Source organism: Rhinatrema bivittatum, chromosome 3, assembly GCF_901001135.1.
Source record: "Rhinatrema bivittatum chromosome 3, aRhiBiv1.1, whole genome shotgun sequence".
NCBI classification, from domain to species: domain Eukaryota; kingdom Metazoa; phylum Chordata; class Amphibia; order Gymnophiona; family Rhinatrematidae; genus Rhinatrema; species Rhinatrema bivittatum.
Genome location: NC_042617.1, coordinates 310,763,142 through 310,835,230, shown reverse-complemented (window position 1 = coordinate 310,835,230; position 72,089 = coordinate 310,763,142).

The following is a 72,089-nucleotide window of genomic DNA, read 5'->3' as shown; positions in this document are numbered from 1 at the left end:
CTTCCGGACCCCCGCTGGACTTTTGGCAAGTCTCGTGGGGGTCAGGAGGCCCCCCACAAGCTGGCCAAAAGTTCCTGGAGGTCCAGCGGGGGTCAGGGAGCGATTTCCCGCCGCGAATCGTTTTCGTACGGAAAATGGCGCCGGCAGGAGATCGACTGCAGGAGGTCGTTCAGCGAGGCGCCGGAACCCTCGCTGAACGACCTCCTGCAATACAATACAGATTCTAACGATAAATCGTTAGAATCTGTATTGTATTGTGTTCCATAACGGTTTAAGACGATATTAAAATTATCGGACGATAATTTTAATAACGGTTTAAGACGATATTAAAATTATCGGACGATAATTTTAATCGTCCTAAAACGATTCACATCCCTAGTCAATGTCTCTAAAGTTCTCTGTTGTTCAGCAACGCGTTGGGCCAGGCCAGGAATTGCCTGCAGGGCTGAGACCTGAGCCGGGTCCATGGAGTTTGCAATCTGTTATAATCTGGTGTGGTTGTGGACCCTGGATCATAGTGAGAGCTGACTCCACCCACAGGGAGGAGCCCTGTGGGGACTCGCTTCGATAGGCATGGCCTCAGCAGAGACTGTCACAGAAGTGAGAGACTTTATTATACTAGAATCGTGGGTGGCAGCATGGAGACATTGGAGAGAAGACACAGTCCAGAATAGTAAGGCTGCTCAATGATGATATCCCTGGTAGTGGCCCACAGAGCGGGGTACACCAGGAATCTCCTTTCTTGATGACACCCCTCAGGGTAGATCCGGCAGTGGCCCGCAGCATGGGTATGCCGAGGATCAGCAAGTAGTAGTTCAGAGAGGTGCAGGAGATCAGCAGAGCGAAGAAGATGATGGAACTTACTCCACAGGGTAGACAGGTAGCTGGGATGAGCATGGTAGTGGCCCGAGGCACGGGGTACACCGGCGGTTCCGTCAGCAAGATGTAGAAGTGATAGTAGTACTGACAAGGCTGAACTGTTAAGGTCCCGAATAAGGATAACAGGAATCTCCAGGAAGGAAGGCCCTCCAAGGAGTGGATAGCCAGAAAGTAACAAGGCCCCCGAGGAGCAGGTACCTAAGGAATTCTATGTCCAAGGTTCAGGAAGCAGTTCAAGTAGTGAAGTGAAGCGTCTCCGAATGGAGTGGAATAAGCAGGAAGGAAGTCCTTCCTAATTCGTAGGAAGCATAGGCTGGCTGGGTTAAATACGTCTGGTGGGTGATGTCATGCGAAGGGGACGCCCCCGAGGTTCCCGCCATGATGTGAATAAGAGAGGGCCTGGCACGTGCTTGCGTGCCTTAGGTAATCCCCGATTCAAGATGGCGGAGGGAATCACCCACGCCGTCCCAGGGATGCCGGGGAAGGCGGTGTTTGCAGGCTGAGGTCACCATTGCTCCAAGAATCGCTGGTGCAGGGAAAAGAGAGGTGAACAGCAAAGGTCACAGCCATCTGCGACTGATGGGCGCAACACTCTGATGTTGTGGCTGGCCTGGGGATCCCCATCCCATGTCACACACTGCTCCCTATGATGATGCGGCTGTCCAGGAGTGGATGCTGGAGCTTACTTTTGTTGACATCAGTGACATCCATGGTGCCCCCACAGCTCACCCTGGCCAATGGCCCTGCAGGCTGGCAGAGCAACAGCAACAGCTCCTAGGCATCTCCCTTCTCTGCCTAATGGTAAATCCCCTTGTCCAGGCTTCACACTGAGACACCTAAAACATGAATACAGCACAGATTCATGAAGAGAGGAATCAAGCAATGACATTTGTGAATAAAATTGACGCAGCCATAGTAAAAGGTGCACCGTTCCCAAATGTTTGAAAATATGAAGAATAAAATACTTTAATAGAAAAAAGGAAAGGACACCTAGGAAGGTTAAAAGTAGAAACTGTATCATAAAGAAACAGGGGAACTGATGATTCAAAGCTAGCTAGTAAACTGGATTGTTCTGCCTGGAAATTATATTGAAAGTGAATGAGGAAGCCGTGCCTCTCTGCAACTGGGGCTCTCAGTATACTGTGTATCTTTCAAGACAGTTGGATGGTTTTCCAGATTAGGCAAATTACGGGAATGTTCTGTTTTCTCAACATAATTTAAGGTGCCAAGAAGAAATAAAAAACACAGAGGGAGAGAGACAGCGAAAAGAAGGTGGGAAAAGTACCATAAACAAATTATTGGATAGTACAGGGCAGCCCATGGAAAAATAGCCTGCCTCCAATGCACTGATAGAATGGTTTTCTGCATATTTTGTTTTCAGGTCGGAAACCTTGCAGAGCAGTGAATCGGGGGTCCCTGAATCCTGACCTCGCCAGCCTTGGCCCTTAGTCTCCTTACTGTACCACCTTGAAGAAATATATTAAGACATTCCAGGGTGTAAAACCTCCCACAGCGCTCCAAACGTAGGGCGAAATGCTTTGGGTGGTGGGTTTATGTGGAGGTCTATGGCAGAGAAATATACAAAGAAGCGAGGATCCAAAAAAAAAAAAAGCTTCTCCTGTACAAGATCCCTCTGATTTGTTTTTCGGTTTTGTACTTTAGCTGGAATGTAAATTGCTCTGCCCTTTAAGCGTTATTTATCCCTCTCAGTTTCACAATCTCACTTTAGAAAAAGAAGTCGCTAATGTCCTGGGACAAAACCAAGCAAAACAAAACTTTATTGTTTCTTCCGATACAGAAAGAAGCAACAAACCAGAAAGGACAACGAGTATGCATTTTCATGTTATTTTAGTAAAAAAAAAATGTTTATAAAACACTGCAAAAGATAGATCATACTTTATTTAGAACCTTAGCTTGCGTATCTCTCGCCATTTACCACATTTTTCTTGGCTTTTGCTTATAATTTCGCTCTGTAATTTTTGCTGTTTTTCCCCCCTCATCGCTCTTTCCTTTCCTCCATCTTTCTTTCTTCGATGTCTTTATTTTCTTTTTCTTAACAATACTGAACTAGGTGGTCCATGAAATATACATAAACGTATGTGTTGAGAGAGAGAGAGAGAGAATTCCTCTGTCAAATATTATTAAAATCTTAAAATATTATGATCTGCTATAATTCATTTGATTTCTAAAATAAAAATATGACTTACTGACCTCTATTCTTTTGTTAAGGCGTTACCACTGCATTTTTTAGGGGTTTTTTGTTTTATTTTGTTTGTTTGTTTGTTTGTTTTGTTTCAAGTGTTGAAAAGTAAGGAAACTCGATCTGATTTGTTTCAGTATTTCCTCAGAAATTAAATTATCAAATTAAATTAATGTTTCTATTATTAATTCAAGTTTGAAATTGATCTTTGTGAAAAGCTCAGATTTTCCAAAGGTTTTGCTCACAGGCACGGCAAAGGAGAATAATTTTGATACTTTAGACCCATGAATAACGTTTCTGTTACCTATTTCTTCATGATTGCTTTTTCTAATATAAATTTTCTCGAAAAGTTACTTAGAAATAAAACATGATGCACTTCATTTTCACGCGTGGTTGGGAGACGCAACTGGTCTGCTTTTTTTTTTTAGGAAAAGCCATCGAAAATACTTTATTCTACTTCCTACATATTTTCCTTCTAAAAAAAAGTTAATAGCGCAACCCCTTATGCGTCTACACAATGATGCATCGCATCATATTTTGTGCCACACTATTTTAAATTTATATTTATTTAACCACCACAGTAGCATCAATTCCCGCACATATCTTTATCTCGTTCTTGCAAAGTCGGTCCCATCCGTAGCTGTATCACCTCGAGAGAAGGCACCTTCAGTTTTATAGTAACAGGAAGAAAATGTAAACACTCCAAACCTCTTTCATAACCATTATATCTTCGTATGGCCTAAGAGATGCCTTTCGGCAAAACTACCGACCTGTTCAGAGCAGGCTGCGTGAATACAGTGCCGGCATAATAAAAGACTTCATTCAAGCTTGCCAGATGCAGTTTTACCAATCATATTTTGGTGGTTTCTGAAGGAATATTCTAGGTTTGTGAACAAGCAAACTGTGGCAAAAAAAAAAAATGCACATTAGCTATTCCTGGCTTATTTTCCAAACGTGAAATTTGGCGCAAAAAAAATTAAACCCCTCTGTCTGTCTTACCTATTTTTTTTCTGCTTTTTTTGGCTTTTAAGATCATAAACTGACATTTTATCAGCAATCCGTGCAAAATTAGCTATCCAAAAGGCAGACTTTACCAGAGAAGTGCCTACCGTTTTATCACTGTCCTGGTAACATCGTATCTTTCACCCCAGAAAGATAATACAAAACTGAAATAGGGAGAATCTAGCGAGAGCCACGGATAGTTATCTAGTGCACATTTCTTAGCCTGAAGTGTAAGCTTACAAAACTACAAATATATTTTCTAGCTGTGTGGAACCGTTCGTACCAGCAGCACAACAAAATAGCTCAAGATGATTTTTTTTTTTTTTGCTTCCTTTGTTGGTGATTGGTTAAAACTCCAAACATTTTAAAAAGAATGATTGATTGATGCTGTCCTTCGTTTGAAGTACAGGAAGCAGAGGTATGTCTGATAAAACAAGTTCAACAGGACAGAATTTCATTCTTAAAAGTTCGCAGTAATTATTCCCATATAAACTGGTAACTTGCTGATGCAGAATGTCTGCAGAGAAATATTTGTGGCCTTTCAATTAAAGTAATTCTCAGTCTGCCAGCCCTGAAATGCACTGTAATTTCCCAAAGTGATGCCCTCGGCCTGGTCCCACTCCAGTACTCAATCAATGCTGGCTTTGGCTTTTATTTTTTTGCCACTTGTACAGCATATCCTTGGTTTCCCTTATCCCTCTACCCCTCCTTCCCAGCCCTCCCAATATATTCCTCTTACACCCCTTACCCCCTCCCCTCTCCCCCCCCCCCCCCCCCCCCCTCTCTAGTTACTTTACTCAGTTTCTATGTAAAGCCCTGTTGGCAATTTTTTGTTCTATGGAAACCGATGTGATGTCTTCCAAACGAATGTCGGTATATAAAAATTGTTAAATAAATAAAAAATAAATTATTTAGAAGATAGGGGCGACCCCCCCCTCCCCCCTTCAAGTCCTGGCGAATAACTGCTAACACTTTGCTGAGCAAATGCAGCGAATGTTAAGAACCTTTTTACGTACAATCCTCGTTTTCTTGATCCATGATTATGTTTTAAAAGCCTGGCAAAGGAAAAGGTTGTATTTTGCTGCCCGAAGTCCTATTTCCAATTGAAATCAAGCCCAGCTCTGGCGTCCCTTGCCAGCAGTTTCACCTCAAAGGGCTGAATGCAGTATTAATTGGAATCGAGCAACCTTTTCTCCTACAGAAGAATAAGATGCTAGGACTGCCTCTTTCAGAGGTGCCCAAAAAAAATCACCAGAGAGAGAAGGTGTCCTTAATTGTATCCATAATCTAGGGCACCGGCGGTTATTCTTGTAATTTTGAATAAAATAAAAAGTGTTGCGAGGGGATGGGGGTCGGAGCAGCCCAGGAAATAAATGACTGCTTAGTCCCAGAAGCTCCCATCTCTCGGGGTTTTTGGGGTTTTTTTCCATTAGGAATGTTATCATGACTAATTGTAAAATAGTTACCTTTATTAGAAACAGCTACAGAAATCGAACAGAGCTGTGGAAACTCTGAACACACGGAGCAGAGAAGCAGAAAGTTTAATTTTTGAAGTTCTGACAAACCGAGGAGAGGCAACAGGAAAGCAAAGGAAAAAAAATATTTAACGTCATGGAGGTATTCATGTAGCTCCTTATATTTAGTTGATGGAGATGCTTACAAATAGATAAACTACACGAGCTTGGTCTTGGGTTTTTTTTTTGTTTTTGCGCATTTTTTATTTTTTGAGTCTTTGCCATTTTCGGAGGGACAAGCCTGCTGTGTGCGGTGCAGATTTGTTTTGAAGCCTGTGACTAATTTGTGTTTCCAAAGGTATACTTCATGGTGTGGGGAGGGGGGGGGGGGGTGTTCTTGTTTTTTGGACTTTGAATCAGTTAAAGAGATGTCTGAAAGTTGTTTCCTTTGAAAACGGGCCTGTTTCGTGTCCCTTCCCTCGGTGCAGGCGCATGTAATCAATGTGGCGGGAAAATGCAGCTGTGAGGAACCGGAAACAAACTGTGAAGAGAAACAGGGATACCTTGCTGAGCTAGAGTTTGAATGCTTTCCAATGATTCTTTGGGACTTTTTAAACATACACTTTGCTTTATTTCATCTTATACGAAAAAGAGATGATGTCACAACTTTTAAATGATGCCTGTGGAAGCACATTACAGTGAACATACAACCAGAGGCAGAGAAACAGCAGGACTGGGGTCAGCTGATGTCTATGAAAATTAGGCCATCCTGCTGAAAACTTGGACCTATTAAGTGTTGCTGAGAGTGGGATCCAGTGACCAGCAAGGAACTTGTATGCACCTTTACACTGCTAAGACCTGAAATTGGCCCTTTAGCTGTCTCTGATCGTGCTCCAGTGTTGATTGATCTGTCATGCAGAGATGATTAAAAAAAAAAACAAAAAACATTTGGAGATTTCCCTGTTATCTGCACTCAGATCCAATCTTTAAGGACTTTTTAATTACCAAATGGAAAGAATTTGAGAATTAATGCAGCCCATGCTGCAGATCCTATTCTGTTCTGGAAAATGGCTAAAGCAGAAGCGTGAGGTGAAATTATTGCCTTTACAGCTAGACAAAAACATAATATTAATAAAAAGAGTTTGGATTTGAAAAAATAATTATGTAATACTAAGGGCAATTCAGCAATTAATCCTTCTAAAGACAACAAAGAGGAATTTTTAGCAATTCAAACTACCTTTAATACATTATTGCAGCAAAGAGCACAATCTTCATTGTTATAAGCATTAATTCTATAGATATGGCAACAAGTCTGGTAGATTATTAACTCATCTAATTAAGGTTCAAAGAAATAGTAAATATATAAAAAAAAAATTAAAGATAAAGCTGGGATATTGCATCACTCAAATAAAGAAATATGTAATGTGCTGCATGCTTTTTACCAGAAATTATATTTCTCAGAATTGGATAATATAGAATCTAGAGAGCAATTTTTTTTTAAATCTGTCTCTTCCTCAAATTACAGAGACAATTACAAAATGTATATGCTCCTTTCACTATACATAAAATACAATTTGGAATTAGTGAACTTAAAAACTTTAAAACCCCTGGTCCAGATGGCTTTAGATCTGAATGTTATAAAAGATTATGTGAATTTATAGTGCCTTCTCTTATGAATGCATTTAATAAAGCAGTATTAATTGGTAGATTGCCACTATCCTCTAATAAAACCTGGTTCACACTAATTCCAAAACCTGAAATAGACCCTGAACAGCCAAGCTCTTATCGCCCCAATTCTCTTCTTGATCAAGATGTTAAATCATATGCAAAGATTATTGCAAATAGATTTAAACAAAGTATACCCTTGCTTGAATCTGAAAATCAGGCTGGAATTGTCCAGAATAGACATTCAATGATGAATGTGAGGAAAGTTCTGGTGGCTATAGGCTCTTCACAGACAATCAAAAGTGAAAATTTGCTGATTAGTATAGATGCCAAAAAGGCTTTTGATAGTGTCTCATAGAACTACTACTTTACTTGATGCATACTCTGGGTAAATTTGGTATATTGGGCCAAATAATAAAATTAAATACTTTATAATAATCCCAAGGCTGCATTTCTAATACATGATGTGATAACAGAGGCAAGGTTGTCCACTTTCTTCTTTGCTTTTTATTTTAACTTTAGAGCCCTTGGTGAGGAAATTGCTTAGTTCACCTGACTTACAAGGTATTCTTAGTAAGAAGGAGATTAAATTAACTCTTTTTGCAGATGATACGTTTTTATTTATTTCTAGGGATGTGCAGACAAAAAGTTTGCATTGATAAGTTGATAAGTTGAAGTTGAGGGTCGATTTTGTTCAATATGGACATATGGAGAATCCCATAAGTTGAGGGTCTGTCCATACGTTCACCGGTTCCCTAAATACAAATTTAAATCCCTCACCCTCCTTAATCCCCCCCCCAAGACTTACCAAAACTCCCTGGTGGTCCAGCGGGGAGTCAGGAAGCCATCGCTGTTTTCCTTTGCAAGGAGCACGTGACGTCGGCGTCACATCGGAGTGACGCAGACGTCACGTGTTTCTCCGCGCCTCCACTCCTGGACATTTGGTCGGAGTGACGTCGGCGTCACGTGCTCCTCGCAAAGGAATACAGGGATGACTTCCTGACTCCCCGCTGGACCACCAGGGAGTTTTGGTAAGTCTTGGGGGGGTCAGGAGGGTGGGGGGTTTAAGTGTTTATTTAGGTTCAACGTATTCAACGTAGCTATGTTGAATAAGTTGAAAATGCGATGCGTTGCGAATCATCACTTTTTTTAAGTTAAAAAAAAAATAAGTTGCGTTTTACATATGCGTTCAAAACGAATGCACACCCCTATTTATTTCTAACCTTAAAAATTCTCTTCAAGCGATTATGACAGTGAGGGAGAACTTTGGCAAATTTTCTGGTTTTAAAGTAAATGTAGATAAGTCAATAGCCCTGGATCTAATTGGGACACTGGAAAAAGGATGAAGAGATTCTTTTCTGTTTCAGTAGGATAAAAGATATATTAAATATTTTGGGGTTAACATTTCAAATAACTTGGCAGCAATTTATGGTTTTAATATTCTTGCTGCTATTAAGAAATTGGAAAAGCTTTTAACAAGTTGACATAATTTTTCTGTATCACTTATGAGAGATGCTAGTAGAGATCGGATTTTGGACCGTCAAAACATAATGCTACAAATATTGAATGTCAAATGGTGAATCCTTTATCTCTTTAATATGTTATCCATGCAAAAGTAAAACATCTTCCAAATTTAATAAAAAAACAATTTATTGATTAAGTTGGTCAGATGGGCTTGGTTTACAGCATGGAAAATAGTGAGAATACTTCCTAACTATTCAATTTTCCTTCCTTGCAAGGTAATGCTGAATTTGAACCAGACCTTTCCACCAAAATATTTTGGAAATCGAAAAACTATGGACTGATATTAGTGAAAGAAGTTTTCTCTACTAATAGACAAATTATGGGCCAGATTTTCAAAGGGGTACGCACGTAAGATGTTGAGTAGGCTCGGCGATGCGCGCAAGCCCCAGGATGTACATAAGTCCCGGGGCTTTCCTGGGGGGTTCGTGTCGAGGACGTGTCAGGGAGCATGTCGCAGCAGCGCGTCATTCGGGGGCGGGGCAGCGGGCATGGTTCCGGCCAGGGGGCATTTCGGGGGCATGGCTGAGGCCTCCGAAACAGCTCCTGGGCCTGGGAAACGCGCAGTCAGCGCGAGCGAGTTACACCTGCTTCGAGCAGGCGTAACTTCTGGAATAAAGGTAGGGGGGGTTAGATAGGGCTAGGGGGTGGGTTAGGGAGGGGAAGGTGGGGGGAGGCGGAGGGAACGGAGGCTGGCTGTGTGGCTTGGCGCGCACAGGCTGCTGATTTTGCTCAGCCTTGTGCACGCCGATCCAGGATTTTAACAGATACACGCGGCTACGCGCTTATCTATTAAAATCCCACATACTCTTGTTTGCGCCTGGTGCACGAACAAAAGTACACATGTGCGTAACTTTGTAAAATCTACCCCACTTTGTACATTTCAAGATTTGAAAAGTAAATTTGGTTTAGAGAATTGTGATTTTTTTTTGCCTTTCTACAGGTTAGACATTATCAGCTGTTTTTTAAATGCCCAGCACATGTAAAAATCAATACTTACGCATGTGGCCGGGCCCTGCACTCTCTGCATGCATTTTCAAAAGGGTTCGACCACGCGCGCAAGTACTGATACGTGCACAAGTGCTGGGCCCTGAAAACGTGGTGGGCCAGGGGGCGTGGTCTGGGTGGGGAGGGGCGGGGCGGAGGCTGGCTGGGACGGGGAAGCGCGCACCTGCAGCTGGCTGGCGCTCATAAATTACTTCCGCTCCCGAGGAGCAGTAAGTAATAAAATAAAACCATTGAGGAAAGGTAGGTTAGGATTAGGGTGTGAGGAGGAGAGGGGAAGGGGAAGGAAGGTTAGGCAGGGGTTTAGGGAAGTTCCCTTCCTTAATTGGAGCAGACTATGAGGGAACTGGGGTAGGCCCGATTGCATCGCCACATGGACTTCACAAAAATTCACCCCCCCCCCCCCCTTGAGCGCGTCACACACACATGTGAGCGTGGATTATAAAATCCAGCGCACACGTACGCACAGCCAACGGATTTTATAACATGCCTGCACTGGCGCACACATGTTATAAAATCAGCGCGTCCATGCGCGTGCTTCGGGAACCACACGCGCATGGACGCAAAAATGCATTTGCAGTCAATTCCTTTGACCAATCAATTATGCTCCTTTGTTCAAAAGGCCTGTCAATTTCTACAGCTTATAAGATATTTTGTAATTTACAAACAGTAAATGCTTTGGATAAACTGGCAGGAGGATGCAGGTACTGAGGTAGTGGCCCATAGTGGATTAGGGTTTTTCAAAAATTAAAACTTTGACTGAGAATATAGGCTTGAGAGAAATACTATTTAAGATGATGCACAGAATATATATACCCGCTGTTCAAGCATTTAAAGCAGACTTAACCAATTCTGATAAATGCCCCAGATGTTTAAAAATAAGGGCACTTATATCCATTGCATTTGGTTGTGCAGTAAGGTAGAGGAGTTTGGGGAAATGAGTTAAGTACCATGCTTAAGTTGACTCTCATTACCTCATAACAATTTTGTTTATTGAGAATACCAGCTAAAAATCTACCTAAGGAAAAATAACAGGCTGTAAAAGGTGTCGCTATTAGCCGCGCTGCTGTAGGCGATAATGTTCCTCACATTATCACTGGCAGCGGTGCCGCAGCCGACTCCTCTCCCCTCCCCGCCCCGACTCCTCCTCTCCAGGTTTCTTAAATCCTATCGCATGCGAAAAGGCCCTAATGCACTCGATAAACCTTTAGTAAATAACCCCCTTAATTAGCTATATTTTTTTATTTATATCATTAATAGTGATAGTTTATATCTAAATAGACTGTAAGTTCTAAGTTCTTATTTATATTAATGATTAGTGTTGATATTAGAATTGACAATAAAAACATGAGATATGTTACCCTTTTATTTATTTATATTTATTTTTTGGGGAGATTGATGGGGGTGGGGTACAGAAAGGGAAATGAAGAAAAAGGAATTTATTAGTTCTTATAGTAACAATTACTTTTATAATTTTTTGAAACAGAACTTAAAAAAAGGAGGGACTATTATAGTTATGATGAATTGCATAACTGTTAATTTTTTTTCTAATTGTATGTTATATTCATCACCTACTCACTGCAATTTTTAACAGCTGACTTTATATTTACATACCAATAAAAGTGACAGAACATAAAAATAAGTGTTGCAAACACCAACACCCGCTCCCCCTACCCACTCCTAATGTTCTGATGTTGTAGAAAGAAATATCTAGTTTGTAAGAATGATACAGGAATTTGATGTACTGTATATAATATGTAAACTAACATAGTAAATGGGGGAATATAAGATGAGTTGGTCCAATCAGTATTCCTAGTCTAGACTTCTTTTCTCTCCTTCCCTAGCCTTTTGGGTATAGGAGCCTATACATTCCAGGTATTTAAACTGATAGGAGCTACCCATTTTTGTATTTAGCTCACGCCTCATCATTGGTAGCTCAGATCCAGTTGCATTCAGGTAGAATAAATATTTCCCTGTCCCCTGAGTATTTACAATCTGATGTCGCAAGTTTGTTCCTACCACTGTCCCAAGCATGGCCCCCACCACTTCAACTGAGAAGTTATTCCAGACCTTGTCTTTCTGTATGGCTTTTGCCTACACTCCCTCCCATGTCTTTGTGACCCAAGTTCTGGGTGAGGGAGAAGGGGGTTGCCCTGTAGTTTCTTCCTGCTCCCGATCATTCAGAACTGGCCTCTATTGGGCTATAGCACCATGAGCCTTTGTTAAAAAACTGAGAGGGTTCCCCCCCCCCCCCCCTCTATTTTTAAATCTTCCTTCCAACTCAGCCCAATCATTGCAGTAGTGCTCCCCAGCCATGGGCTGCAAACCACAGTGCCCTCTGGAGCAACCTAACATGGACCCTAAGTCTGGTCACTAAAGGTCACTAGTAAGCAATGGCCAAAACTCCCTCCTCCAGGGGCTGTGAAGGCTGCCTTGAGAGCATCCTCAGCTCTGGCCAGCCCAGGAGGTGAAAAGCCTGACCCGGATCTTCTGCACAGCAATTATATAGCACTTGCTTGCTACTGAGCCACCAGGCCAAGCTTTTACAATACAGTTTTGTAATAATCCACACAGCCATCAAAACTAGTGAAGCTTTTGTCCAAATTCTCCAGCCATTCCACTGCACCCTCCTTCCTCCAGTTTCCCATCATGACCCCTTGTTCTTGACTTTCTTTTTCTATGGAAAATTTCACCTTCCTGTATTTTATTGGTGCCTGATTAATATTTAAACCTTCCTGTCATATTCCTTTTTCTGTCTTTCCAAAGGCCTTTAGCCTCTCTTTCTAGGGTTTGCACTGCAGGCCATCTACCATTTTTAGCAGCCAATTTCTGACTCTCTTCCAACCTCTCAATTACCTTAGAAAGGTAAAGCCTCCAGAACTGAGGTAGGATGAGGTATCTCACTAATGACCTAAACAAGGGCAATATTACCTTCTTTTTTCTTGCTGCTGATACCTTTACACATGGAACTGAGCTTTCTTATTGCTTTTCCTGTTGCTTAATTATATACTAACTGGCCGTATTGAGATCATCTAAGGTGATTACTCCTAGACCTCTTTCTTTTTTGACAGTTTCCAGTTTTTGTCCTTTTAATTCAGAGGTTCCCAAACCTGGTCCTTGAGGACTGCAAACCAGCATGGTTTTCATAATTTCTACAATGAATATGTATGAGATATATTTGCATGCATTGCCTCCATTTTATGCAAAAATACTGCATGCATATTCACTGTGGAAATCATGCAACTCCAACTGGATGGCAGCCTTCAAGAACTGGATTTTAATTCATATGCACCCATAAACTGAAAATGGGTGGGGCAGGATTCATTTTAGAGAGGGATAACTGTTACCGAGATGAAAAGCTGCAAGTTAGTTATATAGGGGGTCATGCTGTTACACTTTGCAATTTGGTTGCAAATTGGTTCCAGTTTTTCAAAACAGGATGATCCAGTCCTGGTTTTACCCATTCCATGCACAAATTTGCAGTTCTAATTCCCATGGGGTAGATTTTCAAACGTGCGCGCGTGTCCATGTGCATGTGCTTCCCGGCGCGCAATTTTATAACACGCATGTTATAAAATCCATGGGCCACATGCTCATATAATCTGCGTGTGTCTGCGTGGACAGTGCGTGCAAGGGGGGGGCGTTTTTGCAATTTCCACGCAGCAACGCATTCCAGCCTTCCCCAGTTCCATCCCAGTCCACTCCAATTAAGGAGCAGACTGGAAAGGAAGTTCCCTACCCACCCTACCTAAACTCCCTCCCTCTTCCCCTCTCCTCCCCACTCCCTAAACCATACCTTATTTTTCCTGTTTTTTTTGTTTTTCAACTTACTTCAGGGCCTGAGCTGAAGTAAGTTGCGCACGCTGGCCAACTGCTGGCACGCGAGTCTTCAGGACAGCATTCAATGGCGCTGCCAGTTGTCATCTCATAAGAACATAACAAATGCCATACTGGGTCAGACCAAGGGTCCATCAAGCCCAGTATCCTGTTTCCAACAGAGGCCAATCCAAGTCACAAGTAACTGGCAAGTACCCAAACATTAGATAGATCATAAGCTACTATTACTTATTAATTACTGTAATAGCAGTTTATAGATTTATCCTCTAGGTACTTATCCAAACCTTTTTTAAACCCAGTTACACTAACTGCTGTACCACATCCTCTGGCAATGAATTCCAGAGCTTAGCTTGTATTTGTAGACTTCTATTATATCCCCCCTGAGTTGTCTCTTCTCCAAACTGAACAGCCTTAATTTCTTTAGCCTTTCCTCATAGGACAGCCGTTCCATGCTCCTTATCATCTTGGTTGCCCTTCTCTGCACTTTCTCCAGTGTAGCTAAATCCTTTTTGAGATGCAATGACCAGAATTGCACACAGTATTCAAGGTGTGGTCTCACCATGAAGCGATACAGAGCATTATGACATCCTCCATTTTATTTTCCATTTCCTTCCTAATAATTACTAACATTTTGTTTGCTTTTTTGATTGCCACATCACACTGGGCCGATGATTTCAATGTATTATCCACTATGACGCCTAGATCTCTTTGCTGGGTGATAACTCCTAAGATAGAACCTAACATTGTGTAACTACAGCAAGGGTTATTTTTCCCTATATGCATCACTTTGCATTTGCCCATGTTAAATTTCATCTGCCATTTGGAAGCCCAATCTTCCAGTCTTGCAAGGTCCTCCTGCAATTCATCACACTCCACTTGAGATTTAACTAATCTGTATAATTTTGTGTCATCCACAAATTTGATCACCTCACTCATCGTACCCCTTTCCAGATCATTTATAAATATATTAAAAAGCACCAGTCCAAGTACAGATCCCCGAGGCACTCCACTGTTTACCTTTTTCCACTGTGAAAACAGACCATTTAATCCTACTCTCTGTTTCCTATCTCTTAACCAACTTGCAATCTACAAAAGGACATCGCCTCCTATCCCATGACTTTTTAGTTTTCTTAGAAGCCTCTCATGCGGGACTTTGTCAAAAGCCTTCTGAAAAGTCAAATACACACATCTACCGGTTGTCCACATGTTTATTCACCCTTTCAAATAGGAGATTTGTGAGGCAAGGCTGCCCGTGGGTAAATCCATGTTGGCTGTGTCCCATTAAACCATGTCTATCTAAATGTTTGTGATTTTATTCTTTATAACAGTTTCCAAAATTTTTCCCGGCACTAAAGTCAGGCTCGCCGATCTATAGTTTCCCTTTTTAATTATAGGGGTTATATTGGCCATCTTCCAATCTTCAGGTACATTGGATGATTTTAATGATAGATTACAAATTTTTACTAATAGTTCTGAAATTTCATTTTTTAGTTCTTTCAGAATCCTGGGGTGTATACCATCTGGTCCAGGTGATTTACTACTCTTCAGTTTGCCAATCAGGCCTAACACATCTTCCAGGTTCACCGTGATTTGGTTCAGTTGATCTGAATCATTATCCATGAAAACCTCCTCCAGAACGTATATCTCTCCAACATCCTCTTCAGTAAACACAGAAGCAAAGAAATTGTTTAATCTTTCCATGATGGCCTTATCTTCTCTAAGTGCCGCTTTAACCCCTTGATCATCCAACGGTCCAACTGACTCCCTTGCAAGCTTTCTGCTTTGGATATATTTTTTAAAGTTTTTATTGTGAGTTCCAACTTCTTTTCAAATTTTCTTAGCCTGTCTTATCAATTTTACATTTAATTTGCCAGTGCTTATGCTTTATCCTATTTTCTTCTGTTGGATCCTTCTTCCAATTTTTGAATGAAGATCTTTTGGCTAAAATAGCCTCTTTCACCTCACCTTTTAACCATGCTGGTAATCATTTTGTCTTCTTTCCACCTTTCTCAATGCATGGAATACATCTGGTCTGTGCTTCTAGGATGGTATTTTTTAACAATGCCCACACCTGTTACACACGTTTTACCTTTGTAACTGCACCTTTCAGTTTTTTCCTATTTTTCTCATTTTATCAAAGTTTTCCTTTTGAAAGTTTAGTGCTAGAGCCATGGATTTACATCTCTGTCTTGCAATCCAATTGCCCATGCTATAGGGAGCCATATTTTAAAACTGAAAGTTGTTTTTCTTTTCAGCAATTCCATGTAAATTAAAGCACATGCTACTGTATGACTGTTGGCGGTCAGGTATAAGAAAAATGCTATTATGACTTTCACAAATACAAATAAAATCTTATTGATGTTAAAACGTATATATATATATATATGTATGTTATGGTTTATGAAAAGTATATTTGTAAAAGTGTATATCTAATTTCATGAGATAATACTCTGTATCTATGTTTTGCCACTGATTTTCTATGCAAACTTGAGTGAGTCACTTTATCGTTTTATGCTTCATTTGTAAACCTCCCAGGTCTGAGTGATTTTAGGGCAAATTACATTATCTCCTGTGCCTCAGTTTTAATCCCAACTATATCACTGACATTGTGTGGCCTTAGGGAAATCCATTTACCTCTCTTTGCCTCAGTTTACCCATCTGTAATTGAATGATAGTGAGCACAACGTTGTTCATTTTCTCCTGTCCTCTGTGCTTACATGAATTTGGTTATCATGCCAGAAGATATCCTTCAAGTGTATTCATTCTGGAGGTGGATGCATGTCTGATTCTAAAATGTGAAAGTCAAGTATTAATATGGTGTTCTTTTAAATGAAACGTGATATAATAGGGTAAATTATTGTAAGTCTAGAAAAGGACATTTTTTATCTAATAATATTAAAATAATTTTAAATGTTATAATAATAACATACATAAAAATGCCATGCTTGGTCAGACCAAGGTTGATTGAGTCCAGCGTCTTGTTTCCAACAGTAGCCAGTCCAGGTCACAAGTACCTGGCAGATTCCAAAGAGTAGATCTATTTCTTATTACTCACTCCCATGGATAGTGATGGTCTTCCTTTATCTTCCAGGCTAATAATGTCTAAACCTCTTTTAAAACCCCAGTATGGTGATTGCCTTGACAAGTTCTTCTGGCAACAGATTCCACAGTTTGATTATGTATTGAGTGAAAAAATATGTTTTATAAATTTGTTTTAAATTTGCTGATTGTTAGTTTCATGGAGCATCCCTTTGTTTTAGTATTTTCTGAAAGAGTTAATAACCATCCCAATCCACTTCAGCATAGGACAGCACAAATAGAAGCCAAAACAAACATTTCCATGAAGATCCCAGTTTTTAGGTTTCATTATTTCAGGCCATGGTAAATGTCAGTATTTAAGTTTTGTTTCAAAGCTTCTTCCTAATCATACCCACCATTATGAATTTGAGTAAATTAGAGGGGTGAGTGAGAGGGAAAGAATGAGTGATGCTCCTATGCTGATCCTCATCAGAACCCCAAGTAGGCATGGCATTGGAGAGCCCAAATATAAGAGAAATTCAGTCACAGTCAAGTCAAAACAGCTCAAAACAGAGCTAATATCATACCTAAGATTCTTAATAGTCTTTCATCTATGGCATAAACAAACAGCCCATTGACTGGCCATTAACTAAAGGTTTTATTCTCCCTGGTCATTCCTGAGAGGCATCTGTGATTGGAAACTTTGCCACTCATTAGAATTATAGGAACATCTTCCCTCATTCAAGATTATTAAGCCTTTTTCTCAATTGGTAGCCAGTAGACATTCTGTTTACCATTTTCCAGTGGCACTTGTTATATCTATGGATATGATGGCATACACGACAATGCTTAATACATTAAAATATGCTATGCTCCTGAAATTGCAGTAATAGGGCACCTGTTGCAAAATATGTTTAGCAAAATATAAATACATTGAATTAGTTTCTTAACTGCAAAGACCATCTCATTTTTGTCTTCGGTTGGCCACTTCCTCATGTTCCTCTGGCTTCTCCTAGCTTTCATTTGCATCTATCTGGGTTCCCCACACTCACAAGCATACTCACATACATACACGCACAAAATCATACGCATACATGAACACACACACATACACACACACATGCACAAACAATCTGTAACCCCTTTTTCACCTAACTCAGTCATCACAGAGATAAGTCTCTGACTGAGATGCATGGACTCTGGATCCTAGCACAAATGCACTCCTGAACTCACAAGAAGGTGACTGCTGTTGTGATGTTTATTACTCCCATTTCTTTGGGGATTGTGTTCGTGTTATCTTCATAGCATCTTCCAGCCTGTGCCAAACTTCCTCCCCCATAGGGTCATTCTGGTTTTCATGTTTAAGTGGCATAATGCACCTCAGTGAGTGCAATCATGCAGCTATTCATATGGCTATTACATAAAATCTTGCACTTGGGGTGGCAGCTGCACCCTTTCAATCTCTCTAGAAGGCAACAAATACATGAATATCTTATATAGATACCATAGGTGCCTGCTAAAAGTTACAGACAATTGCATGGCATGTGTGGCTAGACATGTTTGTATACCATTAAATAAAAAGTGGTGAATATATAGGGTAAGCCTCCCAATGTAAGTGGTGTGGACTAAAAATGGTAACGGACTTCAAAATAGCATGAATAAGCACAAAGGATCCTAAATGGTGGTAAAGTGAAGGCAATCAGTTAAGAGAGATCAAGCAACATCTCTGCTATTGCAGCAGATATGGGAAATGGTGAGACTATTTTACCGTTTTCTTTATCTGCTTTATATTCTGTGTTTCTATGTTACATAGATGTGACTTGGCTAGTCAGAATGGTGGCATAAATATAGACAATGGCAAAGGAACATATCATTTAATTCCTTTTCCAAGAGAAAAAGATAAGCATGCGCTTGAGCCACAACTATTTCCAGCAATGCTGCCCTGTGCTGTACTAACATGAAATTTTAATTTAATTTAATATTTCTATTCTGCCTTTTGCCACTGGTCCACCACTTCAAAAAAAGATTTTGGTGCGGACCCTCGCTGAACGACCCCCTGCAGTCGATCTCCTGCCAGCGCCATTTTCCGTACGGACAATGGCGCCGGCCATACGCGTGTGTCGTTCAGCTCCTTGACCCCCGCTGGACCCCCAGGAACTTTTGGCCAGCTTGGGGGGGCCTCCTGACCCCCACAAGACTTGCCAAAGGTCCAGCGGGGGTCCGGAACGACCTCTTGCGTCGAATCGTTTTCGTCTATGGCCGCCGCCATTTTGCGGCGGCCATTTTGAAACATGGCGCCGGCTGAAGAACTCACGATCTAGTGTGCCAGTTTTCGTGCTCTCCCCCTTCCCCCGATTTAGCCACGGACCGCCGCTACGGAGGACTCCCAGGTAATTTAATGCATTTGGGGGGGGGGGGGTTCGGGAGGGTGGGGGATTTAATTTAAAGGGTCGGGGGTGGGTTTTAGGGGGTTTAGTGTGCCGCTGGACCACCAGGTAATTTAAGGCATTTGGGGGGGGGGATTTAATTTAAAGGGTCGGGGGTGGGTTTTAGGGGGTTTTAGTGTGCCGGCTCACGATTTTAATGATTATGACGATACTTTACACACACAAACGGCAACAATACGATTCCCTCCCCCTCCCAGCCGAAATTGATCGTTAAGACGATCGAGGACACGATTCACATCTCTACTTTCTATGCTATGAATGGCATGTAAGTAATATAATACAAAATCTAAGCTAGTCAGTGTGGTTTTAAGGTTCAGGACTAATAGAGGAAAAGGGATACTATTAAACTAGGGGGCTTGGGAAGTCCTATCCCTTAACTGGGTGAACTGGAAATGAACTGGGAAAACTCCCTAAGGCATTGGTGCGCATTTCTTATAAAATTCTCCCACTTATGTGGGGGAATTTTATAAGGAATGCATGCATTTGCGTCCATATGCATGCATCCATTTAAAAGTGTACATACATATACACACGTCCAGACTATTTATACTGGGGCGGATTTTAAGAGCCCTGCTCGCCTAAATCCGCCCAAATCCGGGCGGATTTAGGCGAGCAGGGCCCTGCGCGCCGGTGAGCCTATTTTACATAGGCCTACCGGCGCGCGCAGAGCCCCGGGACTCGCGTAAGTCCCGGGGTTTTCGGAGGGGGGGGGCGTGTCGGGGGCGGGGCTGAGCACCGCGCCGTTTTTGGGGTGTGTCGGCAGCGTTTTGGGGCGGGCCTGGGGGCGTGGTTACGGCCCGGGGCGGCCCGGGGGCATGGCCGCGCCCTCCGTACCCGCCCCCAGGTCATGTCCCGGTGCGCTAGCGGCCTGCTGGCGCGCGGGGATTTACGCCTCCCTCCGGGAGGCGTAAATCCCCCGACAAAGGTAAGGATGGGGTTTAGACAGGGCCGGGCGGGTGGGTTAGGTAGGGGAAGGGAGGGGAAGGTGAGGGGAGGGCAAAAGAAAGTTCCCTCCGAGGCCGCTCCGATTTCGGAGCGGCCTCGGAGGGAACGGAGGTAGGCTGCGCGGCTCGGCGCGCGCCGGCTATACAGAATCCATAGCCTTGCGCGCGCCGATCCCGGATTTTAGCGGATACACGCAGCTCTGCGCGTATCTACTAAAATCCAGCGTACTTTTGCTGGTGCCTGATGCGCCAGCAAAAGTAGGCCAAATCGCGCGGTTTGAAAATCTACCCCACTATGTGCATATATACACGTATATGTTATAAAATGGATGCCAGCCGGCAAAGGCATGCACATGTGCACCCGCGTGACTGTTTAAAAGTTACCATCCCTGGGCACGTTTGAAAGCTTTCTTTTAAGAAGTTGGTGGGAGAAAGCTTATTTTCCTACTGATCTTCCTTTCCAGTTTTTATGTTATGTTTCCTGGGAATTTCATTGTTATAACAAAAAAAAAAAATCAATAGAAAAATGACTTTTTCACAATTTTTTTCCTGTTTGTTATAACAAGGCCATTTATCTATTGATTTTTGTTATAATATTGAAATTCCTAGAAAATAAAATAAAAACTGAAAACGAAGGTCCTTCCTGATCTGTAATCTCCAGGGCTGAGAGCGAAGCCCACGCTAACAAAAGCACCAGCACTGGAACCAGCTCTCCCTGTGCCTTCATTGTGCTGCACAGAACTCATTTTTATCCACGGTAAATCGCTCGGATGCTACATTTAGTGCCTCAGGGCATAGGAGCCCTGCACGCCCTAGAATGGGACCGACTTTGTAAAAGGAACACCTTATGTTGAGCCTACCTAATCATCTATTAGCTCTGTTGTACAGGGAAAAGGTACACATACAGAATAAAGGTAATAGCAAAAATTAAAAAAAGATGTATGCAATGACGGCACAGTTATTAATAATCTGTTCAGAATCCATGTATGAATATGTGTTTTATGTGTATCACATATGTAACAATATAATACATTCATATGTTGATAATGGACAAACTAAGATGTGCTGAAATGTTAATTCAGTGTGCTTGTGTGTGTGTTCATGTCAACACACTCGCACAGAACTGTGTGTGCTGTAAGGAAACGCAATGCCGGGTGGGTTCATAAATACTTAAACATTTTGGAAGCCTCGGCGTTATTTGATCCCATGCACCTCTTTTCTATATTTTTTTTTCCCTGATTTAAGATCAAGCAAAATTAAAGCAAAAAATAAAAAAAAATCCAAACAGCCTGGTTATCAGTTTGCTTTGCATAATTTTGCATTAACCCAACTTTTTCTTTAATGCTCTTTGCAAATTCTACGATGAAAAAAACAAAACAAACTCCAGCAAAAAAAGTCCTTCTTTTGCACCTAACAGCTGAATTTGAGGATGAAGCAAAAGTCTGATGCCCTATTTTACACCCGTTGTTTTTTTTCTGCATATTTTATTTGTCGGCAAACTAATTTTTCCTTTTATGGAAAGCTACAGCAAATTAAAAGTCTTGCGTAAAGAAGTGCTATTGCCAAATTATTCAAAGTAAACTGACTTGCAGGGGGTTTTTTGTCTTAATTTTCCCAGTTTTTACACCTAATCGAAATTGAGACATGCCTTTTCCTTTGCAGCTCTATTCTTCTCAACTCGCGTTCGTTTTTTACTGAATGTTAAAATGCATTTCCTTTCTTTTTGCGGATAACGCATATCATAGACTGCAACCTTGTATTTGGTTATTATGTAGAGTACTAATTGCATTTTTCCATATTTTAACATGTTACCTGGTTACCACAGTTCCACCCATTGACATGCACTGTGCCCAGTCTGGCAGAAAGTAGTACAATCTGTAAAGGAATAAGGCTCAAAACAGCTACTAAGGAGCATCTTCAATTGTTTTCATTCTTTTTTCAAATCATAATATTTTTAGATGTGGACTTTTGGCAGCCTTTGCTCCCACCCACCCCCATTCGCACATCCCTACCCCATTCCTAAAAAAAAAACCAAACCAAAACAAAAACCCCTATGACTTTATTCCCATTTGATGTAGTGGGGTTGTATTATCACTGTTTTCCATCAATGTGATTTTTTTTTCAGTTCATACTAAATTTAGTAGATTGCATAAAATAAGGAAATATTCCGTGAATTAGCCTGTGGTTTTATATTTAAACTTCAGATAATAATAATAAAAAAACATCACGGAATGGATTGCTTTAATTCTAATTTAAACTTCTTGTATAGTTATTATTTCATAAATATAACCTCCCTATGAATTTTCACGAAAGCCATGCTTACCGTTTGGACCGGAATAAAGTGTATTAGAATTAATTTTGTTTTGTTTTCATGGTCTGTGGTTTCGTCCTGAGCAACATCCTTTACGTTAATGGTTCTTTGCAATGAACACACATATAGGAATTTTTTTAAATCTAATTTATCAAGAAGGAAGTGCATGAGCATCTTAAAGTAAATGTAGTCTAAAAGCCGGCACTTTTAAAGTCCTTTTACAGTGCCAAGAGAAAACTGAATTTATTGTTTTCATTGTGTGATTTTTCATAGTTTAGCACTGTAAAGAAATTGTTTTTTTTAAAGCCCTTACCATTTATTATAAAATAAGAAAACCAACTTATTTGGATTATATAGAAAAAATAATGATTAATGCATAGAGAAATGATAGTATTAATTGGAAAGTATTTTTATTCATTTTAATTCTGTAGACACTTTGGTGAGTTCCAAGATGTGGGATGCTGGCTATTCATAGACAGACTTCTGACAGACATTTCCCTTAAAAAATATCGGTTCATATGCAGGCATTGCATAAAATTCATTTTTGGTATGAGGAGCGAAATCTTCGTCGGTATGTATGATGCGAATTGTCAGTGTTATCGTGTTAGCCTGCGAGGTATCTGCATTGCACTGGGATGGGATGCAACAGATGGGCTCCGTTCTAACAAAAAATGCCAAAGCACGCGCTCTCAGAAATAAAACAAAAAATCCGGTTAATAAAAGATCAGTTCAGCATGTTACCTTCCCAGAATCTGCACATAATCCGACAGGATTCGCATGACTTCATTAAATGTCTGTTTGTTTCTGAAATTAATACTGCAAACTGCCATCCAATAAAATATATATAATTCTGTGTTTGCACTGTAGAAATGACATATTTATTAAATACTGTGATATGCAAATAATATTTCCTTGTATAGGTCTCTCGCTCTCGGCTGGCTAACAGTAACTTTGTGCTTTCCTCCATTTTCTTTGCGAATAATCTCCACAATCAGGAAACATTTCATGTAAACAAGGAAGGCCGAAGGGTTTAGCACAATCCCTTTTAACTAATTTGCCCGTGGGGAGGGAGGGACATTCTCACACATGTAGTGCAAATGCCCAGTGATCAGGCAATACTGTGTATGGATAATAAATTTAAGCTGAGAGCTGAAGCTGGACTCCCAAATTATTTGAGAGAGGAGCTCGCAAACCAAATTAATATTGCTGGCAACCAGAATTGCGATGACTAAAAAATGGCCATTGCCCCAGTCCAACAGCAGAGCAATGTCTGTCCAAGCCCAAAAAAGATGCAAGTTATGGAAAAGATGAACTAAGTCACTTACAAATCAATATGACAATTATAAAAATATTTGGACCTTCTTTGTCTAAGGGGTGAAAACAGATTTAGAATTTAAGATGGGAGGACAAAACTCATAATGAAGAATCTTAAAAGAGAAAAATGACCAAAACCAAGTTTTAAAAAAAACCTATACTTCCTCCCTCCCCAAGATTTCCACAGTATTTAATAGATTTAAAATGATGACGTATACAACGAGGGACCTATTTCGTCCGCAGGACCTTCCATCTGGAATTCATGCCCGGAGCTAACTCGAATTGATAATTGTATAACATTGTTTAGAAAGAGAATCAAAGCTTTATTTTTTGCTCAGGTTTTTGAATCTATCTAGTTTATTGTATAGGTATTCTGCTGTGGTTTTGTTTTTATGTGTGTGGTACGTTAACTAATGAATGTTTTTATTTGTACTCCACCTAGAATTTTGAGATAGAGCGGAATCAATGGTTGAAAAATAAGAAAAGGCTTTCAAACATATTGGGGTTTATTTACATAACTCTGAAAAATTCACATACTAACATATTCTTTAAAAAAAAAAAAAAAAAGTAAATCAATTTAGACTTTTGGCACACACATCCTAAAAAAAATGCTGTAAGGCTAGCCCCATCTGATATAATATTGTATTACCCTCGCATTTTTCTAGGTCATTTCCAATTCAGTAGGTGGCATTAACTAAGAAACTATTGTGGGATTAGCGTGGGGCTTGATATTTCAATTATACATAAAAATTATCAGCATTATGCAGGACTTTATTCATCAAGATTTATTTTTTTTGTTCATAGACATAGAATCATCAGTGAATTAGGGCCATAGACTCTATTCATTGTAATTTCAACATTTCTTTCTTTACTTATTTTAAAAATATGTATATTCAGTACCATCGCATATATTATATTTTTCTTCAGTTCATGCTGAGGCTGACATCTGTACAAAGTGGCAGCAAAGCCTTTAGCACTGCAGCAAAAACAGCACTAAATTTTTAATTACATTTTATTTATTATGCATGTAAGCATACATCTTCAAGAAAATCATGAGAGGAAAAACATGACTTTCAACAAACAGCAAAAACGGTAATAATATTATAGTAAAAAATGCAGTCCCAAATAAAAAAAAAAAAAAAAAGCAATCCACAATTTGAGGAGGTCAATACCACAATTCCAAGGAACATTAAAAAAAAAAACCCCCAAAGAAAATTATACCCAGGAGATGCTAACTTAGTATTAGACAATACAGAGAGATGCACATTACTCTGCTAGCCAAAGCCCTGGGTCCTGGATCTGCCCTTCTTGTCCAGTCTCATCGGTTAAAATAAAACCTCAATTGATTAGGCTTAAAGACCATAGAAGAAACATTTTTTATATTTTAGAAAGCATTTGCACCAAAACGTTAACATAAATAATGCCCCAATGGCACTGTCTTTCTAAGTGAAGGTTCCCGACTGTCAGCGCATAACATTGTCCTGATATGAAAATGAACTGCAGCGGTAGAGCAAACCTCCCTATGAGGTTTACAGAGAAAAATATTGTGTGTCCGACCGAGGGGTTTTTCTGTTTCAAATTTATGACTGTCAAAAAGCAGGGGCATATTTGGCCATACTGGGGAACATTTACAAAAGTTGGGCAAAAACGTACCCCAGGGTAGCCTTGTTGCGCACTGAGGAGCTACATTCAAAACCTCAGCAATCTATTAGGAGGGCACAAGTGAATTCTGCGCAGCACAATGGAGACACACATTACAAGGAGCTGGGTCCCCTGCTAGTGCTAGTTTTACAATCAGCGTCACCCTCCGCCCTGGAGATTACAGATCAGTGGGGACATTTCTGAAAAGGCAGAAAGCCAGCAAACCTGCCCCAAGCAGACAGCTTTGCAGGGCCTACCCCAACCTTTGCAAAAGAATGCTTTCCCAAGCTTGAGAACATTTTGTCAACTGCTTCTCTGCAGTGCGGAGCAAGTCAGCACAGTTTTATTTTAGTGCATCTTAGTGTGCCTTGATTTTCCCCCCTCTTTTTATATCCGCTCCCAGTTTACTTTAGTTCAGCCATTGCTGCTAGGGAGTCTTCAGCCAGGCTCCTTTCAGAACTCTGCGTTCATGGACCCTAAATCTGGCCAACAGGTGTCGCCCATGAGCAACGATTATGACTCCCATTCCCAGCCCCAGTGGACCTAAGGAACGGAAGACCTGAGCCAGGAATCAAACCTCTCAGCCTCCAGGCTGGCCCCGGGGTGCCTTGATTTTTAATCATAAAATCCTGGGGCAGTAGCAAGAAATTCAATGAGATGATAAATTGCCACATCCCTTAAATGCACCTCTATTTTTAGTACTGGATTCTAAATTATGCTTCTTCCTTAGCCCTGTAGAGGGTTGTAAATGAGCCCCATAGTTCATAAAAAGCCATTTCTCAACTTTGAAAACGATTTTCTTTTTTTCAGTTTGGGGGTTGCTTTGCAAAGCTGTACATACACACTGAGATGGTTTTACAGGTTTGCCAACTGGTAAAAAGCTGTTTTCTGAATGATCTTTAAGTAATAGGGCTGAGGCCCATAGCCTGATGTTATTATTTTTTTTTTTTAGAGTCAGCATCAGATCCAGGTTATTTGTTAAACAGCGCATGAAATGTACTAGGATTTTCTGTTTACCACCAGATTCAGTCCTAGCACTGCCCTGATTAGCACTGCTTTAGTGATCCGACTAGCATTTCCAGTTTGCTTCTGGTTTTTACCACTACATTGGAACTGAAAAGAAGTCAGTATTACAGATTGTTGAGGGTCGAGTCCTAGAACCGGATAATAGCCTAAGATAATTAAAATAATAAGGCAGGGATAGCAGGATTGGAAATAGTCACAGGCAGCATAGGCACGTGCCTTGGATGCCAAATTCCGAAGGTGCCCGAAAACTGGGACTCCCCTCACTCTTGTCTGATTTCAAGGAGAAAACTCCTCCATCTTGAGTTATCTGCCTTCGGGGGCCATAATTTTAAACCAGGCCCTGAGGGGTTAGGGAACTCTGGTTCTGGAGTGCCACAAACAGGTCTGGTTTTCAGCAGAGCCACAATGAATATGCATGAGACATATTTGCATACAATGGAGGCAGTGCATGAAAATCTACTCCATGCATATTCATTGTGGATATCCTGAAAACCAGACCTGTTTGTCTGTGGCACTCCAGGACCAGAGTTTCCTACCCTTGTAATAAGGCAACAATTTTTGGTGACATGGCCAACATAAAAGAATTAATAAAATAGGAAAAAAAATGGAGAGAGAGGTGGCTCCCATAACGTCATACCACGAGAATCATTCTTGTAATAAAAGGGAGTCTTCTTAAATTTAAATAAGTATCATATTTATGGTAATAATGCACATACATTCAAAAGAATCACTCCTATTCTACTTCTCTACACTGGATCCAGGCACTCTACAAGGCGCAATTCAAAATCCTGACTCTGGCCTTCAAAGCCTTAAACCACTCCACACTAGAGATGTGCTTTCATTTGAAACAAAATGGGACATTTCAGCAAAATTTCCCATTTCCTTCCATTTCGTTTGGAAAACAAAACGAGCAACATTTCATTTGTTTTGATTGCGTTTCGTTTTCAAATGGCCACTGCCAGCAAAGAAAGGGACCCACAGCGCCCTCACCCCAGACTCCCTCAAATCTCCTCCCAACCACGTGTCCCATCCACGGGTCTAAAGGGCCCTGAAGCTGGAGCCATGGAGGTATATCTGCACCTCCCTACAGAGATATCGCCACCTGTGCTATTTTCAAACAGAGATCCGGTAGAGTAGGAGTAACTGGGATGGCTCCTGCCCCTTAAACCAGTGGTTCTCAATCCTGTCCTGGGGACCCCCCCAACCAGTCGGGTTTTCAGGATATCCACAATGAATATGCATGAGAGAAAATTTGCTTGCACTGCCTCCATAACATGCAAATTTTCTCTCATGCATATTCATTGTGGATATCCTGAAAACCCGACTGGATGGGGTGGGGTGGGGGGGGGGGGGGGTCCCCAGGACAGGGTTGAGAACCACTGCCTTAAACCCATGACTGGTGTGAGTGGTTGGGGGAAAGTGCTGGGGGAGTCAAGGGAGAATGTTGATGGGGGTTTTCCTGGCAGAAGCAGCACAGGAGAAGGGGGAGGGGTCAAGGCCAGGGCTGCCATTGGGGAAACTGGGTGATTGCCTAGAGCACCAGAATTTCGGGGATGGCAAAATCCTACCAGCTGCCAGGCACAGAGGGGGTTCTGCGTCAAAGCTAGCTAATATGGCCAAATAAGGGAGTTATGTGTTGAAGCTAATGCTGCTGGTAGGAGAGAGTGCTGTGCTGGAGCTGCCATCAATGGTTAAGTTGGAGGTGGGGTGTATGACTGAAGATTTGCCTAGAGTGCCAAATACGCTTGCATTGGCCCTGGGTGGGGCGCATATGAAATTTTTTCTCCCCCCCCCCCCACCTTGTTTGTTTCATTTTAAATAGTTTAATCAAAATGAAACACATAAAAAATGAATTGAAAAATTGTTCAATGCACATCCCTACTGCGCACCACAGCACCTCTGTTGTTGACTTATTCCACATGCACCCTCCCACTCCCCGTGCTGCTGGTCACAAGCCCATCTACAAGAACCTACACCTAACGAACTGCATCTGAGAAGAACCAGACAGACAGAAAACCTTCTCTGCCTCCACCCTGCCCCTTTGGAAGGCATTAGAGAGAAGTCCCAAATCTACCCGCTTTCAGAAAACGACTCAAATCCCGGCTCTTAACAGCGGCTTTTGGGCCACAAACCTAGGCAGGCCCATTTCCCGAGCCATGCTCCCAGATCCTTAAAATACTCTAGGACCTTAAGAGCCCACTGAGCACACATAAACCAATTATCCTGTCATCCTAAAACTGCAATTGTCTGCTTCCCTTCATTGCTCGACTTCACCAGCGCCTTATTCCTTTTGTTCTATCTCCCCGATGTATTCTTCCCTGTCCTATTTATTTTTACCGCTCGTTGGGTTCTGTTGATTTCCGTGCCTTTTCATTTAAGTCGACATGTTAGGCCAGTTAAGGCTGGCCTGCTGTAACACTGTGCCTTTAGTTTATTTGCTGAGATGCTATGCAGACAAACGCTGACCTGCTGTAATGGAAAAGCTGGACATATTTAATACGCGATGATGATGATGATGCAATTCGTGATTAGGCAATTTAAATAGCATTTGAATGAACGATTCCACTCCAGATTTCTTACTTTGCATTCCTCTTTTCCATGAAAATTAACCACAGAAATTTTACCTTGTTATGAGGAACAATGTATGAAAAACATCATCTGAAATAATTTCTTCTAGCGTGCATTGATGTCTTGCTGGTTTAAACGCTGGTTTGTCACCCCTCAGTAGCATCTACTCTCATAGACAAAACAGTTGGTCTTTTATCTCACAATTAAATATTTATTCCTGGTTGACTGTTTCAAGATGTTTTGGATGAAAGAGATTAACATGTAGTAAGAAGAAATTAGAAGATAATAAAGATACTGGAGAAGATAAAAGTCTAGCGCTATCTCTGTCGATCTGCAGTGCCTTTCTACACAGTAGACTAAACGGCACTCAAGTGTACATGGAGAGATTTTAATTCTACTAATTGTTCATAAACTTCGCCGAGTCTTCTGCTTCTGTGCCTTATCAATACCATCCACACGTCAAACATCACTGAAGATGATTACAATATCAGGTCGCTAGAACACCTCCTTCCTAAAAGCAAATACTTGGCGCCCTCTCCGAGCACCAGCGCCGTTTCCAGGAAGTGGTACATTAACATCTAAAGCAAAGAAGCCAGATTTACTGAATTTGCAACCCCATAATCATACCATCATGCGCCAGTGCACCTCGTTTACTGAATCCCGACATACCTTTTTTTTTTTTTGGGGGGGGGGGGGGGTCGGGAGGGGAGCGGGTTATTGCCAGCCTTGTAATGGGACTTGGACTAAAATAACCCAGACCTGAAGGAGTCCAAAGCAATCTTTAATTTAAACAAACCTCATAATGAGATACACAGAAATCTCTGCTGCTTTTAATTGTTTACAATATTCTCTGTGAATATGTACCGTTTGACTTAAATATTTCTTTTGATTTTGCTAATGCCACATTTTTATATTTAAGTCAATATTAAGGCTTTTTTTTTTTTTTAATTCAGTAAATATTTCCAAGCAGGTTTTTTTTTTTTAAGTTTGCGAGGTAGATAAACGGAAATCAAAGTGATGGTGTTTCATAAGTATTTTAATTTGTTTGTTTTGTTTTGTTTTCTTCAAGGGCATAAGCGCAATGTATAAACTGGAATAATAATTTCGCACTTGGGAGGATTCTTTGGCGTGATACTGGCATTTCGTTAAGATCTTCTATTTTTTATTCATCTGCTGAATTTCTTTGTTCTCTATTTCCGCCCTGCTTTCTGTTGCCTTAACTACGTTTTAAATCCCAAATCTGAAGGTGGAGGGGGGGGGGGGGGGTTAATTTGTAGATTTGAACATTTCTATATTATTTTGGGCATAAAGAGCTCTTTTGCCATTATGTATATAAAAAATAAAATCAGATCTCAAATACTGAATTCAGTCCATGTGCCCGATTACTTAAGAAATGAGATACTATAATGGCTATAACGGGTAACTTCAAATACAATAATGCTCTTGAAACATTTTCTTATTTGGAGAGGAAAGAATCATTTACGGGATCGAAATAATAGCGAGCTTTTTCCCATCATTAGTCATATATATGTTTTTGTTCAATTAGCAAACACTGGGAAGGCTGGGCTGTCCATGAGAAAATTAATATATGCACATCCATACACCAAACAGTATGCAAACTCATAAATACATTCACAAATACCTAGGGGACCGTGCACTGAGCATATTTCCCTTTAACACACCATGGGAAAGAAAAACTTTAATTCAAGCTACATTCCTTAAGCCTGCGCGCGCGCACAGAATTTTAAAAGATTAGGAACTCCGCTTCATAGAACCGAGTATTTGTGGTTGTTATTTAAATAAATTAAATGGCTCATGGACAGTTCTTCCTTGTCTTCTTCTGTACGTTCATACTTTTAACGTGCATTAGCAGGATTATTATTACAATTGCCATTACTAGTCCTGCTAATAATACACTGATATTCCTTTTCTGCAACTCCTACATCTCTGAAGGGATTTCGTAGCGTTTTATCAATACGTTCAAAATAAATTTGCCCTTTGGAAGAGATATACAGTCACTTTCTCTTGCCTACCACGTTGGCCAGAAAAAAAAAATATCATTACAAGATACCTCAACCCACGCACTGATAACTCTGGTCTGAAAGGTTAGAAAAACACGTCCTGAATAAAGTACAGGCATATCACAGGAACTTCAATCTCACCCCCTTTGGTTTGTTTTTTTTTTACCATACAATTTTAAAGTGTTCTCTTTTGGCCATTAATAAATTGTGGAGGGACTGGGAGTTAACGGTTATTTCACTTGGGATCTGGGATTATAGTGTACCCTGTGCTCTCCTATGTGGGGGACCTGATTTGGCAAGCACTTTTTTCCTTTATGTGCTGTTGCAAAATTAATTAAATGCAAATAAAAAATATACACAATAACTCTTTATTAAATCAGCGTGTGTACTTGTATGGGGGGAGGGGGCATCATAGAAGCAATATTGAAATCAGGCAGACTTTAGCAAGACCACCACTATGAACTACTCTGAAAGAGGCCTGGTAGGCTGCGCATTCGCCATCTTTAATAAGAAGCCCCACCGAATTGATTCCTCATCTGCTCTGCACTCTGGCGCTGACATCCTTCTAATTAATCTTCAGCACAGGCCGGAACCCTATCGTGGTGGAAAAGTCGGTCACTGTATCAGACACAATCTCCTAATACTGAATACTGTGCAAGGAATATCCCGAGTTCTTCCGAGCACATCCCGCCTTATAATAGGCGAGCGAGTCGCCAGATCTCTTCCTCTGGCTGGCCCTAGCTTCTTCGTGAGCAGATCGCCCTTTAGTCTGTGCACAGACGCGAAAACGAGACGTCCTTTACCGCGTCATAAGAACATAAAGCAATCGCTGATTATAAACGTGGGCCTGCTGCTCATCCTTCCATTTAGAAATTCTTCTACCAGAGGAAAATAAAAAATAAAAAATCCCGCGGCCTGGAGCCAGTATACTCTGCTGATAGATGAATTCCGTCAGGAAAATCAGGCATTTACAAGAAAGATTTCTTCCACCATAAATTAGACATCGTTCTTATGTAATAATTTACAGTGCCTGAAAATGTAAAATGTATAAACATAGGATAATAAGTACACTTCTCTCTTTGAAGGGGGCCTAAGTATATACAGTAATATGCACCTTATTTTGTCGATCACAATCATACTGTAGCTTTCACTTCCATCGGAATTTATATATATAAGCAAGATGCTAAAGGTGATATATTATAAATACCTTTGTATAGGAGACAGCACGATCCACATAGGGGAGCTCTTGGAATCTTTCCTAACGCTTTGCCGTGCAAGTCTGTCTTCGGTGGCAAGCAGAAATGTTGCTTGTGCAGTGGACTCGTGAAAGCAATGTTTTTGCACCATTTTATTTTATTAAAGCGTTGTTTAGACATCGGTCTACACCAAACCGGCCTAACGGACTCTTTTCTTTGTTTGTTGTCCAGTCATAGAAGTGACCGCCTCTTTTAACTTGATATTGAACTTGGACTTCCGACCAGACAGTCCTAAAAGGAGTGAGATGGGTTATTTGTCTGACTGTGAATTCCCTTTCTATAGGATACCTGGGTGGTTGGTTCCCCCCCCCCCCCCTGAATAGAGCGTAAACATGGTGAATTAGTGGAACCGGGCCCCGAGTCATTACCCTTACAGACTCAAAACCCTTGCTTCCTGCTTTTATTGTTTTGCATTTAAATCAGTCGGCTGGAACCATACACCAAGATGGAAAGAAAATGTAAAGATTAGGTACTGGGGGCTAAGTCTGATGGGGTTGCCTGTTATTGTGCTTCTGGCATCCCTCGGCTCTAACAAATCCAAGAAGGCAGATCAAGTTATTAAATGTAAAAGTAAGGTGAGATTGATTTTATTGTTGCAAAATCGTGCCATAAAATGGATAGGACTAAAGTAATTTATCTACTTATTTTTTATAAACAAAAGAGGGGTAAAACTCGAAGAGGTTTTGCTAAAGCAGTTTTGAAAAATATACAAAACTCCAAAGTTAGAGTCAATCTGGATTAAAGAGCAGAAGCTACATTATTTTACAATCTTTTCTGGATCAGTGTTTTTTCATCAATGCACATTTATTCTCTCTTTTTTTTAAATGAAATCCAAATTTACTAGTTTTGTTTAAAAAATACTGAAATTCAGGAGGAAACAGTTTACTTACTAATCTTTGCTAAAAATGTAACAATTACCTAAATTAAGAAGTCATGAAGTAAATTTGAATATGTTCAGTTTAATTGAAAAAAAAACGTGGAAAAAAATGTGGTTTGGTTCATTATTTTGGTTTGTTTGGCTCTGTGATTTGTGCCCGTCAGTTCAGGCCCCAAAACTGTATTCAGCTATTCATACCATTTTGTCATTCTTTCTCCATTAAAGTCAATAGGGGGCGCAATGCATCCTGAATTTTTGGAACTAACATTTGGGGTATCTTTCCAGCTTTAATAAACCTTGCAGGTAAGCACCAACAGCAGTGGAACAGTACTGCAAGACATCAAGAATGGGGTAAAGTGACACCAAGCGTTCAAGGGACTGTGATGGGGCAAAGGAGCCCAAACAGAGGCAGAAATATCCCAAGGCACTGTGAGAGGAACAAAGGAACATCAATGGTGACCTGAACACCCAAGATACCAAAAGAGTGGCACAGAGCACCGACAGTCATGTGAGGACCCCAAAACACAGCCAGAGGGGGAAAGCATCACAAACAGTGACGTGAAGCCAGGGAAAACTCTGGCTAAGGTGGATAGCAATCCTGGAATGCAAATTGGTCCTCCGTTTTCCCTGAGCCTGAGAAGGCACAAACCTTGTAATGCTTATATGGGCTTGTCTCACTGATCGAGCCTGCAGTCTCATGGCCCCTAATGAGCGAAGATTATGAGCACAGACATAAAACTGAATCAGTTTTCACAAAAGCTCAGGGCCTTGATTGTATGCTGCATGATGGACTAGACACCAAATTGTAAATGTCGCCCATCCAGCTGTTGGCATCCAACGAAGAGTTTTAAAAGCAGACGTGACATGTGCTTGGCACAGAATTTGTAAAACTAGCCTTGTGGCTGCATTTTGAATAGCACTGCACTGGAATGCCCCCATCCCAACCCTCACTTCTCCAGCTAGAACCCTTTAAACTAACAGCCTGCTGACCAGGGCCGAATATTCAAACAGCGCCACTCAGATGGCTAAATCAGAACTTAACCAGCTTGCTGGCATGGAATATCAACCTCAGAGTTTCTTTGGATCAGGCACCTAAGTTTAAATGTGATTATGCCTGAAATCCGATTGGATAGAATTGTTTTGAAGATGAAAGATAAAGTAAGAACACTAGGGCATAACCCTGGATTCCCATTTAACCGTTCACTCTCAAATTAGTAAGGCTGTAAAGATATCTTTCTGCCATTTACAGAGATTTTGTCATTTAAGCCTTTAATTGCATAAGGAAAATTTAATAATACTTACCCATGCGCTAATTTTAATGAGATTGGATTACTGTAATTCTTTCTATGTGACTTCTCCTGCTCAATTATCTCGTCTCCAGCTAATCCAATGTCACAATCTCTGGCCACAGGGCCGGCAGCCCCTACCTCCCGGCGCGGGGCCTTGACCTCGGCCCCTCTCGCCTCGGCCGCGGTGGGCAGCCACCGTCGTGGTCCTGCCGTTCCCAGGCCGTTCCCAGGCCTTCCAGCTCGACCAGGGACAGTCCTCCCCCATCTCCTGTTGCCTCCCATCCTCAATTGGCCGCTGCCGCATGGAGCACGCGCCTCTGTCGGGGATTTAAAGGGGCCGCGGCGGGAAAGCTCCTGCGGCCCCTAATGGTGACGTCAGCGGCTCTGGGTATACAAGGCAAGCTCTGGCAGTCAGAGCTTGCCTTGGCAACAGGTCTCCTCACTGTCTTCTTCCAGTGTTCCTATGTTGCTGATTCTGATCCTGTTCCTGCGTTCCTGCACCCGTGCCCATTCCAGTTCCTGCTACAGATTCCTGCCTCCAGTCCCTGCGTTCCAGTTCCTTTTCCTTTTTCCTCGGACAGACCTCAGCTCTTGACCCAGATTGGACCTGACCACTTCTTCTGCCTCCTGCCTCTGACCTCTGGACCGGACCTGACTACTCCTTCTGCCTCCTGCCTCTGACCTCTGGACCGGACCTGACTACTCCTTCTGCCTCCTGCCTCTGACCTCTGGACCGGACCCGACCTCGTCTGCCACTGCCTGCCTTGGACCACTGGCTCCTGGCTACCGCCCACCTCATCTGGCCGTGCTACATGGGATGATCCACGCAGAGGCCCACCTAAGACCAGCTGGCCCCGGCACTCAAGGGCTCAACCTGCAGGGAATGTGGGCTGGTAATGGCGAAGCTCCTGCTGCCCTCTGCTTCCTGTCCGGCCTCACCTCCCGACAGTGGGGACCTGTGGGGGGGGGGTCTCCCTCACAGGTAGTGCCAACACCACCTCGGGCCAAGGATCCGTGCTTGCAACATCCAAAATACAGCAGTTCAACTATTACTGGGTCTTAAGTGTCTTGCTCATGTGAGGCCTGCCCTGAATTCATTACACTGGCTCCTTGTCCTGTTTCTTATAAAGTTTAACATTTTACTACTGGTTTTAAGGTGGTACATGATTTGGCTTCTCTTTAGAAGCTCTACTGTCCTGTAAAACAATTATGCTTATCTGATAAATTGTTGCTAGAAGTGCCACATAAATTGATGCTGGTGGATACAAGGAAGAAATTATTTTCCTTTTGTGGATCCACTTTATTCAGTGTCTTACCACTGACAATAAGGGAATCAGAGTTGATAACCCAGTTCAGAAAGCTATGTATGTCCTGATTATGAGTACAGGCCTTTACTTGAGGGATTTTCAGTTTTATTAATCTGCAAAAAATGTATTATATTTTTATGTATTATTTTATTCTGTTTTGTTAATTGTGAATGTTTTAATTTGCATTCTAACTGTATGTATATTGAACTTGTATATCGCCTCAAGTCTGAATGGGACGGTTGATAAATAAAAGAAATAAATTTAATAAATAAAAGGTTTTTATTTATTTCTTTTGAAAAATGTTTTTGTTTTGGGGGGCAAAACTCTCTGTATAACCGAGAGAGAGAGAGAGGCAGAGCAGGAGGAGCAGACCAGGAAGCAACTAGCACAACAGCACAGAAAGGCACTGAACCAGGAGAAAGACAGAACAGGATGAACAAGCCAGGCCATAGGAAAGATGTAACAAAACAGCAAGGTGCTGAACCAGACAGGGCATGAGGAGTGGGCAAGGCAGCAGGAGCAGACTGGGCAGCAGCAGAAGCAAATCTCCTGGATCCCAAGATATACAGAGAGGGGCATGGGAGGAAAAGGCTTTTTTTTTTTTTTTAAGGACAAAGCACCCCAATATATTAAAGCAAGAGGCAGGACAAGAGAAGTAGGCCAGTGGTACAACAACACATTAAGTTCCTGAACCAGTAGTGAGGAAGGGCACGAGGAGTGAGCTGGGTAGCAATAGCAAGTGTGGGAATTGGCAAAAACCCAACAAGGCACTGAAGCCAAAAACTGTTGGTACTGGTTTAGTGCAGCTGTGCACGTGGTCCTCTTGCTACTCACATGAAAATTCAGGAAAACAAAACAGAGGGCAATTTATTTTTAATGAAGATAAATAAATAAATAAATAAATACAAACTTTCAGTGAAGAAATCATATGAAAATAAAAGGGCCGAAGCAGGATTGCATCTACCTGCAGGGAGGAGCCCTGCAGGGTCCCACCATCAGCAGGCGGATCCAGTCGAAGCAGAAACCAGTCAGGACCTTCACCTATACCAGCCCATATTCCCCTCGGATTGAGTCTTTGGATGCTGGGGTTGGCAGTATTTAGATGGGGGGTCTCTGTTGATAGCAGGAAAAAAGTCAGTGGTAAGCTGGGTCATAGGCAGGCGGCAGTCAGGTGTATCTGAGGTCCAGGCAATGATCAGAAGCAGGCAGTGGTCAGTCATATCCAAGGTCCAGGCAATGGTCAGAGGCAGGCAGTGGTCAGACATATCTGAGGTCCAGGCCGAGTTCAAACAGGTATCCATCCGAGAGAGGAGAAGAGGGATGGGTAGGCAGGGCAGATAGGCGAGAATAAGAACAAGCGGATGGAGCAGAAAGGGACAAAGACAGAAGACAAACCAAAGAGAGCTGAACGAGGACTGAAGACAAGCTGAACAAAGACTGGAACACTGGAAGCAACACACACTACTAGGAATTAGTTGGATCTGTTGCTGAGGCAGTAAGGAAGAGACAGTAAGGGCCTGAGCTGGTGATATCATCAGGAGGCACCACGGGGCTTTTCCTGCCGCGGACCCTTTAAATGAAGTGACGTCGGGCGTGTGCATGCCTAAGGTAGAGCATGGCTATCAGAGTCGGCAGCATCCTGCCGCATGGAGCGCTGGCAGCACTTCACTATGTCGGAGCACTGCATTCTGCAGTGAGGAGGACCGGAGGTGTTTGGCTGTGTCGGGAGTCAGCAGGGATGGCCTGGCCAGGAAGGTGAGTGCGGCAGTTCACGGGAGCAACCCACAGACCGTCAAGCATAACAGCTCCAAAAATCACCATCAGGAATCTTAACCAATTAAAGGGCAGCAATAAAAAATCCCTGCCACAAACACACTCATGCCATTACCCAAAAAAGGCAAAAAAACCCAGAAGCAAAAACCTCAGAGAGCTCAACAACTTGCATTTAGTTATAACATATCTTTATCTTTATCTTTTATTAAAATTTATTAATCATCTAAATAAAGCTAGAAAATGTACAAAATAAAACATACCTAAAATATTATAAATATATAAAACACAAAAACACATAAAATTCAACAAAACAAAGACCTTCATAAGCTGAATGGGGGGATGCTTGCAGTGGTACAATGCCTAATAAAAAGCCTGCTTAAACAACCATGTTTTTAGCTGGGTCTTAAAAGCTTTTAGACTGTCAGCTAGACGCAGTTCCTGTTGCGCTTCCCGGCTGCATACGCTCCACGGCTGGGCCTACTCACCTCTCCTGACCGTCCATGAGTTCAGGTCTCTCCTCCTCTGCTGGTCCCGGCCATCCCCGTCGCTCTCCTCGGCCCGCTTGACTCCAGTGACATCACAGGTCTCACAGCGAAGCTCCCGCCAGGGCTCTGCATCCAGTGTCTCCTCGGCCCCACCCCTAGGCGCGCGCACGGCCGACCTCCTTCAATTTAAAGGGCTAAGTGTGGGAATCCAGGCCGGGTTGCTCAGCGATGACATCACCCATGAGTAGTATATAAGCGAGGCCCTGTCCCCCAGGACCTTGTCTTGGCAATCGTGTCGATCACGTTGTGATATCAAGTTTGCCTTCCTGTTCCTATGCCTTGTTCCTGTGCTTTGTTCCAGTGACATGTTCCAGTGTCTTGTTCCAGAGTCTTGTTCCAGCGTCCTCCTGTTCCAGCGTCCTCCTGTTCCAGCATCCTCCTGTTCCTTCGTCTCCCCAGGTAGTACCATTTGGACTGACTTATCAGTACTGACCTCTGCCTGTTCCTTTAAATATGTTTGACCGCCGCCTGGATTTGACCTTTGCCTGTTTCTCGACCACATCTGAACGCTGCCTGGAATTGACCTCTGCCTGTCCACTGACCACGTCTATCCGCTGCCTGGAACATGACCTTTTGCCTATGGTATCCTTGATTCTGGCCTTGATCCTTGCTCTCCATTGAAGGACTCTGTCATGGCCTTCTCTGGCTCCTGAGCACCCTGATCTGAACATTGACCGCGCACCCTTGTTCATGGTGGGCACACCCCTGAACTTTCTCTAGGAGGGTGGGACGGAGGCCAGCTGGGACAGTACCCATTAGCTGCTGTTCCAGGGAAGCATGCACTGGCAGCCGGCTGGCGCACACAAGTTGCTTCTGCTCCAATGGAACAATAAGTAAAAAAAATTAAAAAATTCTTATAGTTAGGTAGGGAGTAGGGGTCGGGGTGAAGAGGGGAAAGGAAAGAAAGGTTAGGCAGGCAGTAAGGAAGTTCCCTCCCAGTCCGCTCCTTAATTGGAGTGGACTGGGAGGGAATGGGGGAGGCCGAATTGTGTTGCTGCGTGTAATATTCGAAAATTCACCCCCTGCACGTGCCGCCTGCACATGCATACACAGATTATAAAATTCGGCGTGCATGTACGTGCGCATGCTTCTTTTAAAATCTACCCCATTGTCAGGCCAATACAGTACAGTGCACTCCGGCAGAGCGCACTGTTAACCCGTGATTGGACGGGTTAACAGTGCGCTCTGAAGAAGGGGTAAAGCTAGCGTGTCCAAAACACGCGTCCAACCCCCCCCCCCGAACCTAATAGCGCCCGCAACATGCAAATGCATGTTGATGGCCCTATTAGGTATTCCCGAGCGATACAGAAAGTAAAATGTGCAGCCAAGCCGCACGTTTTACTTTCAGAAATTAGCGCCTACCCAAAGGTAGGCGCTAATTTCTCCGGGCACCGGGAAAGTGCACAGAAAAGCAGTAAAAACTGCTTTTCTGTGCACCCTCTGACTTAATATCATGGTGATATTAAGTCGGAGGTCCCGAACGTTAAAAAAAGTAAAAAAAATAGAAAAAAAAAATTTGAAAGAGGCCCGCGGCTCGCGGGTCGAAAACCGGATGCTCAATTTTGCTGGCGTCCGGTTTCTGAACCCGTGGCTGTCAGCGGGCTCGAGAATCCATGCCGGCAAAATTGAGCATCGGCTGTCAAACCCGCTGACAGCCGCCGCTTCTGTCAAAAAAGAGGCGCTAGGGACGTGCTAGTGTCTCTAGCGCCTCTTTTTACTGCCGGCCCTAATTTTAATAAATTAAAATACTGTATCGCGCGCACAGGAGACTGGCCTGTGCGCGTGCCGGGAGAGAGGGTGCTTGCCCGCTCTCCCGCGATTTTACTGTATTGGCCCATGTGTTTTTGAGATGTTCAAGGATAGTTTATTAAAGAACAGCCATCCCTTAATGGTAAGAAAACATAAATTGACTAACTCTACAGTAACATTCCAAGAAGGGCGGACTCGTACAAAAAATTGTATATCATCCACATAGAGTTTGTACCTGTTACATATGCTAGCTAGCACTTTACATAAAGGAGCTAGGTAGATGTTTAAAAGAATGGCTGAAAGAGCCAATTCTTGAGGCAAGCCAGTCACAATTTCAGACCAGTGAGAGTATTTACAATTATACTCGACATGTTGAAGTCGATCAGAAAGGAAGGAATGAAACCAATTCAACACTGTTCCAGAAATGCCACACTCAATTAAGTGGTTAAGCAAGATGGAATGGTCTACTGTGTCAAAGGCTACTGTGACATCCCAAGAGATTAAGGTATAGATGTTACCTGAATCAAGGCCATGTCTGAAAGTTTCAATCAATGATAGAAGAAAGAGTTCAGTACTGAGAGACTTTCAAAATCCATACTGATGTGGGTCAAGTATTTGCTTGGATTCAATGAAATCAGTTAATTGGATAAGAACAACACTTTCTATCAATTTGGCCAAAAAAGGAATTGAAGAAATGACCTATAATTTTTTAGATCTTAGGCATCGAGACTGTGTTTTTATAGTAGAGGTTTGATCAAAGTTTTCTTCTAAGACTTTGGAAAAATTCCCTTAGATAAAGAAAGATTTACTATTCACGGTGAACCTAGAAGATGTGGTAGGCCTGATTGACAAACTGAAGAGTAGTAAATCACCTGGACCGGATGGTATACACCCCAGAGTTCTGAAGGAACTAAAAAATGAAATTTCAGACCTATTAGTAAAAATTTGTAACTTATCATTAAAATCATCCATTGTACCTGAAGACTGGAGGATAGCAAATGTAACCCCAATATTTAAAAAGGGCTCCAGGGGCGATCCGGGAAACTACAGACCGGTTAGCCTGACTTCAGTGCCAGGAAAAATAGTGGAAAGTGTTCTAAACATCAAAATCACAGAACATATAGAAAGACATGGTTTAATGGAACAAAGTCAGCATGGCTTTACCCAGGGCAAGTCTTGCCTCACAAATCTGCTTCACTTTTTTGAAGGAGTTAATAAACATGTGGATAAAGGTGAACCGGTAGATATAGTATACTTGGATTTTCAGAAGGCGTTTGACAAAGTTCCTCATGAGAGGCTTCTAGGAAAAGTAAAAAGTCATGGGATAGGTGGCGATGTCCTTTCGTGGATTGCAAACTGGCTAAAAGACAGGAAACAGAGAGTAGGATTAAATGGGCAATTTTCTCAGTGGAAGGGAGTGGACAGTGGAGTGCCTCAGGGATCTGTATTGGGACCCTTACTGTTCAATATATTTATAAATGATCTGGAAAGAAATACGACGAGTGAGATAATCAAATTTGCAGATGACACAAAATTGTTCAGAGTAGTTAAATCACAAGCAGATTGTGATAAATTGCAGGAAGACCTTGTGAGACTGGAAAATTGGGTATCCAAATGGCAGATGAAATTTAATGTGGATAAGTGCAAGGTGATGCATATAGGGAAAAATAACCCATGCTATAATTACACAATGTTGGGTTCCATATTAGGTGCTATAACCCAAGAAAGAGATCTAGGTGTCATAGTGGATAACACATTGAAATCGTCGGTGCAGTGTGCTGCGGCAGTCAAAAAAGGAAACAGAATGTTGGGAATTATTAGAAAAGGAATGATGAATAAAACGGAAAATGTCATAATGCCTCTGTATCGCTCCATGTTGAAACCGCACCTTGAATACTGTGTACAATTCTGGTCGCCGCATCTCAAAAAAGATATAATTGCGATGGAGAAGGTACAGAGAAGGGCTACCAAAATGATAAAGGGAATGGAACAACTCCCCTATGAGGAAAGACTAAAGAGGTTAGGACTTTTCAGCTTGGAGAAGAGACGACTGAGGGGGGATATGATAGAGATGTTTAAAATCATGAGAGGTCTAGAACGGGTAGATATGAATCGGTTATTTACTCGTTCGGATAGTAGAAAGACTAGGGGGCACTCCATGAAGTTAGCATGGGGCACATTTAAAACTAATCGGAGAAAGTTCTTTTTTACTCAACGCACAATTAAACTCTGGAATTTGTTGCCAGAGAATGTGGTTCGTGCAGTTAGTATAGCTGTGTTTAAAAAAGGATTGGATAAGTTCTTGGAGGAGAAGTCCATTACCTGCTATTAAGTTCACTTAGAGAATAGCCACTGCCATTAGCAATGGTTACATGGAATAGACTTAGTTTTTGGGTACTTGCCAGGTTCTTATGGCCTGGATTGGCCACTGTTGGAAACAGGATGCTGGGCTTGATGGACCCTTGGTCTGACCCAGTATTGCATTTTCTTATGTTCTTATGTTCTTAAGATGATGATGGAGGGAATTACAACATCTTTAATGCTCTTCAAGATGGATATACTGCAAGGATTAAGTGCGCAATAGATGGATTTAGGTTAGAAATGACTAGATTCAGTTCTAAAGAGGAGGTAGATTCAAATTCACTCCAGGTAGAATCAAGATCAAGATTAAAAGGTGAAGACCAATTAGGTGCTGAGGTAAAGCAGGAAATGAATTTCTCAACTTTATTCTTAAAATGATCCAAGAAATTATTGCAATGAAGCACACTAGTTTCATCGACTGAGGTGCAAGCTGGTCGAAATGGATTTGCAGTCAATTGTTTGGCTATTTTAAAAAGTTCTTTGGGATTGTAACTGATCTCATGAATTCTTTTAGAATAGTAAGAGTGTTAACTTCCTTACTCAATGTTCAATATGAAAGGAGTAGGGATCGATACTGAAGTAAGGAGTCATTGGATCGAAACTTCCTCCAAACTCGCTCACTATGGCAAAGTTGTTGTCTGAGTGATCTCAAGGCAGGGGACAGCCAAGGAAAAAACATAAGAATGTCAAACAACTCTATCATAAGAAAAAACTCTTCTGAAAAATAATTTTCAATGTATTCATAAGAACATAAGAATTGCCATACTGGCTTAAACCTAGGGTCCATCAAGCTCAGTATCCTGTTTCCAACAATGGCCAATCCAGGAAACAAGTTCTTTGGCAAGATCCCAAACAGTAAATAGATCCTGTGCTGCTATAGTGCAGTGATAAGTAGTGGCTATTTCCTAAGTCTACTTGGTTAATTACAGTTTATTAACTGCTCCTCCAGGAATTTGTGGAAACCTTTTTTAAATCCAGTAATGCTAACTGCCTTAATTACATCTGGCAATGAATTCCAGAACTTAATTGTGCATTGAGTGAAAAAGAATGTTCGCCAATTTATTTTGAATGTGCTACTTACTAACTTTATGGAGTTTCCCCCTAGTCTTTGTATTTTTTTGAAAGCGTAAATAACCAATTTACATCTCCATGTTCTATTTCACTCATGATTTTATAGATCTTTGCCATATCTCCCTCAGCCCCCTAATATCTCTTCTCTGAGTTGAACAGCCTAAATCTCTTTACCTTTCCTCAAAGGGGAGCCATTCCATCCCTTTGATCACTATGGTTTCCCTTCTCTGTACCTTTTCCAATGCAATTATATCTTTTTTTGAGATATGGAGACCAGAAATGAACATAGTACTCCAGTTGTTGCCTCACCATGGAGTGATACAAAGGCATTATGACATCCTCCACTTTATTCTCCATTCCTTTCCTGTTTGATGGCCGCTGCACACTGAGCTGAGTGAGTGTCAGATGTAAATTTAAGAATCTGTCTTTGGCTTTTTTTAAATCATTAAAAGGAATAGGCTCAAAGCAGTTGGGAAATTGTTTACGTTGGTATGGGCCTTGCAGAAGTTTGAGATCAATGAAAGGACATTTTCTGAAAGGTCATGTGGTTAAAATGTAGTCATTCCTGTCTGAAAGCTAGATCTTTTTCAGAGATGATCCCACAACTCTGGAACAGTTTGCCATCCAGTTAGAGAGGAGGTGGATTTATTAAAATTTCCAGAAGGCTTTAAAAACTTGCCTAATGAATGATATTATTCAGCAAGGTTAATGGATTTATATTTTAAAGGATTTGTATATGTTATTCATGAAGAAATTGTGTAACTAATTATTTTTAATTGTGTTGTAAATCACTTAGGAAGATATTTTAATCTGTTATGAAATAAATGGTTTTAAAGAAATAAATAAATAGATAAATAGATTTCCTGGGTAGTAACTCCTAATATGGAACCTAACATTGTGTAATTACAGTGTGGGTTACTTTTCCCAATGTGCATCTTGCACTGGTCCACATTACATTTCATCTGCCATTTGGATGCCCAGTCTTCTAGGCTTGCAAGGTCTTCCTGCAATTTTTCACAATCAGCTTGTGATTTAACAACTCAGAATAATTTTGTCTTGTCTGCAAATTTGATTGCCTCACTCATCATTCACCTTTCTAGATCATTTATAAATGTATTAAAAAAGCACTGATCCCAGTACAGATCCCTGAGGTACTCCACTGTTTACCTTTCTCCACTGAGAAATCTGACCATTCAGTCCAACTCTGTTTCCTATTTTTTAACCAGATCATTGCCTCCTATCCTGTGACTTTTAAATTTTCTTAGGAGTCTCTCATGGGACACTTTGTCAGACACCTTCTGAAAATCCATATATACTATATCCACCAGCTCACTATTATCCAGATGTTTATTAACCCCTTTAAAAACTGTAGCAGATTGGTGAGGCAATATTTTCCTTGTGTAAATCCATGCTGGTTGTGTCCCATTAAACTGTATCTTTCTATATGTTCTGTGATTTTATTCTTTAGAATAGTTTCCATGATTTTTTCCAGCACTGAAGTCATGCTCACTGGTCTTTAATTTCTCCAGTTACTCCTAGAGCCCTTTTTAAAGATAGGGGTTACATTGGCCACCCTCCAATCTTCAGGTACAATCGATGACTTTAATGATAGGTTACAAGTTACTAACAATAGATCTGCAATTTTATTTTTTAGTTGTTTCAGAACTCTGGGGAATATACCATCTAGTCCAGGTAATTTACTACTCTTTAATTTTTCAATCTGCCCTATTATATCTTCCAGGTGCAACATCATTTTTTTCAGTTCTCTGAATCATCACCATTGAATACAATTTCTAGCATGAGTATCTCCCTAACATCCTCTTCAGTAAAGACTGAAGTAAAGAATTCATTTAGTTTTTCCATGATGGTCTTATCTTCCCTAAGTGCCCCTTTAACCCTTCAATCATCTAACGGTCCAACCAACTCCCTCACAGGCTTTTTGCTTCAGATATATTTTAAAAACTTTTTATTATGACTTTTTGCCTCTCCAGTCAGCTTTTTAAATTCTCCTTTAGCCTGCCTTATCAATGTTTTACATCTAACTTGCTGGTGCTTACGCTTTTTTCCCCATTTTCTTTAGATGGATCGTTTTTCCAATTTTTGAAATGTTTGTTTGGCTAAAATAGTCTCTTTCATCTCACCTTTTAACCATGCCAGCAGTCATTTGGCCTTCCTTCCACTTTTTTAAATATGTGGAATACATCTGGACTGGATTTCCGAGATGGTATTTTTAAACATGGTCACATCTGATGTAAAGTCTTAACCTTTGTAACTTCATCTTTCAGTTTTTTCTGTTTTCCTTATTTTATCAAAATCTCCCTTTTGAAAGTTTAATGCTACAGCTTTAGATTTAGTTAATGCCTTCCCAGTCATTAAGTCAAATTTGATGACACCATGATCACTGTTGTCAAGTGGCCCCACCACAGTTACCTCTTGCATCAAATCCTGCGTTCCACTAAAAATTAGGTAAAAAAATTACTCCCACTCTTGTTGGATCCTTATTTCATCTAGAAACTTTAACTCCCTAGCATGTCCTGATGTAATATTTACCTGGTCGATATTGGGGTAGTTGAAATCTCCCTCTAAACAGCATCCCCTGTGGAAGTGACCTTCTCTCACTGTAGGCTGGTGGGATGCCAAAAGTTGTTGTGTCGTAAGGCCTCTAGACAGAACCTCACAGGTTGGGCTGGTCGATGCCCTATTCCCTACTGGATCTCCTGCACAGGAATGAGGTCCAAAACCATCCAGCAAAGTTTCCCATGGGCATGGAGAAGAAGCAGGGAGAAATTTAGGGTCACCGTCTTGAGAGAGGATGTTACCTGGGGTACTTTGGAAATAATTGTTGATAAATTTAACAAGTTTATTTTTACCAAAAAGAAAAAGGAGAAGTAAACTTGTAGTAAACAATACAAGTATTCAAGTTCTTTAGCATGTACCTTTGAAATAAAATTTAAAAAAATGTTGTTAACCATAGACGATTAGACAACAATTAGAAATTGTAAATACTTTCCAAATTTTTCTTTGATAGTAGCAGTCTAAAAACAATATTAACAATTATTTTTTCTTGTTTCCAGGGACCTTCTGCTGGATTCAGCTCCAAGTCAGATAAGTATTACTTTTACTCTTTTGTGTGTTGGTCTTCACTTTACTCTGTTTACCCTTCAGATCTGTATCATAAGAAATGAAGGACTAGATTTTCTATGACATTGCGGCGGTGTGAATCGCAAGGTACAGGGGGGCGGGGGGGGGGGGGGGGCCTGCGAAAGCCGGCAGCAATCGCACCTCTGCGATGCGATCGCTGCCGGCTTTCACACCCAATAGCGCCATCATAAAAGGTTGTGCTATTGGGCGTGAAATAGGCAGCAAAAAAGGTTCTTACTTTTCGCTGTCCACCATGTCTTCGCGACATCCGCCCTGGTGCCGCCCCAACCCCTCCTCTTCCGGTCTTGACGCCGCCCCTTTTTAATGACCGCACGCGAAAAGTCCCTTTTCGCGTGTGATCGCTTTGAAAAATGACCCCCTAAGTCTTTGTGGGTACTTTTTCTCTTTTTTCAGGTTCTTTTAAAAACCAAGAGTCCCTCTTATGGTATGTAACCTCTTTTTCCTTTTGTCTTTTGTGTTTACTGTCTGTTTTCAGTGTTGTCTGTCCCTGCTGTACTCTCTCTGTGCTCCGATGTGCTCTATCATTCCCAGGGAGGGAGGCTGTGGTAGCTTGTCATTGTTGTTTTAGTTTTGTTTAACTTTGATGTCTTTTATTTTATTTTTGTGCCTGCCCCTGTGGTGCTGATATAACCTGGCCCCATGACATCATTGTTGCTGGGCTGCTAAAGTGAAACTAAACCAGCAGCTCCATTTGATCTCTGGTAATCACTGGCAGCAGCAGCCCTTCTCTCTTCTTCAAATAGCTGATACACAGGGGAGAGACAGAACCCAAACAAAAGAGCAGCATGTTGCCATGTTGCCTCTGCCTATCCCTATTCCTGCAGCAGCCCAGGTAACTGGCTGGCTGGCTCCCAGGTATTATCTTCAGGACCACATCCTTCCCAAGATAGTAAGTATTCCCATCAACGATGATGGAAGCGCACATCCAGCACCTTTCAGACTTGGTAAATAGTCTCGACTGTGGCAGGTGTCTCCATAGATTCAGGCGGTTTGCGATGGAACTTGGTAAGAATCACAGGTTTGAGTAGAGAGACGTGAAATACATTATGGATTCTCAATGTAGTGGGAAGACGTAAGTGATAGGACACTACCCCTACTCTCTCCGCCACTCTGAAGGGTCCAAAGAATTTAGGAGCCAGGCACCTAGAAGGTAGGCGAAGGTGGATATTCTTGGTGCTTAGCCAAACCTTGTCACCTGGTAGAAACACCGGGTCCGAGGAGTCCAAAATGGCTGCTGCACAGGAAACACACTAGTGATTCAGTCTTCGGATTCCCTCTGATACAAGCCGAATTTTGGAGCTGTTTCCTCCGGGCTCGTCTGGCTGCTAATTATTTGAAATTAAACATGCCTCACACCAAAAGGAAGGCAAGAATCAGAGAGGCTATTACTTCGACGCCTGTTCCTGGATTTCGACAACCGACGATTGAGTCGATACTAGCGGGGTCCATGTTTCCACTTCCAGAAGGAGGAGCCACGAGAGAAGTCAGTGATGAGCAGACGCTGACGCCTCAGGCAGAGGAAACATCCCCCAGCCCCGGCGCACCAATAGTTCCCAGACCCCCTTATGGATCCCCTGAGAATTCGGAGGACCCAAAGAACGAGCGGAAGGAAAGACCCCGAAACCCAGAGAAGCTTAGATGGAGGACCATCAGCTTCAGTGAACTCAGTGTTTCAAAGCTCCAAGGGTGCGACGGTAGAGAAGTAGCTCGGTACCAATGGAGGGAAGGGCCCGGCAGAGCCAGGAAAAAGAGAGCTGGATATCAAGGTAATTTGTGACCAACCCCTTATAAAACCTGCTAAAATTACCTTGGAGCAAATATGGGATGTATTACTATCAAAGGATAAATCGATAAAAGACTTAACTTTACTGGTCAAAGAAAATATGAATAAAATGCATAGTCTGGAGAACAAGGTGAATTTTCTTGAAACATCAGTGAAAGAAGTAGAAACTAAAGTTGAAAATATGCAACAGGTACAAGATAATCTGGTCAAATCTGAAAGTACATACAACAGGAAATTGGAAAATTTGGAGAACGATCTTAGAAGATCTAATTTGAGAATATTAAACTTCCCGAAGTCAAAGATGGCATCTGCTAAGGATTCGTTTAAAAGTTACTTAATGAATGTCCTGAAATATCCAGAGCAAGCCATTCCTGCGATATCTAGGATATTTTATATTCCTATGAATAAAGAAGTGAGAAATGATGTGCAACAGGATGGAATATCAATGAAGCTGTCTGCAGTTCTTGAAATGTCTCAAGAAATAATAATGGACTCCCGTGCTACACTATTGGTAACATTCACATTCTCCTCAGGAAGAGACTCGGTATTAAGGATGACATTCAGAAAACAAGCCCAAGAATTTTACAGTCAACAAATAAGGGTATTTCCTGAAATAACTAAAGTTAGTCAATTAAGAAGGAAGACATTTCTAATAATGAGGAATGAGGCTGTTTCAAGAGGGGCAAGATTTCATTTGAGGTTTCCGGCTAAATGTATAATCATATATTAAAATTCAAGATACGTCTTTACAGAACCAGAGCAATTACGTATATATCTGGACTCTCATTCCTGATGTGACTCTGCTTGGGATTGGTAAAAATATATAACATGGGCTTAAATGCGCAGAAATTATTGGAAAATTTTCTTTTGTGTCTGCTCTTTTCATAATTTTTTGGACTTCTGATATTCTTTTTATTTATTCAGGTTATGTGCTAATGTAAACATAATTTCAATATATTCTTATTTCCTGATATTGTAAGTAATAAGCCTGAAAGATTTCTGAACAATGTTCTTTTGTTTATTTGAAATTCAATAGCAATAAAATAAAAAAAAAAAAAAAAAGAAACACCGGGTCTGGTCGGCAATGTCGATCGGCAAACCTTTTTGCTGTAGCAGCCGTGTGCTGTAGTTTCCCTTGAATCGAGTTCCAGAGAGCATGGAGCTGTTGAGCTGACAACTAGGCTGCCGGGGGTGGGACCACTACTGGAAGTGGTAAAGGCAGTTTGGGTTGCTTCCCATATACCAGCTGGAAGGGAGACTCACCCGTGGCTGAATGAACATGGTTATTATATGAGAATTTGGCCCAAGGCAACAGAGTCACCCAATTGTCCTGCTTTTCTGTGGCAAAGGTTTGAAGAAAAGTCTTTAGGGAATGATTCATATGTTCTGGGGATGGAATGCAGTGGTAAGATTTAACTGGATTCCAAACCTTTTGCACAGAGCTCTCCAGTATCTAGCTATAAACTGTGGCCCTCTATCAGAAACAATATTTAGAGGCAAGCCATGAGCTCAGATGATGTGCTGCATGAAGAGTTGGGCCAACTCCGGCACAGAAGGAAGTTTGGATAGTGGAACGAAGTGAGCCATTTTGGAAAATCGGTCCACATTGACCCAGATGACTGTTTTTCCCTCGGATAGTGGCAGATCAACCACAAAGTCCATAGCTAAGTGTGTCCATGGTTCCATGGGTATGGGCAAGGGTTGTAGAAGTCCCCAAGGTTGACCTGGTAGAGGTTTCTGTTTAGCACAGATTGGACAGGAGCTGACATACGTACGAATGTCATGTCCCATATGAGGCCACCAATAATAGTGCGAAAGGAGTTCCAGAGTCCTTACTCTACCAGGATGTCCAGCAGTGAGGGAATCATGTGCCCAAGAAAACACTTTTCTCCATAGGCATTGTGGAACCACTGTCTTGCCTATGGAGGTTATGTCCGTGCTTGCCACATTAACCCTTACCGGGTCCAAAATGTACTGCGGTGGGTCTCCCACCTCTTCCAGTTCAGTGGTACGGGATAGCACGTCTGCCCGTATATTTTTGACTGCACGTCTGCCCGTATATTTTTGACTGCTGGTCTACAGTGTAAGGAGAAGTCAAAGCGGCTGAAGAAGAGTGACCAGCAGGCCTGCCTTGGATTTAGTCGCTGGGCTCGGCATAAGAATTCTAAATTCTTGTGATCTGTGTATACTACAATGAGGTGTAGGGCTCCCTCCAACCACTGCCTCCACTCCTCAAACGCCAGCTTGATGGCTAGGAGTTCCTTGTCTCCAATACCGTAGTTTCGTTCTGCAACAGAGAATTTTCGGGAGAAATACAAGCGCGGGAGTAATTTCCCTTTACTGGAAGTTTGACTGAGAACTGCACTTATTGCGATGTCGGATGCATCCACTTCCACAATGAAAGGGCGCTGGGGATCCAGGTGGTGTAAACAAGTGTCCAGCAAGAAGGCTTTTTTCAAGTCCTCGAATGCTTGGCAGGCAGCCGTGGGCCACTCTCTGGCGTCAGCCCCTTTCTTGGTAAGAGCAGTGAATGGGGCGACTCTGAGGGAATAGTGGGGAATAAACTGCCTATAGAAATTTGCAAATCCCAGGAAACATTGCAAAGCCTTTATTCCCACAGGCCGAGGCCAGTCCTTGATGGCGGACACCTTATCTGGGTCCATATGGAACCCCGTAGATGAAACAATGTAGCCCAAAAAAGGGAGTGACTCCTGTTCAAACAGGCATTTTTCTAACTTTGCAAATAGATGGTTGTCTCTTAGGATTTGTAGTACCTGTCTTACATGCTGCCGATGACTATCCAAATCCTTGGAGTAAATCAAAACATCGTCTAGATATACTATGACTGACGAATGCAGCATCTCATGAAGTACCTCATTCATCAGGTTTTGGAAAATTGCTGGGGCGTTGCACAACCCGAAGGGCATTACAAGGTATTCAAAATGTGTTCATCCCTGGTATTGAAGGCAGTCTTCCATTTGTCCCCAGGACGGATCCGAACAAGGTTGTAGGCTCCACGAAGATCAAGCTTGGTAAATATTCTAGCCCCCTGCAATCTGTCGAGGAATTCAGGAATCAGGGGTAACGGGTAACGATCCCGTTGTGTGATGGCATTCAGATCCTTATAATCGATGCAGGGCCTAAAAGATCCGTCCTTCTTCCCGACAAAGAAAAAGCCTGCTCCAGCGGGTGACTTGGATGGACAGATGAATCCATGACCTAGTTTCTCAGTGATGTATTTGGACATGGCTTGTGTCTCCGGGAGGGACAAAGGGTAAACTCGCCCTCGGGGTGGAGTTGTACCAGGCAGCAAATCAATAGCACAGTCGAACGGATGATGCTGCGGTAGGAGTTCTGCTTTCTCTTTGGAAAATACATCTGTGAACTCTGCATATTGTGACGGTAATGCTAGAGAAGTGTTCATTAATGCAACACTAGACCGGGACAATGATGACAGGCATGTCGAGAAACAATATGGGCTCCAAGCTGCCACTTGTAGCGTGTCCCAATGAATAACCGGGGAGCGCTTCTGTAGCCAAGGTAACCCCAGTACAATGGGATGCACTGCTTTCTCCAATACCAGAAAAGATATTTTTTCAGAGTGAAGAACTCCGGTTCAGAGAGTTACTGGTGAGGTAGAGGCTGAGATGCACTCAGGAAGTAAAGTGCCCCGAATAGAAGTAATACATCATGGTGGGTTACGGGAAAGAAACAGAAGCTGGAGTTGTTGTACCAGGTCAGACAGGATAAAATTCCCTCCTGCCCTGGAGTCGATAAAGGCGAGGGTAGAGAAGGACCCTCCAGGATACTCAAGGGTCACTGGCACCGTACATTGAGGAGCATAATTAACACAGCCTAGGGACAGCTCACCGGTGGCGCTTAGGCTTTGGCATTTTCTGAACGCTCCTTACACTGGGCCAAGAAGTGGTCCTTGCCGCCACAGTACAGGCAGAGGCCCAATGCTCGATGTCGTCTTCTCTCTTCTGCAGTCAGAGAGGTTCATCCCAACTGCATGGGTTCCTCTGCAAGAGGGTCTGTAAGAGAGGTCAGCTGTGATTGAGGTGACATCAGAGGTCTGGAGAAGGCTGGAGCTAGCGAGACTTGTCTCTGAGGTGGGCGAATCTCCCGTGCCCTTCTACCTGCCAGATCGATCAGGTTGTTCAGGTCATCTGGATGGTCTCTGGTTGCCAGTTCATTCTTGATGTGTGCAGACAGCCCTTCCAGGAAAATGCCATACAAACTGTCCTCTCGCCATCCCAACTCCATGACTAGCATACGGAATTCGAAGGCATAATCAGCCAGTGGACGAGACCCCTGATGCAGCTGTAACAGTTCCAAGGTGGCAGTAGAATGATGTGCGGGCTCATCGAACACCTGCTTAAAGTTGAGCACAAATTGCTGGAGGTTATTCAACATGGGGTCACTCCGCTCCCATAAGGGTGAGGCCCAGCTTAGGGCCCTTCCATCCAGTAGAGACAGGATATAAGTTACCTTCACCGAATCGGAAGGAAACTGATTCGACAGGAGAGAGAACCTGATATAACACTGATTCAGGAACCCCCGGCAGTACTTGGCCTCACCAGCATAACAAGGAGAAGCCGACAACTGTGTGGAGGTGGCAGGCCCTGGAGCCGGGGCTGGGAGGTGCACTGGGGGTGTCTCGGGGGGATTGGCATCCAAGCGATTAGCCAACCGCTCGACGGTAGTGGCCAGGATGTCCAGGCAGTTCTGCTGCTGCTGCAATCATTGTGCCATTCCGTACTCCTGTTCTGGTTATGGTCTGTGGACCCTTGGGCCGGCCGTGCGGATGATGAAGAGATGTTGAAGAGGACTCCGCAGAGATGAGATGGCCGGGAGGCAGAACGGAGCCAGGAGACCAAACAGGAGCTTCGCCACTGGAAGCTCAAGGTCTCCCCGGGAGGAGCCCATGAGGACTCGGGCCACTGGGACTTAGGTGCGGTCTACCGGAGCAGACAGCAACCAGGAAGAGTGGACGGTCCGATGGTCAGGGCTGGCAGCAGACAGGGATATCAGAAAACGTACCGGAGTCAGAAACCAGGAATTCAGTCCGAAGGATCAAGGCAGGGCTGGAACAGGAGCAAAGGCTGGATTCAGGAACAAAGGCTGCGCGTGCGTGCATGCCTGCCTAGGGGGGGCGGAGCCATGAGAAGAGCTTGGCCACATCTCCCTCATGGAGACGCCACTGCAGAGAAGGTCTGATCAGGCCCGAAAGCGCTGGGCCTCACAGCAGCAACCCGGGGCGGACTTGGGGAAGGTAAGGGCCCGGTCATGGGTCCCACAACAGGGATCGCAACAGTTACTGTTGCTAGTAATAGCAGTGGCTATTTTCTAAGTCAACTTAATTAATAGCAGGTAATGGACTTCTCCTCCAAGAACTTATCCAATTCTTTTTTAAACAAAGCTATACTAACTGCACTAACCACATTCTCTGACAACAAATTCCAGAGTTTAATTGTGCATTGAGTGAAAAAGAACTTTCTCCAATTAGTTTTAAATGTGCCACACGCTAACTTCATGGAGTGCCCCTAGTCTTTCTATTATCTGAAAGAGTAAATAACCGATTCACATCTACCCGTTCCAGACCTCTCATGATTTTAAACACCTCTATCATTTATTTATTTATTTGAATTTCTTATATACCGGCATTCGCGATGGGAGTCGCATCATGCCGGTTTACAATAAACAGGGTGTGACAAAAGGATAAATATTTAAAAACACTTAACATTAACATGTGATAGAATAGGAAAATAGCAGTTACAATAAAACAGGGATAAATAAATAAATATCATATTTATTTATTTATTTATTTTTAATTTTTATATACCGATATTCCTATAAAGAATATAGATCACACCGGTTTACAATGGAACAGAACATTCGTTATTCGTTATAAAAAAAATTCCCCCTCAGCTGTCTCTTCTCCAAGCTGAAAAGTCCTAACCTCTTTAGTCTTTCCTCATAGGGAAGGTGTTCTATTCCCCTTATCATTTTGGTTGTCCTTCTCTGCAACTTCTCCATCACTATTATATCTTTTTTGAGATGCGGCAACCAGAATTGTACACAGTATTGAAGGTGCGGTCTCACCATGGAGCGATACAGAGGCATTATGACATTTTCCGTTTTATTCACCATTCCCTTTCTAATAATTCCCAACATTCTGTTTGCTTTTTTGACTGCCGCAGTACACTGAACTGACGATTTCAATGTGTTATCCACTATGACACCTAGATCTCTTTCTTGGGTGGTAGCACCTAATATGGAACCTAATATTGTGTAACTATACCATGGGCTATTTTTCCCTATGTGCATCACCTTGCACTTATCCACATTAAATTTCATCTGCCATTTCAATGCCCAATTTTCCAGTCTCACAAGTTCTTCCTGCAATTTATCACAATCTGCTTGTGATTTAACTACTCTGAACAATTTTGTATCATCTGCAAATTTGATTACCTCACTCGTCGTATTTTTTTCCAGATTATTTATAAATATATTGAAAAGTAAGGGTCCCAATACAGATCCCTGAGGCACTCCACTGCCCATTCCCTTCCACTGAGAAAATTGTCCATTTAATCCTACTCTCTGTTGCCTGTCTTTTAGCCAGTTTGTAATCCACGAAAGGACATTGCCACCTATCCCATGACTTTTTACTTTTCCTAGAAGCCTCTCATGAGGAACTTTGTCAAATGCCTTCTGAAAATCCAAGTACACTACATCTACCGGTTTACCTTTATCCACATGTTTATTAACTCCTTTAAAAAAGTGAAGCAGATTTGTGAGGCAAGACTTGCCTTGGGTAAAGCCATGCTGACTTTGTTCCATTAAATCATGTCTTTCTATATGTTCTGTGATTTTGATGTTTAGAACATTTTCTACTATTTTTCCTGGCACTGAAGTCAGGCTAACCGATCTGTAGTTTCCCGGATTGCCCCTGGAGCCCTTTTTAAATATTGGGGTTACATTAGCTATCCTCCAGTCTTTAGGTACAATGGATGATTTTAATGATAGGTTACAAATTTTTACTAATAGGTCTGAAATTTCATTTTTTAGCTCCTTCAGAACTCTGGGGTGTATACCATCCGGTCCAGGTAATTTACTACTCTTCAGTTTGTCAATCAGGCCTACCACATCTTCTAGGTTCACTGTGATTTGGTTCAGTCCATATGAATCATTACCCATGAAAACCTTTTCCAGTATGGGTACGTCCTCAACATCCTCTTCAGTAAACACTGAAGCAAAGAAATCATTTAATCTTTCCGCGATGGCCTTATCTTCTCTAAGTGCCCCTTTAACCCCTCGATCATCTAACAGTCCAACTGACTCCCTCACAGGCTTTCTGCTTCGGATATATTTTAAAAAGTTTTTACTGTGAGTTTTTGCCTCTACAGCCAACTTCTTTTCAAATTCTCTCTTAGCCTGTCTTATCAATGTCTTACATTTAACTTGCCAATGCTTATGCATTATTCTATTTTTTTCTGTTGGATCCTTCTTCCAATTTTTGAATGAAGATCTTTTGGCTAAAATAGCTTCTTTCACCTCCCCTTTTAACCATGCCAGTAATCGTTTTGCCTTCTTTCCACCTTTTTTAATGTGTGGAATACATCTGGACTGTGCTTCTAGAATGGTATTTTTTAACAATGACCATGCCTCTTGCACATTTTTTACCTTTGTAGCTGCTCCTTTCAGTTTTTTTCTAACAAATTTTCTCATTTTATCAAAGTTCTCTTTTGAAAGTTTACCACGAGAGCCGTGGATTTGCTTACTGTCCCCCTTCCAGTCATTAATTCAAATTTGATCATATGATGGTCACTATTGCCAAGCAGCCCCACCACCATTACCTCACTCACCAAATCCTGTGCTCCACTGAGAATTAGATCTATTTGCTCCCTCTCTTGTCAGTTCCTGAACCAATTGTTCCATAAAAATGTCATTTATTCCATCCAGGAACTTTATATCTCCAGCATGTACCGATGATACATTTACCCAGTCAATATTGGGGTAATTGAAGTCTCACATTATTACCGCACTACCAATTTGGTTAGCTTCCCTAAATTCTCTTAGCATTTCACTGTCCGTCTCACCATCTTGACCAGGTGTATGGTAGTATACTCCTATCACTATAGTCTTCCCCGACACACAAGGGATTTCTACCCATAAAGATTCAATTGTGCATTTAATCTCATGCAGGATGTTTATCCTGTTGGACTCTATGCCATCCCGGACATAAAGCGCCACACTGCCTCCCGGGTGCTTCTCTCTGTCATTGCGATATAATTTGTACCCCGGTATAGCACTGTCCCATTGGTTGTCCTCCTTCCACCATGTCTCTGAGATGCCAATTAAATTTATGTCATCATTCACTGCTATACATTTTAATTCTCCCATCTTACTTCTTAGTCTTCTGGCATTAGCATACAAACATTTCAAAGTTTATTTTTTGTTTGTATTTTCATTCTGCTTTTTAATTGATAGGGATAAGTTAGAAATTTTTAGCTCAGGTGAGCTCACTGAACCTCACTGTCGGGATGCCCTAATTCTAATGCATCATTAGTATCCTTTGAAGATACCTCTCTCTGAACCATGCACTGCTGAGTGACTATCGGCTTTCCCCTTTGTTCTAGTTTAAAAGCTGCTCTATCTTCTTTTTAAAGGTTAGCGCCAGCAGTCTGGTTCCACCCTGGTTAAGGTGGAGCCCATCCCTTTGGAAGAGACTCCTCCTTCCCCAAAATGTTCCCCAGTTCCTAACAAAACTGAATTTCTCTTCCTTGCACCATCGTCTCATCCATGCATTGAGACTCCAAAGCTCTGCCTGCCTCTGGTGACCTGCTCGTGGAACAGGGAACATTTCAGAGAATGCTACCCTGGAGGTTCTGGATTTAAGCTTTCTACCTAAGAGCCTAAATTTGGCTTCCAGAATCTCCCTCCCACATTTTCCTATATCGTTGGTGCCCACATGTACCATGACAGCCGGCTCCTCCCCAGCACTGTCTAAAATCCTATCTAGGTGACGCATGAGGTCTGCCACCTTCACACCAGGTAGGCATGTTACCAGGTGATCCTCATGCTCACCAGCCACCCAGCTGTCTACATTCCTAATAATCGAATCACCAGCTATGATGGCTGACTTAACCCTTCCCTCCTGGGCAGTAGGCCTTGGGGAGATATCCTCGGTGGGAAAGGACAATGCATCACCTGGAGAGCAGTTCCTTGCTACAGGATCCTTTCCTGCTGTACCAGGTTGATGCTCTCCAATCATGAGACCTTCTTTCTCCAAGGCAGCATCAGGGCTGCCAGTCTGAAGTTGGGACTTGGCTACTATGTCCCTGAAGGTGTCATCTATACCTCTCTGTCTGCTTCAGCTCCTCCAGGTCTGCCACTCTAACCTCCAGAGATCGGACTCGTTATCTGAGAGCCAGGAGCTCTTTGCATCGCATGCACATGTACAATTTCTCACTGGCAGGTAAAATAAATAAATAAAGAAATAATTGTTATTTACCCTTTCAAAAAATACTAAAACAAGGGGACGGTCCATAAAACTAACAACCAACAGATTTTTTAAAAATTGTAGAAAGAGCTTTTTCACTCAGCAGACAATCAAGCTATGAAATGTTGCCACAGAACATGGTCAAGGTGATTAGCACAGAACTAGCTTGAACAAGTTCCTTGAGGAACAGTCAGTAGTAACATACATATTATTAGCCAGGTAAACTAAGGAAAGCTGTTGCTGTCCATTAGAGTGAGAAACAGGAAATACATTTATTTTGCAATCTGGATTGGTCACTCTTGGAGACAGGATGCTGATCTCAATGTATCTTGGTCTGACCCAGCACGGCATTTCTTTTGTTCTTATGTTCTTCTACAGTCTAAAAGCTACAGCTGGGATCATGATATGCTGCTACCTCAATCCTGACTAGCGCTTTCTGTGTTGTTATGTGAGCAATTCTGGTAGCTTACACTTCTAGCATTGCTCACATAGCAACGCAAAACTGCCTTTTGGGATTGCGGTACCCAGGTCAATGCTACCTGTTGTGCTGCCCTGTGCAATAATTGTGCTGCCTCCTACCACCACCCTCCAAACTCCATGGATTCTAATGGAGCAACCTTATTATACACCTGCCTCAAATATCCAAACCATGAAGAGGTTAGCTCTTTTACATTACCATTTTCCTCATTCATTTTTAAACTACCCATTGTCCATTCTTCTTTAAATAGACTCTGATCAACTTTAGGCAAAACCTTCTTTACCCTTACAGTCTTCATAACTTTAGATTCAGCCGTGATAATCTTCCCCAAGATAGCATGATGATCAGATCATAAATACTGGAAATAATCTTAAATGTGTAAAATGTGGTTGAGCACAAAAATAATCAGGACATAAATCCAATCCAACATATGTCAACCCCTGCTGCATGCGATCAATCACCAGCTGGGACATACCAGACATATTCTATTCCCCTTCTCACATGTAATTTCTTTCCATAAAGATTCTACAGTAAATTTTGTTTCCTGCAAAACTTTTATCCTGATTGACTTTATAAACCACACCGCCACCAATTTGATCCATCCTGTCATTGCAATATAATTTGTACCCTGGTATCATAGTGTCTCATTGATGATCCTCCTTCCATCAGGTCTCTGAAATGCCAAGTATATCTACCTCTTCATTCTGTACTATACATTCTAATTCTCCCATCTTATTCTTAGACTTTTAGCATTTGTATACAGACATATGATTTGTGTTTGCATTAACAATCTGCTTATGACCCTCAGTATTCTCAAAATGTAAAATGTCTCTAATACTTTAAAAATAGCCTTTTTAAATGTATGGGGACTCTCCAATCCAATTAAGAGGACACGGCTTCTGCAATACCTAAGAATATAAGAATATAAGAAATTGCCATGCTGGGTCAGACCAAGGGTCCATCAAGCCCAGCATCCTTTATCTAACAGAGGCCAAACCAGGCCAGAAGAACCTGGCAAGTACCCAAACAAGAAGATCCCATGTTACTGATGCCAGTAATAGCAATGGCTATTCCCTGTCAACTTGATTAATAGCAGGGGTTCACTTAATGTTTCTTGCCATGCTGGGTCAGACTCATATGTCTAAAGCTGGACTCACAACCACGCCACTCATCACACTCACAGTAAAATAGATGACTTTTTATGTAGTCAAACTCTGCTGAGAAAGGTCACTGACTGTGACATCATGGCTTACTTATCCCGTCATCATCCTATCTCAGTAACAATGGATTTGTTAAGCGGCAAAAGATCTCGAAATAGATGGCATCTTAATCTTTCCTGTCTCAAAAGTCCTGGTTTTTCGAAGATGATTAAAAAGACCATACAAGATTTTCATAATCACCACTCAATGGCTGATTATGATCCTAAAAAGCAAACTGGAAGCCGATGCAATGTAGCAAAGTAGCAATCAAAAGAATATGATCGGTAAAAAGGGATTCTTTATTTAAACAATGTGTGGTAACCAGTAAAGCCCGACTCTGGCCGAGTTTTGCTCATGTGACAGAGCAGCTTCAGGGAATACAACAATCATAAAACATATAAATTAAAACATATAAAAACATGAATAAATACTTGTAAAATATAAAATCATACTAAATAATAAATCAAATCTCCAATTGACATAGACACAAAAAACATATATACACACACATGAAAAATCTATAAAACAATATCACATGTATTCTTGCGACAAAGGATATGAATTCCAGAACTATACCTTAATGATCAGATAGGCTTTCTCAATGATGTTTCAAAAATTAATAGTCTCAATGGGATTTCTACATTGTTAAAATAAACAAAGAAACATGGTGTCAACAAATAACACATTGCCCAAATTAGTATTGGTAACTAAGAATAGCTTGGCAAAGTATATGTGGTTTGGTACTGGTTGTATATGTGGTTTCCCTTATTGTGAAAAGATGAATATACTTTTGTCTGCAGATATATAAACTGTGCACAACCACCAATAGATACATGCTGTACTAATGCAGTGCAACTATGTAAAAAATCAGACTACCACCCCCGATGGAAAGAAATAACTACTGTAGTGTCTACAAATCAGATAGCTATAACACACAATAAGGGAAACCACATATACAACCAGTACTAAACCACACATACTTTGCCAAGCTGTTCTTAGTTACCAATACTAATTTGGGCAATGTGTTATTTTTTGACACCATATGATTATTAAGGTATAGTTCTGGAATGTATATCCTTTATCACAAGAATACATGTGATATCATTGTTTTATGGATTTTTCATGTGTGTGTACATATGTTTTTTTGTGTCTAAGTCAATTCAAGATTTGATTTATTATTTATTATAATTTTATATTTTAAAAGTATGTAATCATGTTTTTATATGTTTTAATTTATATGTTTTATGATTGTTGTAGCCCCTGAAGCAGCTGTCACATGAGCGAAACTCGGCCAGAGTCGAGCTTTACTGGATACCAAACATTGTTTAAATAAAGAATCCCTTTTTTTTTCAGATAAGTAGCAATACAAACAGATAATACAGCACTTACACATCATCATCAAATTGGAACTGTACATAATCGAAAAACATAAAGTTGTTCATGAACATGATTAACCACATACAAGTTTAGTAAAACATTGTCACGTTTGCATTACCGGAGAATAGAAAGTGATAGAGAATAACAAAACAAAACAGGTATAGAAAAGCGTAGAGAAGAGGAAGAGTATGATAGAGATAGAAGAGAAAACAGGTAAAGAGAAAGGGATAGAAAGGAAAGGAAAGTAGGTAAGGTGTCATTAAAGCAATAACAAGGCTTGTGAGACTAGGAAGCAGAAAGTGTGTATTCTTCCAGAGGCTTCACACCCTGGACCATGCTCCCAGTCGGTTGTGTTTAACTGCCATGGCCTTTTCATATTTATAATATAGGCAAACTGAATTCCACCAGAGATGATATGATAGGAAGTCACTCCATTTCCAATTGGCTAATATATTGTGGAGTGCAACATTGATCACTCAGGAAATCTAATAACCGTTTCTGAGGAGTCGACATATGCAGATGAGGATTAGAGCCCCTTAGTATCACTAGTGAGTAGCTGGGCGATGAGAGGACGGGTAATAAAATAGAAACCGTTTCCCATACTTGGTGCCAGAATTGAGCAGTTTTTGTACAGGAAAACAGCATATGTGCTAAGGTGGCATTGGGGGATAAACATGACCAACAAGTATGGTCAGGGGAGAGTCCTGCCCTGTGTAATTTCCATGGCGTCCATACAGCTCTATTAAGAATAAAATAGGCAGTTTGATTAAGACTTGCTGAAAGAGATATGCATGTGGATTGGAGCCATAATCTAGACCACATTTGGTCATCTATGATTAGGCCTATATCCTCTTTCCAGGCTAATTGTAGACGTTTATGAGATGTTTTGGTATGCGTGTTCTTTATAGATTTATAGAATCTAGAAGCTAAATGGTCTTTTTCACCATGTTCCTGAAGAAAAAGTATTAAATAAGGTGACCGTGTTAAACAAAAATGGGAGAAATCCTTGGACAGCGTGAAATTACGCAATTGTAACCATTCATAAAACTGAGATGAAGGGATATCCCATTTGTGTTGAAAAGTCCTGAAAGGAAGTAACCGTAAATTTTCAAGAACATCCGCTAGATGCCAGATTTGGTGTAATTGCCATGCATGCCAATTAAGAGGGAACCTTCCTATTTTAATCGAAGGGTTTTGCCATAGTGGCACCATTGAAGATAATTGCCAGGAGCATAGATGAGCGGGCCTTAAAGTACTGAACTCATTGAGTGCATGACTGAGCGATCAAATTATAGGATTCTTAGCATGTGTGCGCGAAAGATTCATGCCTGGGAGGCAAGTAATTGGGAATGGAGAAAGTGTATGGATTTCCAAATCAAGCCATCTGGAACGTTCCATGTCCAGGCGACAGGATTGGAAATGATGATATGCCTGTTGTAGAATAAAGGATTGATGGTAAATATATAAATCAGGAAAATTTACCCCACCATGCTCCTTTCTCATCTTCAGTTTAGCTAGAGCAATTTTCGGGGCTTTTTTTTGCAATAAAAACCGGGTTAAAAGGCCCTCAGCGTGTTTATAGAAATCAGAGGCAAAAAAGATGGGTATCATTGAAAGGATATATGTGATTTTTGGAGCGAGAACCATTTTTATGGTTTCTAATCTACCTCGCCAGGTAAGATGCAAAGGGGACCATTGCAACAATTTTTGGCAAAGCATACTCAATATCTGAATTTCAGCATGACTGATGGTCTGTTCAGGGTCAGGAAAAAAAAGAATACCCAGATATTTTAGCCCAGCTGAGACTTTCCGAATTTGCAGATGAGTCAAATCAACCCCTACCCCCCAATGGTTAAGAGGGAGAAGTTCTGTTTTGTGCCAGTTAATTTTATATCCAGACAAGGCAGAATACTCATCTATTAATGTTAGCAATTGTGGGAGAGAGGATTCAGGATTATGGAGAAAGAGAAGAACATCGTCTGCATATGCCAACAATTTATAGACTGCATTACCAATTCACAATCCTTCAACCTGAGAATTGTGACGAATTGCTAACAGGAGCGGTTCCAAAGCCAGGTTAAATAACAAAGGTGACAGGGGGCACCCTTGTCTCGTCCCACGATGCAGGGAAAAGGAAGGTGAGATCCGGTTGTTAATATACAAATATGCTGTGGGGGAATGATATAAAAGGCGGATCCAATCAATAAAATTGGAACCAAAACCGAATTGTTGCAGGGTATAGAAAAGAAAGGGCCATTCCACCCTGTCAAAAACTTTTTCAGCGTCCAGCAAGACAGCCACCACAGGAGTGGAAAGGGTAAGAGCCACTTCATGAATGTAAAGAAAGAGTCGGGTATTATTTGCAATTAAACGATGTCTAATGAAGCCTGATTGGTCTGGGTGAATTAAGGAAGTCATTACAGAGGCCAGATTTAGTGGCTAAAATTTTAGTAAGGATCTTGTAGTCAGAATTCAAAAGGGAAATAGCCCTGTAATTGCCAATTTGGGTTGGATCTCTACCTGGCTTGGGAAGCACTACCTCGCAGGCTTCAGAGAGGTGGGAAAAACAGGACGGATTAACATGCGCTGCAGTAAAATAAGAATGCAAATGTGGAACCAGTTCTTTATGTAGAGCCTTTTAAAAGTCCGCTGATATAGCGTCTGGTCCCGGTGCTTTGCCAAAGGAAAGCTGAGCAATGGCCTGATGAACCTCCAGTTCCGTAATGGGGTTATCCAATGCACAGGACTGTTCCTTAGAAAATGAGGGATGATCAAGTGGAGAGAAGAAAGAAACAAAATCCTGTTGTCAGCAGGCTTCTCCGATGTGTAGAGTGTTTGGTAAAAATCACTGAAGGCTTGTAAAATGTCTGTATCTGTTGTTAACGCTTGCTGAGAAGAGGAGAAGATCTTTACTATATACTGTTTTTCTTGCTTCTTTTTAAGATAGGAGGCTAATAAATGACCACATTTATTACCGGAGGCGTAGTATGTCGCTTTGGAATGTAGCACCTGTAGATGGACAGTGGCACTTAGAGCTTGATTATACCGAAACTTAGCCTTCATCAATTCAGTAAGAATGGTTTTATGGGGACATGCAATGTGTTGTTTTTCCAGACTGTCAACTTGCCGTTGTAAGGTATTCAGTTCTTCCCGTTGCTTCTTTTGTTTTTTAGGTGGAAAAACTGATAATATCACCTCAAATCATGGCCTTGAAAGCCTCCCAGAGAGATGCTTTTGAGATGTCGGTTGTGTCATTGAATTGAAAGTAATCTGAGATTTTGGATCTTATATAGGGCAAAAATTCCTGATCAGCTAGTAACGCAGAGTTAAATCTCCATTGTTTGTCGGTTTGAATGCTGGAGAGCAGAGAATATTGAAGAGTTATAGCTGCGTGATCCGAGATCAGGATAGGTGCTATTGTTGCAAACAGAAGGCGCGGAACCATACTATTAGATAATAAAACATAATCAATTCGTGAATAGGAGGAATGCGGAGCTGAGTAAAAAGTGAAATCACGTCCCGTTGGATTCAAAATCCGCCAAGAGTCAGTAAGACCAAGCTCTGACATCCAATGATTAATTGTGGCTCCGGCTTTAGAGTATATTACTCTGGCGTCTGTTTTCTTGTCCATTATGGGGTCTAGAGATTGGTTGAAGTCACCTCCAATGATGATCGATGAGGAATCCACTTTCAGAAGCTGAGAGAATATGTTGTTAAAGTAAAAAGGATCATCTACTGTTGGCGCATATATATTCAAAATAGTGAAGGCCTCCTTGAAAGCTTCAAACCACATAAGGTTCCAATGACCGTCCGGGTCGAAAAGTTGTTGCATAAGATTGATATCTAATTTTTTATGAATTAAAATGGCAGAACCGCATTTTTTATGAATTGCAGGGCTAAAAAAGACTTGACCTACCCATTGCTGTTTGAGTTTTTGAGACTCTGCCATAGATAGATGTGTTTCCTGACCCAAGGCAATATCAGGTTTCAAGGTGTGAAGTTAGTATTTTTTTCCGCTTTATAGGGTGTGTGAAGCCATTTACATTGAGGGACACCACAGTAAGAGATGTTACCTTATTAGCCATGAGGAAGGAGAGGTGTCCACCACTAGTGCCTCTGTGCCTTGTTGCCAAGGTGGCTTTGATGTCAGCCAGTTAGTCCTTACCAGGGAAGAAAAAAGATGAAAAAGGAAAAAAAACAGGTTTTCTCCGTAATAATTCTCCATTTTGAAAGTAACACTGTCAAGTAATAGAGAAACCTGGGAGATGTCAAGTACCGAAGAAACAGACCCTCACAGTACTGCTAAAATGGCACAGCGAGGAAGTAATAAGCAATATAGAGCCTCAAGGCAGGTCAAAGACCTCGAGACCACCTCTCCAACGATCAATCCTTGAAAAATAAAATAAAAAAATAAGGTTCTGAGGGGAAGGAGAACCGTGATTGTAGAGTAGATGCAAGAAATGGTAATAATGCTGCATTTGTATGTTCATAGTAAGGAACAGAAAACATGGCAGATAGCCAATATAACATTGAGAGTCTGTTAGCAGGTCTCGTAGGATTATACTCATACAAATAGCCATCTATTGAGTGGAAGTCATATAATTCAAGCTTGAATCAAAAAAAAATCAAAAAAAAAAAAATCCTGATGTCTGCTTAACAGAGAAAAGGTGAAGATAAAATGATTAGCTGTCTCTCCCCTCTTCACATGACCATTTCTTGTGATCGTTCAAATGAACAGAGAAATGCATCCAACTCCGATGGTGACTGAAATATCTTTGTCTGATTGTGACAAGTAATTTTCAATTGCACCAGGTACAGAAGCCCAAATCTAGATCCCAGAGCCTGCATGCGGGGCCTCAGGGCTAGAAAGGCCTTCCTCTTATCTGCCGTTGGTTTCGCGAAGTCCGGTATGAATAATATGTTGTGTCCTTGATAGTGTATTGGCACCTTTGTGCGGGCTGCCGTAAAAATCTGTAGCACTTGCTGGTATCGTAAAACTTTGATGATAATAGGCCTCGGGTACTTAGAATTACGCAATGGTCGTGAAGGAGTTCTATGCGCCCTTTCTATCTCAAACGCATGTTCAAAATCAAGCTGAAGACAATCAGGTATCAGTTTCGATATAAAAGAAAGAATATCAGTACCTTCTTGGCCTTCTGGGATACCCAATATCCTGATGTTGTTTCTCCTGTTCCTATTTGAGAGGTCGTCTATGGCTTGTTGTAATTTCGCTGCTTCATTTGTTAGGCGAGGGATCGGCGCAGTTGTAATTAGCAATGACGCCACTTGGTTCTCAACATCGTCGATGCGGGTTTGAAATTGATCCAGCTGAATGGACATTTGCTGTAAGTCACTTCTAGTAGCAGTAGTGGTGTCCACATTTACTTATATGAGTTCCCGGAGTTGTTTCAGCTCAGTGAGAACTAAATCTGCTGACGCCATCACCTTAGATGGAGGGGCCTTGTCGGGCGACGGAGGGTCAGGCTTTGACCGCTTCGATCCAGACACTGCAGCAAAAGCGGCTTCTATTTTGCCAGATTTAGGCGTCGCCATCCTTATCTCAATCAGGTCCCTGAAGAAAAGTCGAAGAAAGAGTAATATTCACGGTTTTCTTTCCCCAGTAAATAAGAGATTAATCTGAGCTGCGGAGTCAAGCGGCCATCTTGGTCGCTGCATGTGAGCGCCCCCAAAAGAATCCCTTTTTACCGATCATCTTCTTTTGGTTGCTGATTATGATCCTAGACTGCTTTGGGAAACTTTAAAAGTGGTATTGTGGGGAGAGATCATTTCAGTTGCCAGTTATAAGAAAAAACTATATCTATCTAGACAAAGGGAACTACTTCAAGTGATTGACAGTCTTGAAAAAAGACACAAATCTGATTTCTTGTTGAAAACCTATAAGTTAAAAACCTTGCATAGAGAAAAAACTCTTCTATTTACAAAGCAAAAAATTACAAGCAGGGTAAGAAGCCTGGTACATTGTCGGTATGTCTGATCAAAACTAAGGGCCACTCTTTAGGACCTTCAGATGCTCTTCTACATTCTACGAATCAGATTCTGAATGAATTTTAGGTGCACTTTGAATATTTAATTAAGGAACCTACCAGAGTGACAGATGATAAGACGCTGCAATTTTTCCATTTGGTCAATTACCCCAAATTCCTAAAGACACTAAAGATTTAATAAGGGCTCCTTTGGCAGAATTTGGGTCATTAGATTCTTAGCTTTGCAGAAACTCCAGGTCCTAATGGTTTCCCTCTGGACTATTATAATTACTTTAGAAAGGAATTGGCATCCCTTTTAACAGACTTATTTAATTATTAGGGTGACTGTTATGAACGCTGCTGCCTGCGGGTCTCCCCTGCGAGCAGACTCACTCACCATGCCTGCCTTCTTCACCCGACGCAGCAGGACGCCGCCGTCAGGCCTTCTGCGCGGCTGGAGCCGCGGTTTCTCCTGCCCCTACGCGGCTCGGAGGCCGCCCCAGATCGTCTTCTTCGCCGCGGTCGGAGCCGCGGCCTTTCTGCTCCCCCACTCGGGGCCAGAACTGCCCCGATGTCATTTCCATCTTCGCGGCGCCAAGGCCGCATCCCCGGGCTGGTCCGGTGGCTGGAGCTGCCCCCGGGGCTCCTCGCAGCGGCTGGAGCCGCTGCCAATGTCAGGGCCTGTTCCTCAGGCCCTGCCTGTGTCAGTACGCTCAGACGCTGTGCAGGCCGCTGTCCTCGGTCCTGCACAGCCCCTGTTTCCTGTTTCGTAAGCGTCGGCCCGCGCCTCTCTCCCTGATTTAAAGGGTCAGGCACAGGAAGTGTGCTGGCCCCACCTTTAATTGGACTTCCTGCTTTAGCCCTATAAAGGGCTGCTTCGTCAGTCTGTTCCTTGCCTTGCATCAGCGTGACTTCCCTCTGGAGGCTCCCGCCTGCCAGAGTCTTGTAAGGTCTTCTGTTCTTTGTGGAGTTCCTCGTCTCATCTGCCTTCTTCCACGTCTTCATGTCTTGGGGTTCCGCCTGAGATCCCGGTCCATGTTTTGATGTCTCATCATGATCGTCTACCTCCTGATGTGCCCGCTTTCCAGGATGTTCTTCCCTGTGTCTTCGTCTGGTGCTCCTGAGCCTTCTGTTCCTGCAGAGCCATGGTTCCCGGATGGTGTATACCCGAGATTGGTGCGGTCTGCAGGTGGGATTGGTCCCTGCGCTCCGGAGCCTCCGTTCCTACCAGCCTTAGAGGGAGCTTCGGGTGACACCGGCTTCGTCATTGGAGTCCCTCTTTGCCTGGACTTTTCCTGCGCTATCCCGTTCTCCTTGTGGTCCGTGACCAGCCTGCAAGGGCTGTGTAGGGTGCGCAGTGGGACAGGGTGGTCCGCGACTCAGTCCCGTGGGTGGCCTGAGTAGGGCGCCCTGAGAGACAGTGCAGTTGTCCTTCCGCCCACTTGTTGTCAAAGTACCAAGTATCTTCATCAAGGATGCCGTCACATCAACCCAGTGTCTTCGTCAAGGATGCCATCGCATCAACCCAGTGTCTTCGTCAAGGATGCCGGCGCATCAACTAAGTGTTTTGTCAGCGATGCCGTCGCATCAACCATAGCCCTGTCTTCATGTCAATGTCTCCATCTGCCCTCAACCTCAGGCCAGGCCTGCTGCTCCATGCTGTTCACAGCAGGTCCGAAAGGGCTCGGAATGGTCGAAGGACCATTCAACTTCCAACATCCTTGGATGTTGGCCTTGGGAGCTTGCAGGCCTGGCAGAGGGTCAGCCCGTTAGCCATGCAGAGCCCACCGTCAACCCTCGGCTCGGCCCTCAAGGTCTGGGCCCGGGCTGAAGCCCAAGGGCACACTAAACACCCCCAGTGTAACAGCTTCTCAGGTGAAGAATTTATTGGATTTTCTCACTATTTATTTATTTATTTGTTTACTTATTTATTTAAAAACTCTTCTATACCATCGTTAAGTTAGATAACCATCACAACGGTTTACAGAAAGGCACGATAAAGAAAATTATGAGTGGTATAGATTACAAATTAAACATGTGCCATCATAGTACGGTAACATTTTAGTATGATAAACTATGTGTTTAAGTTAAGCCTATCTGTTTGTTAGGAAATTGTTAAGCGGTTCGAATTTAACATTAATATGCATTTGTAGGTTAAAAACAACAACTGCTTGCTTTATCCTTAAACCAGGAAAAGATCCCTTGGATTGTGGTTCATGTAGGCCAATTTCCATAATTAATGTAGATATGAAGATCATGGCAAAAATATTACAACTTTGATTGAAACCTATATTGCCATTGTTAATTGGTTCAGACCAGACTGGTTTTATATAAGGGAGGTATCCCATAGATAATATCAGGAGAATGATCAATATTATCCATTTGGCAAAAAGATTCCTGGGGTAACAGTATCATTGGATGCTGACAAGGCATTCGACCAGATCTCATGGCAATAGCTCTTCTTGGTATTGTAGAATTATGGTTTCCCTCTGCAATTTTTACAATGGGTATAGGCCTTATATAAGACCTCCTGGGCTCAGAAAATGGCAAACGTAACATTCTCTGTTTCTTTGGACATTTCTCTAGGTACACGACAGGGATGGCCTCTTTCTCCCTCCCTATGTGTTACGCCCGTTGGTCCCAGACAGCTGCGACCACTAATGCTCACCTCTTTCTTTGCTGCCTTGTCATCGCTTGGAAGAATGGCGGTCTCCACCAATCACCGCTGACCAGCCTGGCATTCCTGGGACGACGTGGGCGCAGCCAACCGCCATCTTGTTTCAGGAATCACCTAGACGCACGGGCGCATGGGCCACCATTGTACACGTCGTGGCGGGAACCTTGGGGGCTTCCCCTCCGGATGACATCATCCATATGTTGTACTTAAGCTGGCTGGCCCTTCGGTTTGACGAGTTAGCAAGGAGTTCCCTCGTTGCTGAATTCCACTCTGTCCTTGGACTTCTGGTTCCAGATTCTACACTTGGCGTGAGACACTCTGGGTACCCGCTCCTCGGGGGCCCTGCCTCGTCTCTGGCTATCTGCTCCTCGGAGGGCCTTCCTGCCTTGGACTTCTATCTGGGCAAGATTCAATAAAGTCCATTTTATACCAATTCCACCTCTTGTGTTTGTTGCTATGAACCACAGGCAGGCCTGCTGGTCTCTATTTTTTAATCGCTTCGACTTCCTCTTGTGAGATTACCCGTGATGAAGCACTCTCCCATTCTTTCTCCACAGAAGATGTACCTGATACTCCACGTCACATTATTGACCCTACAAGAGTACTCCTCTCTGCTACCCACACGCTTCTGGCCAGGAAGATGGTGGTTCCCCAAGCACTCAGGAAAAAGATCCTCAGATGGGCTCATGACTCTCTGCTAGCAGAGACAAGCCAGAACACTTTCCACTCTGCAAAGGTTCTACTGGTGACCCATCATGAAGAAAAATGTCCAGACCTATATAGAGTTGTGTTCTACATGCGCTCGACAAAAACCACCGATCTGTCGACCCTGGGGACTTCGTCAGCCACTCCCCACACCTAGCGAACTGTGGACACATATGGCCACAGATTTCATTGTTGACTTACCCGTATCCAATGTCAACAATACCATTTGGGTCACTGTGAACTGCTTTTCAAAGATGGCTCATTTTGTGGCATTACCTGGGTTACCTTCAGCTCCAAAATTAGTGAAGTTTTTTATCCGCCACATCTTTCGCCTTCATGGCCTGCCAAGACATATCCTCTCCGACCAAAGGGTCCAATTTACAGCAAAATTCTGGAGATCCCTATGCAAAAAATTTGACATCTCCCTGGATCTCACTTCAGCTTACCATCTGCAGGCCAATGGACAGACTGAGAGGATGAATCATATGCTAAAACAGTTTCTACGGGCATACGTTAACTCCAGACAGAGTGACTGGTCCAAGTTGCTTCCCTGGGCCGAATTTGCATTAAATTCACACCAGTCTACTTCAACCGGATCTTCACCTTTCCAAATCATCTATGGACGTCAACCTCTGCCTCCTCTTCCATGCCTTTGTCGGTGTCGTCTCCCGCAGTACAGGCTTCGGCGCAAGAACTGCACCAACTCTGGGAGCATACCAAGCAACTCCTCCAAAAGGCTGGGCAAAAGTCTAAGAAGTTCTATGATACTCACCATTGTGCAGCTCTGCAACTGCATCCCAGAGACAAGGTATGGCACAGCACCCGCTTCATCCGCTTAAATCTGCCTTCCGCTCAATTTGCACCCAGATACATTGGACCTTTTTCAGTACTTCACTGCCTGGGTCCAGTCACCTACAGCCTTCAGTTGCCCTCTTCACTTAGAATCCACACCTTCCACATCTCCCTTTTAAAGCCAATCATCCTCTCAGAATCCTCGAACAAAACACCTGAACCTCAACCTCTTACTGCAGAAGAGGACATCACTTATCAGGTCGAGGATGTAAGAAAACGCGGAAGGGGCTGGGAGTATATATCTCATGGGAGGGATTTGGTCTCGAGGAGAATAGTTGGGAGCCTGCAAACAGCATCGTTGACAAGGAGTTGATCAGACAATTCCACATTTCTCATCCTAGGAAACCAAAAACCCCAGGGAGAGGCCTAAGAAGGGGGTACTGTTATCCTCATCGGTCACTGATGGCTGCAACCACTAATGCTCACCTCTTTCTTTGCTGCCTTGTCATTGCTTGGAAGAATGGCAGTCTCCGCCAATCACCACCGACCAGCCTGGCATTCCCAGGATGGCATGGGCACTGCTGACTGCCATCTTGTTTCAGGAATCACCTAGTCGTGCACACGCACGCACGGGCCACCTTTGTACACGTCATGGTTGGAACCTCGGGGGCATGCCCTCTGGATGACGTCATCCATCTGTTGTACTTAAGCTGGCTGGCCCTTTGGTTTGACGAGTTAGCAAGGAGTTCCCTCGTTGCTGCATTCCACTCCATCCTTGGACTTCCAGTTCCAGATTCTACACTTGGCGTGAGACCCTCTGGGTACCCGCTCCCCGGGGGCCCTGCCTCATCTCTAGCTATCCACTCCTCAGAGGGCTTCCTGCCTTGGACTTCATCTGTCCCGCTCCCCGGGACCTCTCCTGGAACTATCTCCTGTGAGTACCTTTCTGCTACGGACTTCAACTATACCAAGCCTCATTGTGGGATCCTCTTTGGTGTACCCCGTACCTCGGGCCACTACCGCATCATCCCAGGAGGAACCAGTCCGGTATATCTTGCGCTGCAGGCCATTATCGCACCACCGCTACAGGACCCTCATCGGGGTTGCTGCACCTCGGACTACCATCTCTTTACCACTACTGAGACACCTCTCCGGCGTACCCCGCTCCGCAGGCCACTACCGTATCTGCACATCTGAGGTACTTCTACACTACTGCGAGACTTTCTGGTGTACCCCGCTCTGCGGGCCCCTACGGATCTTCACATCAGAGCTATCACCCTAGGGTATACCCCTCTGCTCAGAACTATAATTATACTGCACCTCCCGCTCCGTGGGCTGAGCCTTTC